Here is a 70,503-nt window from a genome sequence, read left to right on the forward strand (position 1 = left end):
ACTCCAATATCCTTGTCAAGAAAACTCCAAATAGAGTCATGATGAGTGAGATATGAGTGAACAAAAACATTGCTTTATTAGGGGTTCCAAAATGAGAACTCTAAGTGGATCAAAAGAATGACATAGAACTTAGAAATATTTTTAAATTTTTATTTTTGTTTTTTCCTTCTTCCAAAGACTTGAATTTAAACCATAAGAGAATTTGGATGAAGAAACTGAGACCCAGAGAAGTTAGATGACTTGCCTAATGTCTCACAAATTGGCAGAAAATAATAAAATCTGGATTTGAACCCATTTCTTCCTGCCTGCTACATTTTTTTAGGTTTTTGCAAGGCAAATGGGGTTAACAGCTAGGTAATTATTAAGTGTCTGAGACCAGATTTGAACCCAGATACTCCTGACTCCAGGGCTGGTGCTTTATCCACTATGCCACTTAGCCTCCCCCCTGCTACATTCTTTTTTGGACTTCTTTAACTTCTCCACCACAGCCTCAGGATCACCATCATTGGGAAATCTCATCACCTACAAGATCAAATCAGCCTTGGTACTACTATCTCATCAGTACTACCTGTCCCTCTGATCTTAAAGAACCCCAATGAACTCCAAAACTACCATTTAAGGAAGGGACCCAAGAAACTCATTTCCTCATTTCTGCACCATTTGTCTTTTTTTTTTACTTCTCCATCATGTTCCTCTTGGTATCTTCCCATTCTCCAGACCCTTCTTCCCCATTTTAGCTTTTATTTGTGAACTGTCTTCATTAGATTTTAATCTTCTTGATGGCAGAAATTATTCTTTTTTTTTCATATATGTATCACCAGAACATAACACCATACTTGTATTCTCTGACTCCTAAGCTTAAACCACTACACCCCATTTCTTGTGTTAATTAAAACAAATAACTATATGTAGTTTTTATTTCATATTAAGAAAGGACATTCATGTTTTTCCCTCAATTCTAATTCCTCTTTCACAACATGACTAACATGTAAATGTTAAACATGATTATACATGTACAACTTTTAAAAAAATTTTTTGTTATGTTGTTTTTCTGTGTTTTTTGGTAAGGCAATGGGGTTAAATGACTTGCCCATGGTCACACAGCTAGATAATTACTTAAGTGTCTGAGGTCAAATTTGAACTCAGGTCCTCCTGACTCCAGGACTGGTGCTCTATTCACTGTGCCATATAGCTTCCTCCATGTATGACTTTTACCAAGTTGTTTACTGCCATGGGTGGGGGGGGGGGGAAGGTAGGGAAGAGCAAGTGGTAGAAAAGTGTGGAACTTACAAACTTTGCAAATGTGTTGAAAACTACATTTGCATGTAATTGAAAAAATAAAAGAAAACAATAAAAATTTTCTAAATAATAAGAAAGTACAAGTTTGAACAAAATTGTGATGCTCAACTATAAATGACAACTCTTCTCAGCAACACAATGATCCAAGACAAGTACAAAAATTTCACAAAGAAAAATTCTGTCTATATCGAGATTAAAAAAAAACTGATTGGCTTGGAATACAGATTAAAACATACTTTTAAAATTTTATTCTTTTTCTTGTTTTCCCCTTTTGATCTATTTCTTCTTTCATAATTGTGAGTAATATGGAAATACATTTTACATGACAGAACATGCATAACCTATTTCAAATTGTCTACCATTTCAGGAACAGGGAAGTAAAAGGAGGGAAAGGTAGAAAAACTGGAACTCAAAATCTTGTAAAAATGAATGCCAAAAATGGCTTGACATATAATTGGGAAAAATAAAATACAATTTTCAAAAAGAAACTATATGTTTGCTTGATTTTTCAAAATTAGAATAAATTCCCACAAAGAGGTCTATAAGGCACATGACCACTGCTGTTGAGGAATTTTTAAAGAATAATTCATTTTACTCCCTTGGGCAAATTTTTTCTTGAAATGTCAGAGTTGACTATTTGTGCTTGTTGGTTAGTTTAAAAATGAACCAAAAAGGGGCAGCTAGGTGGCGTAGTGGATAAAGCACCGGCCCTGGAGTCAGGAGTACCTGGGTTCAAATCTGGTCTCAGACACTTAATAATTACCTAGCTGTGTGGCATTGGGCAAGCCACTTAACCCCATTTGCCTTGCAAAAACCTAAAAAAATGAACCAAAAAGAAAAGAGGGAGTAAAGAGGCATATTGGAACCTCTTCATCAGTCCTCACCTATGTCCCTCTTGCCTTTCTATGGACCTGGTGCAAGAGTCAATGCAGGCAGTCCACCCCTCACCTCAATACAGACCTTTGGACATTAGAAGTAAATCTTGCCAGGACTAATGAAACATAGCATGCAGCCACCTAGGTTAACAGTCGCTGCCAGTAACATTCAGAGCCACTGATGGTCCTTAGGGACCACCAGAGCAGAATGCTAAAAGCAAAAGACCTATCAAAATCAGAAACAGTAATAAGAAAACAATGGGCCTCTCATTTGAGTAAAAATTCAGGGTCCTGAAAAACCAATTCATTAAAGTACCAGGGCTAACTCCTTGGATGTCAAAGGAAAACAAAGGTAAAACTGTGGAAGGTATACAGTACTTTGACTCCCAAGAAACATAGCTTCCTCACTTTCTCACTGGGCAAGTCTCCATCCCTTAGGCTCTGCTCTGAAGCCATTTCCTGGAGTTATTCTAAGAACTGTGACTTTTCACAGATAAAGTTCTGGGGATAAGGTGAAACTCTCAGGCCCTAAGAGAGAACAAACTGTGAGTGACAACAGTTCAGTGAAGATATCTTTCTGCTGTGCTTTTAGCACCCACTTTCAAGAGACAACCCAATGGGTTGGAGAAACCAAAGAGGAAGATCTATGATTGATAAGATATAGTCTCTCTCTTTAAAAATGGATTTGGGAGAATCAGCCTTGTGGGGTTGCTTACAATGTGTGTGTGTGTGTGTGTGTGTGTGTGTGTGTGTGTGTGTGTGTGTGTAAAATGTATTGCTGTGGAAATTTAAAACAATGCTATTTGATGTTTTTTGGTGGGGGGGAGTAAATGTTGTAAATAAGTAACTGGACCTCCAGGTAGGAGGAGATAAAGCATTGCTCCTAAATAGCCACATGACTTTGAACAAGCAGTTCAATCTCTCTTTTGGATTCAGTATCCTTGCTTGTAAAATAAGAGGGGGTTTTCTAGCCCTAAAATTATACTGATGTGATCTGGTGAACAAGGAAGGCAATGCTCAATTGCCTATGAGATATAAAAGAAGTGAATAAAAACTTTTATGAAAAGTATTATATGGAAATGCTGGGAATGTTTTAAAATCTCTTATAAATGAGGTCCTCAGATGACAGTACTCTGAAACTTACATCTACTATACCCAAGCTCAAATAGTGTTCAAATGATATACTTTGAATGAGAAATAAAAAAGTACCAAATCATCGAAAATGTTGACATACAAATAGCCATGGAAGACTTGCTATATATTTAACCTGGAACCTCAGTTTTCTTCCTTACCTCCTGAATAAAATCTTCATTAATTCCTTTCCCAGTTTCCCAGTTACAGCTTCCAGAACTGTTCCTCATCTCCACAAGAAATACACAATTCAACTCATTTCAACAAACATTTTTTTAAAATGGTTACTAGGTGCAGAAAACCGTATTGTATCCATGCTCCCCCTCCACTGGGATTTTAGACAAATAACTTTTGGATCTTCTGTTTCTATAATGGACCCAAGGAAGTTTATTTGCAATTCAGAGATAGCTCCTGACCAGCAGTTTCTATATTAAACATAATCTTGTCAAGGCAGGGTGTTCACCTTTGGTCACCTCCCCACTATACACTAACCACTGTTCTGAACATAGGCTTCTACATTCAAAACACTTCTGAAGCCAGTTTAGTGGAAAGAGCACTAGGCTTGGGGTCAGCCCATACACATTCTAGTCCCCATGTAACCCCAGTTCCTTCTCCTTCTCTAATTTTATTTACACTGTAAGTTTTGCAATTTGCAAAATGTAGAATTCAATCCTTGCCCAGAGTAGATGGAGAGATTTAGTTAGGCCAATGGAGAAATTAGAAAATGAGAATGAGGAAAAGATGATGATCATGATGATGATGATCCAGAACTGATTAGGAGAATGAAAAAAGGGAAGGTGAATGTGAAAACAGGAAAAGAATATATGCAAATATCCTTGGTATCCTGCTCTTCAGGTAATTCTCAGTTCACTTATTGCTGAAGCCTAAGTATAGCCTTGTTGGTATCACCTTTTAGAATTTTAAATCACTTGGTTGGAATTTCACTAGCCTTATTTTTATCAATTCTTCCTAAGGTCAATTTGACATCTAGGATGTCCAGCTTTAGATCAGAACTAGACCATCTTGATTATCAATAATGTTAAGATTTTTTTGTATCTTATCTTATGTTTTGTGTATTCTTACCACTTCTTTTTTTTATTTAGATATTTTAAATTTATTTTTTCTAACTACATGTAATGGTAGTTTTCAACAATCTTTTTTTTTGCAAAGGTTTGATTTTGCATTTTTCTGCCTCCCTCCCCTCCCTCCCTCCCCCTGACAGAAAGCAATCTAATATAAGTAATACACATATAACCATGCTAAACAAAGATCTATATTAATCGTATTGTGAAAGAAAAAAATCAAATCAAAATGTAAGAACAAAACACTGGGGGGGAGACATAATGCAAAAGATAACTTTTAAAAATTGAAGAAAGTAAGCTTTGGTCACTTAAATTCCATATTCCTTCTCTAAATATGATTGATATTTTCTATCATGTCTTTTAAAAGTTTCCTTGATAAAAATAAGGCTAGTGAAATTCCAGCTGAGTGATTTAAAATTCTAAAAGGTGATACTTCTGCACTAGATATTCTATCAGATTTCAAAAACTGAACAATGGCCACTAGATTGAAAAGATCAGTTTATGTTCAAATACTAAAGAATTTTCAAATTACCAAATAGCTCCTCTCATTTCAAACACCAACAAGGCTATGCTTAGACTTCAGCAATAAGTGAACTGAGAATTTCCTGGAGAGCAGGCTGCTTTTCAAAGGGGCAGAGGAACTAGAGGCCAAATTGTCAATATTCCCTAGATTATGGAGAAAGCAAAGGAGTTCCAGGAAAGAAAAAGCATCTACTTCTAGATTCACTATTCTCAGCCTTTGACTGTAAGGATAACAACAAATTAAGTGATCTTACTTCCTGAAGAATCTCTATTTGGGGCAAGGAAAAAAAGAACAGAATACAGAGCAACTGTGGTTCAAGACGGGCAAAGAATTACAAGGTCAGGATTAAGTTTGCTGGTAGAAATATTAACAATCTCAGATATGCAAAACATACCACTCTGTTTGCAAAACTAAGAAGCCTCCTGATAAAGGTGAAAGAGGAGATTATAAACACCACATTAAATATAAAAAAATCTAACTAAGATTCTGGTAATTGTTGCCATCACTTTCTGGCAAAGAGAGGGAGGGAGAAAAAATAGAAGTAGTAACAAATTTTATATTCCTGGACTCAAAAGTCACTACAGACAGTGAATGAAGTCATAAAATTAAAAGACACTTACTCTTTAGAAGGAAAGTTATAGCAAATCTGATCAACAGACTAAAAGGTACATCCAGTATATATTCCCAACAAAAGTCCTTATAGTCAAAGCTAAAATTTTTCCAGTAGCAATGTATGACTTAGAGAGTTGAACTATAAATAAAACTGAGTACCACAGAATTGAGACTTTCCAATTACTGTGTTGAACCAGACCTTTGAGAGCCCCTTGAATAGCAAGGAGGTTAAATCAGTTAAATTAATTCAAACTATTTAATGGAAGGTCAAATATTGAAGCTGAAACTTAAATTCTTTGGCCATAATGAGAAAACAAATTCACTGGAAAACATAAAGTTTAGGATGTTTTGTTTGGAATATTTGTGAAAGACTTAAAGCAAAAGGAGAAGAAGATGGCAGAGGATGAGATGAATAGATAGTGTCATTGAAACCATGAACATGAACTTGGACAATTTTCCAGAGATAGCAGGTTCATGAAGAGTCAGAAATGATGGAATTACTGAACAGCCAGCATTCTGATGGGATCTAATGATCCATCAGTAGGACTATAAATCTTAGGGTCTCCCAGACTCCCAGAAGTTACTTTTAGAACCCTGAGAAAAGTAATAACCAATTACCCTCTACAAAACTAACTCACTAGAACATTGAGATTTGAAAAAGTAGGACCTGGAAAGACTGTTAAATTACTCATTAAATATATTGGCTAATACGAGTTATAACTCACATATGTAGGTCATTTATTTTCAAAGAATTAGAATAAAACAAAATATAGAAAGACATAATATACTCAATAATCCCCTCCTTTTATGATTCAGAACCTGATTGACTTTGCAATAACATGAACCAGTCTTTACATAGCAGTCTTTTTTGTTCTGTTGCTTTGTAGAGGTTCATATTAGAGAAAGTGTTGAGATAATTTACTATAGAATACAAGGTAAAGTGGCATGTATCACATGTAAGTAAGTGTGGGGTAGCCTCATAGCAAGAATTGAGGAAATTCAAAGGAAGAGAAAGATCACTTATGGAAGAAGAGTTAGTAGGTGAAGACTTGTGGCAAATTCTGAGCCTGGAATAAGTAAAGTCCCTGGGATAGCCCTTCCTGTTGTGCATAAAGTTTTCTTAATGCATGCATCTGATTAGACAAGACAATAAATGTCTTTATTAGAGATTTTCCATAATGTTATTTGGCCAAGCTTCTGAGAATAATCATATATATATATATATATATATATATATATATATATATATATACATATATATATAATACTTTTAAAGTTTGCAAAGCATTTTACATATATAATTTCATATGATCCTTACAACTATACTGTGTGGGAGATTCTCTTGATAAAACCACTTAATAGATGAGGAAATTAAGGCTCAGAAGGGCAAAATTATTTTTCCCAGAGTCACATAATTAGCAAATATCTGAGCTAGGAGTTGAACCAATTCTCCTTTACTTCAAAGCTAGTTCTCTAGATATACCTTTATATAGCATCCCATCATATGAGCTTTGACAGATCACATAATCACATAGAACAGAATTTCAGCATTAGAGGAGCTCTCACTAGCTACCTCACCAACTATACATAAATCCTAACTTTATTACAATAGAATTGGTTTCTTTTGTAATTCTATGTGCTTTATGCATTTGGAAATATGATTCTGAGGAGTCTATAAGTTTCACTAGACTGCCAAAGATATGAAAGAAAAATGGTTACAAATCCCTGGTCTATAGGAAATCTTCATTCCATTTGCATTCTGTGATAGATGTATCATCCACTGCAGAACACCTTTGACAAGCATATGTATCTGTTTTATGCACCCAACATTGATAATTGAAAGGTCTCTAAGATTGTAAATATAAGGGATCTTATATGATCTTATCATATGCATGAGAAGTGCCTCTTTTGGGAAGATGCATTAAGAGCTGGGCTTAATTTCACTGACTCCAGTACATTTGTGTATGCATTTCTGTCTCTGCCTCTCTCTCTCTCTCTCTCTCTCTCTCTCTCTCTCTCTCTCTCTCTCTCTCTCTCTCTCTCTCTCTCTCTCTCTCTCTAGCTCTCTCTCACACACATCAAAAACCAATATGATTCTCAACATCGTTCTATGTTGTATGACTATGAAACCATGATCTGCTATAGAAAATTATTTGCCAGCATCAACTAGCTTCTCTGAGGAGATAACCATCAATTGGGGAATGGTTAAGCAAGTTATGGTATATGATTATGAAGGAATAATGTTGTACTATAAAAATGATGAAGGGGTGGATTTTAGAAAAATTTGGAACTATCTATATGAAGTGATACAAAGCGAAGTCAGCAAGAACATTAACAATAATAGTAATAGTGGGGGTGGCTAGGTGGCATAATGGATAAAGCACCGGCCTTGGAGTCAGGAGTACCTGGGTTCAAATCTGGTCTCAGACACTTAATAATTACCTAGCTGTGTGGCCTTGGGCAAGCCACTTAACCCCATTTGTCTTGCAAAAATCTTAAAAAAATAAATAGTAATAGTGTAACGGTAACCAACTGTGAAAGACCTAGCTATTCTAATCAATACAATAACACATGACAATTTCAAAGAATTTATGATGAAAAATTATAATTACCACCAGAAAAAGAATTGATGAACTCTAAGGGCAGATTAGAGCATTTTTTCTTTATTTACTTTTCTTGCTTTTTGCCCCTACAAATGACTAATGTGGAAATGTTTTGCCCAATTTCATATAAATATAATCAGTATTGTATTTCCTGCCTTCTCTGCAGGTGGAAGGAGGAAGAGAATCTAGAACTGAAAATAAACATTAACAAAGAGGAAAAAATACGACATTTTTCTCATTTTTTCTCATATTTTCATCAAGAATATTCTCAGCCCACATGTAGATAATTCCCATAAAGATTATTCAAAGTAAGCAAATGGATTAGTAGTTATTTACATTTTCTTGATTGACTTTTGGAGGTAATGAAAAGGTCTATAATTTTAGTCATTCTTTTGAAATCTTCCTCTCCCTGATATATCATGTAAAGTGATCCTTCATTATATTATGTGTGCCATTTCCCTCACAGAAGTCTTCTGTGTGTAGTTGGTTTGGTTGAGTTGATATTTTCTACTTTTTTCTGCTTCATTTCCACTTATATAGTACATCAGGTACTGAGTTGTTCAAATCTACAATGATGCTTTCGCTAGCATATTTATAAAGAAAGCAGATCACTACTGAAACACAGATCTATTCCATTTTTGCCTATTTGTTATGGATTGTATCCTTGATTCAATCTCATGCCAATCTTTCTGAAAACTTCTTTTTGCTTCTACAGCTTTATAGAGTTTTATGAGCTCATTCGTAAGGGGCAGTTTGGTGTTACATGAATACAACACCAGCCCTGCAGTCAGGAGGACCTGAGTTCAATTCTGACATCAGACACTTAACATTAACTAGTTGTGTGACTCTGGGCAAGTCATTTAACCCTGAGTGCCTCACATCCAGGGCTGTCTCCAGTAGTCCAGATTCGTATCTGGCCAATGAACTCCGATAGCACCCCCCTCACTCAAATTCAATTCACTTGTATGTTACAGCATCGCCTCCCTAATGTCATAATCTTCTTTAAGAATGAAAGACACTCTGTGGGGGGTGGGGGGGAGGGGAGTAAGATTAGGGGGAAAATTGTAAAAAAAATTAAAAAGAGCAAAACATGCCCCCTCCCAAAATGAAAAACACATATACTTTTATGAGATGATACAGCTCATTTCCCACTATCTTTCTTGGTATGTTTTACAAATGACTTTTTAATTCTACATCATGTGTAACATATCTTTAGCTCTTCAGATTCTTTACTTAGAAAGATCAGTTGTTTAACTAAGGAAGTTTCTCAGTATGTTTGGTATTTTCACTACAGTGATTATTTTGCATCCGCTTTGAAACTGTCATTAGCAAGGTAATTATCTAAAATTTGCTTCATTCCTACTTTTATTAAACCAAGAATGCATTTTAATAGATCTGGTTGAAGCTGCTCTATTTGTTCTTGGTATCTTTTTCTCATCTATATCTGTTCTTCTCATTTCTTGATTTTGACCTCATTCTAATTAGTCACAGAAAGCTGATTTTGAAATGACTCTCACATCAGCAATAAGTTGTTATAGAATCATTTTCTGTCTTTTAAGGCATAATTGATTCTCTTCTTGAAGGCTTATATGAAATCTACAAAACCTTTGGTTTGTCTCATTTTCTAAGCATAAATCACATTCTTCAACATATTTATTAACATTATTCCCCATATCCACCTTCACATTGACTTCACAAAGCAGAAAAATTTAGTTACTTAGTTTATAGTAACTTTTGAAATTCTTAAAAAAAATTCTATTTCTTTATTCTCTATAGCAATGCTTAATCATATGTTGCAATTATCTCCCTGGTGGGCTACATGATTTTGAGTACTACAAAGGAAAATCACTAAGAGCCCATAATGTGTTGTTTCCAATTTTTTTTAATGAATGATGAAGCCAATGCCACTAACTTCCTTATTTGCCTCTCTTAAGAAGTTTATTGCCATTTATCTGTCACTTCTTAATGTCGCCTGCTTTCATTTTTGTTGGTGACTATTAAACACTAAGTACCACACACCAGGCTAAGTATGTGGAATATGAAACAGTTCCTGCTTTCAAGGAGTACCAGTCAAATGGAAGAGAAAACATACAAGTAAGTAAATAAAAACAGAAAAAAAAATGTGTACAGGATAAATTGTGTGTGTGTGTGGGGGGGTGTCTAAGAAGAAAGGCACTAAAACTAAGGAGAATTAGAAAAGACTGATTGCAGACTCTGAAATTTTAGTTAAGACTTGAAGGAAACCAGGAATGCAAAGTTAAGGAAGAAAATTTGGGGCATGGGGACAATCAGTGAAAATTGAGTCAGGAGATGAACTCTATCCTATGAAGAAACAAAAGATTGTATGGGTGTAAGAAAGATGTAAGAAGACTGCTAATATAAGCAGGGGCTAAGTTATGAAGGGCTCTGAATGCCAAATAGGATTTTATATTTTATCTTAGAAGCTAAGGAAACTACTTGAGCTTTTTTTTTCTAAATGTGTGTATTTAATATTTTCTAAATGTGTGTATTTGATATGTCCAGACTGATTAAGCTTTAGCAATGTAACTTTGACAGGTGAGTAGAAGATGGGATAAAAACGGGGAAAGTTGGTTGGTTGATTCTTGTCCTTCATTATCAAAGAAGACAAAAATGACTCCACTATGTTTCAGACAAACTACAGTGTGTCTGACTGTGACTGATCAGACCAATATATACTCAGAATGCTCTACCACAGATCAGTCACAAATAGTCCATGTAAACCCCTGGGGTGCCTACTCTAAACTCACATTTTCTTTGAGTTGTTTCAATTCTACCATCTTCATAGAACATAGCACACTCATTAATGATGGCATGCCATGCTGGGTGGTTCTGTGCCTCCCATGTTGTACAATCAATTCTAGATTTCTTAAGAAACCATCAGCATCGCTTCTTCTGACCCCTTTGTGAGCACTTGCCCTATGTGAGTTCTCCATAAAATAGTCTTTTTGGCAAGCATTCTTCTGGCATTCTAACAATGTGTCCAGCCCATCATAGTTGCACTCTCTAGTAATATTGGAATAGTTGGCAATTTAGCTTGGGAAAGGACCTTAGTGTCTGGTATCTTATCTTGCCAGTTGATCTTCAGAATCTTTCTGAGACAATTTAAATGAAAGCTATTCAGTTTCCTAGCATGGAACAGGTAGACTGTCTAGGTTTCACAGGCATACAGCAATGAGATTAGCACAATGGCCCTGTAGACCTTCAGTTTGGTAGTGAGTCTTATATCTCTTCTCTTCCACATTTTCTTTTCAAGCCTTTTAAGTACTGAACTTGTTCTAGCAATACATATGTCAACCCTTATTGCTAATATGTACTTCCCTGAAAAGAACACTATCAAAGTAAATGAACTTGTCCACGGTATTCAAAACTTCTCCATTTGTTGTAATTAATGGTACCATATATGGTTGATGTGGTGCTGGCTGATGTAGCACCTGCGTTTTCTTGCTGTTAAGTCAAAATTAGAACAAGTGTCAGAGAATCTATCCATACTTTGTTGCATCTCAGTTTCAGAAGCTGCATTGAGTGCACAATCATCTGCAAACAAAAAATCATGCACCAACATTCCTCCTACTTTGGTCTTTGTAGTCTTTTCAAATTGAAGAATTTGTCCACAGTGCCGTAACTGACCTTGATGTTGTGTTCATCCTAAAAGAAGGCACATGATAACATGACTGAAATTATTTTGCTAAAAAGCAAACAAGGACAAAGTCTTGTTTCACTCCATTAATGACAGGAAATAATGAGAGCATTGCCCACTATCCAGAATCTGAACAAGGATGATGTCATGAAATTGATGTACAATACTGATGAACTCTGAGCCACCAAATTTTGACATAATTTTCCATAAATCCTCATTACTGACAATATCAAATCTAAAAATGTGGTATGCATACCTCTGTTTTGTTCTTGGCATTTTTCCAGTATTGTCAGGAAGCAAATATCATAATAATTCTTCCTTGATCTTTTCTGAAGCCACACTGACTCTCAGGGAGGTGATCATTCCAGGTGAACTGAGGACTCTCAGAAGTATTTTACCAGCAATGACTAAAAAAGAAATAACCCTGTGATTGTTACAGGATAATCTATTCCCTTTATCTTCATAGAAATGGAGGATGGAGGCATCCTTGAATTCTTGGCTGATAGCCTCTTCATGTCATATAACTTGGAAAATTTCAGTCATCTATTAGATGAGCAATGGACCCCCCCCAACCTTGTAGATCTCAGATGGAATAGAATCAGCACTAGGTGCTTTGCCACTTGAAAAGAGCCTAATGGTATTCAAAACCTCTTCTTCAGTTGGAACTTCAGCTAGAGATTGATTGACTTCATCTTGAGAATGGTTTCCACATCGGCTCTAGGATCATGTCCCTATCATTAATCAATGTGACTCCATCAGCTCCAAATAGTTGAGATGCACCATAGATGTTTGGCCCATAAATAGTCTTCAATGCATCCTAAAAGCATTTTGGTATAAATATGAATTTCATTTGTCTTCTTACTGAGACAAGAGTCCTGCATCTCTCTCTCTCTAAACTTTGCTTGACCTTTACTTTTGAAGGATTTAAATGCTGCCTTCCTAGTAATGGATGAGCTATCCTGCTGGCAAACTCTGTAGAGTTCTTGTTTTTCATTTAGTGGCTTCTGTATTTTCCCATCATTTTTATCATGTTTGCAAGTGTTCTCATCCAGATGAGCAAATGCAGCGCTGTACATCAGATCTCTGAAAAGTACCCACTCTTTTTCTTCTTCACTGTTGCCAATCATATGTTGGTTCAGTTTCCCTCCCAATTAGCAACAATCTTTTCTTGTTCAAAAAGATACTCTAATCTCATGACATTAATCCTTCTAGTAGTCATTTTGTCTTGGAATCGTTGCTTCTGTTGAATGTGAATATTTGGCTTTTAGGATGAATCTGTGATCAGTTCAGCACTCTGTAGCACACATTGCCTTTGTCACTCTCACATCCTGCCTCTTCTCCTTATAATCACATAGTCTATTATATGTCAATGTTTTCTGTGAGAGTGCATTCAGGAAGTTTTGTTGTGTTTACATAAATAGAAGACAGTGTTTGTGGTGAGAAGGTTTTGAGATACACAAGTCTTCAGTAGTAGGTGACCATTGCTGTTGCTATTTCCAATTTCATTCCTCCCAAGGACTCCCTTACATGTCTGGTAATCTGAGTCTACTCAGCTTTAAAGTCACCAAGAATAATAAGCTTGTCCTTTTTTTGCTACAGTGATTATAAAAGTCTCCAGGTGTTCATAAAATTTTTCTTTGACATCAGGGTTCATAATGGTGAGAGCATTAGCACTGATGATGGTGGTGTTTTTCTTGAAGTGACAATCTCATTGGCCTGAACCTGTCATTCACTCGTTTTGGTAGGCATTCAAGCTTGTTGACTTGATTGGTTTTGTTTGCAAAACCTATCCCAGCTTCATGACATTCCCCTTCACTTTGACCACTTCAGAAAAATATGTATACAGCTCCAATATCAGTAAGCTGATTTTCATTTGCCAGCCTTATTTCACTCAGGGCTGCTATTCGATTGTCATACCTGCTAAGTTCTCTTGCATTGAGGTCTCTTTCTCTTTTAAGTATAGAACCTGTGTTGTCTATTAGTATGCACACATTCCATACTCTGATAATAAGTAGAATCTTCTTTGAAGAAGTTTTTGTATTTTTTTTGTGTGTCTTGACTATACTGTAGGATCCCTGCTTGCCATGGTAATAGGCCAGCGTGGGTAAGCAGACATATTTTAGAGCATTTGTTATCCCCTTCCTCACATCAGGACATGAGCAGTGCAATTCTTAAAAGGGCTACTCAGTTAGCCAGGGGGCTGTGTAATTCTACTGGTACTTTCAGTCACCCTATGACCTGGATCTGTGTGCAGGATTGTGACTACAGCTCCCAGTGTATATATACCTACTGCTTCATCACGCACCACAGGACTTTGAGATAGGATTAATAAAGTGGTATGGGTGATGTCTTTCGATTCATGCATAAATTGGATTTAAATGAGGCAGAGCTGCACAAAGTCATCAATTTCACTCACTCTTCCAAAATCATCACAGTCTAGTGGCAAGATAGAATTAAGAAAACTGATGATGCCTCTAGATGTGGTAGATGACCTTGACCTCTTTGTTGTCTAACCAAACTCTAAGCACTCCATAGCACCTGCTTCAGTTGCCTTCATGGACATTGGAACAAAGAGTTCTCATCCATCCATTCCACCAGTGGAAGATTGCACATGCCTAGGGTAAACACCCTCCCCCAACTCTCTGATGGATTTGAGACCCCTCAGTTACTTTCAATCTGGTTTAACCCACCTGCTGAAATGGTTTACTGGGGTGGCTGCTATGTATGCTACAATTTCTTGAAGCACAGGTGAGAGTTAAGTGGCTCAGGTAGACATCAAAAGTGGAAAGCAGACCTGAAAAGGGCTTGACAACCCTCACACCAGAAGTACTAGTCTTCCTTGACTAAAATGGGGAAAGATTTAAAGCAAGGAAACCAATAAATTTTGGGGGCAATAATCCAAAAATGAGGTGATAAGTACCTGTACCAGGGCATCAAAGATGAGAAGAGGGCATATTATAAGGCAAAATCAACAGGTCAGAGTAACAGATTGGCTATGAGGGATTAAGAGGAAGAGAGGATGAGAAGAAGAGGATGATTCCCAGGCTGTAAGCTTGGATAATGGGAGAAGGGTGGTATTCTCAACAATAATAGAATGAGGGTGGCTAGAAGCGCAGTGGATAAAGCACCGGCCCTGGAGTCAGGAGTACCTGGGTTCAAATCTGGTCTCAGACACTTAATAATTACCTAGCTGTGTGGCCTTGGGCAAGCCACTTAACCCCATTTGCCTTGCAAAAACCTAAAAAACCCCAATAATAGAATGTCAGTATTGATGGATGTGAGATGAAAAGTATTACACTTTAAGGAGACACAGATTCAAATTCCTCCTGCAACACTTAGCTCTGGGACCTTAGGCAAGTCATTTAATCTCTGTGTTTTATTAATCTCTCTAAGATTTATATCCAGGGTTCCCCACACTGATAAACTCATAGATCTCTCTCTCTTTCTTATTTGTCAATATTAATAGGTTTGATTCAATTCAACAAGCTCTTAGTGCCTACTGTATGTCAGGCCCTTAGGAATAGCAAGATTTTTAAAGTACTTCCTCTTAAAGATCTTACATTCCACCCCAGAGGGAAAAAGAATATGTACACAGATAAATTACATATATGTGTATATGCAAAATGTATACATAATATATGCAAAATAATCTTAGAATGTTTAAGGTAGAGTACACTACTGAAAGGATGAAGAAAAGTCTAATGTGGGGTGTATCACTTGGACTGAGCTTTGATGGAATTCTTAGAGGCAGAGGAGAAGAAAACAGGCTAAAGAAAAGAACAACTGAGCAAAGACATCAGGGACTCTGTGGACAGGAAATATTGAGAAAACCACTTTGATTAGAATACGGATTGTCTGGTGGTGAGTAAAAGGAAATCAGATTAGAGTGGTAGATTTCATTATGGAAGACTCTGAACGACTTTAAAGGTTTTAGAAAAGAGTTTCCATTTTCATCTAGATCTAATAGGGAGCTCCTGAAAAATCTTGAGCAGTCAAGTAACAGTCAATTTTGATGTAAGAATATCAATTTGGCAAATGATTACTGAGCACAACTTAGAAAGTAGTAGAGTTTGGAACCAAGGAGAATAATCAAGAGCCCAAACATTAGTCCAAACAAGAGATGATGAGGGGCTCAAGCAGAGTGGACTCCTTGTTTGAGTGGAGAAACAGAAGGAATGCAAGCTGATTACAGCTGGATTTTATTTATTTCATTTTTAATTTATGAAATAAAACCAACATTTCCATAACAGTAGAAAAAAAGATTGCACGTGAAACTATAAATCTACTGCATGCAACTTACTATTCCTTTTAAATATATAATAAAGTTATCATATAAATTTTATTTTTTTCTTCCCTCCCTTCCCCTCCCACCCTTCATGGCTACCATTAGACATAAATACATACAAACACACATATATACTACACATACACATATATATGCATATTAATATGTATATTTGTGAGTATACATATACATATTCATTCCATACACCTATTTCTTGTTTTTTTTTCCCCCAGATGCTAATAGTTACTTCCTTCATTTAGCCTTTTTAGTTTTTTCTTCCTGTAATGTCCACTTGTTGCTCTTTGGACAAAGAAGTTACTTTTTGAATGCTAACAACAAATTAATAACTATAGAAGGTTAAAAAACTGTGCTTAGCAGTATCCTCTTATTGTCTTGATCTCAGTAAGTTCTTACCTTAGAGATAAAATACTTTTGCCAAGATTTAGTTGATGGAATCATGGGATTTTTTTATTGATGTTTTACTTTCCCGAATAAAAGTTACAAAAGTTATTTTTTTAACAATCATCTACATGACTATGTATATTTCTAAGTTACAAAATTTCCTTCCATCTTCTCTTCCCACCCCATCCTCTCAGTGGCTAACAGTCAGGTTAATATTGAATTTTCTCATCTGTGTTAAGCATGTTTACAGGTTAGCCATTTTGGGTATGATGAATTAGAATTAAGGGAAAGAATATATGAGATAGTTTTTTTTGAAAAGTGAGTAACCACTACTATTCAATATTCTATTAGAAATCTTAGCTTCAGCAATAAGAGAAGAAAAAGAAATTGAAGGAATTAGAATTGGGAAGGAAGAGACAAAACTCTCACTCTTTGCAGATGACTTGATGGTACACCTAGAGAATCCTAAAAAATCATCCAAAAAACTACTAGAAATAATTAGCAACTTTAGCAAAGTTGCAAGATAGAAAATAAACCCTCATAAATCTGTGACATTTCTATATATGACTAGCAAGATACAGCAGAAAGAGCTAGAAAGAGAAATCCCATTCAAAGTAACCTCAGACAATATAAAATACCTGGGAGTCTATCTGCCAAGGTAGACTCAAAAAACTTTTTGAAAACAATTATAAAACACTTCTCACACAACTAAAATCATATTTAAATAACTGGGCAAATATCAGCTGCTCATGGATAGGTCAAGCTAATATAATAAAAATGACAATTCTACCAAAACTAAACTACTTTTTTAGGGCCCTAATAATAAAAATTCCACAAAAATTACTTTAATGAGTTAGAAAAAGTTGTAAGCAAATTTATGTGGAGAAAAAAAGTTAAGAATTGCCAGGAGCTTAATGAAAAAAAGTACAGAAGAATGTGGCTTAGCCTTACCAGATCTAAAATTATATTATAAACCACCAGTCATCAAAACTGTCTGGTATTGGCTAAGAAATAGAGTGGTGGATCAGTGGAATAGACTAGGTGCAAAAGCAGGAAATGATTATAGTAATTTATTGTTTGATAAACCCAAAGAGTTCAGCTATTAGGATTAAAAACTCTCTCTTTGATAAAAACTGTTAGGAAAATTGGGAGTTTGTATGGAAGAAACTTAGATTAGACCAACACCTCACACCCTATGCCAAGATAAAATCAAAATGGATACAAGATTTAAACCCAAAAACAATTATTATAAGCAAATTAGAAGCTCAAGGAGTAGTTTACCTGTCATATCTATGGAAAGGGAAGCAGATTATGACCAAGGAAGAAATGGAGGACATCATTAAAAACAAGCTGGATAATTTTGATTACATTAAATTAAAACATTTTTGCACAGACAAAACCACTGTAACTAAGATCAAAAGAAATGTAGTAAATTGGGAAGCAATTTTTACAGCTAGCATTTCTGAGAAAGGACTCATTTTTTAAAATATTCAGAGAACTGAGTCAAATTTTAAAAAAAGCCATTCCCCAATTGACAAATGGTCAAAGGATATGCAAAGACAATTTACATACCGATGAGGAAATCAAAACAATCCATAATCATATGAAAAATTGCTCTAAATCATTACTTATTAGATCAATGCAAATTAAAGTATCTCTGAGATACTTCCTCACACCTCTCAGACTGTCCAAGATGACCAGAAAGGATAATGATCAATGTTGGAAGGGATGTGGGAAATCTGGGACACTTAGCACATTGGTGGTGGAGCTGTGAACTCATACAACTTTTCTGGAGAGCAATTTGGAATTATACTCAAAAGGCAAAAAAAACCCCATGCATACCCTTTGATCCAGTAATACCACTACTGGTCTATACCCTGAGGAGATTATGAAATAGAGTAAAAACATCGCTTGTACAAAAATATTCATAGCAGCCCTGTTTGTAGTGGCAAAGAATTGGAAATTAAATGAATGCCTTTCAATTGGGGGATGGCTTAACAAACTGTGGTATATGTATGTCATGGAACACTATTGTTCTCTTAGAAATCAGGAGGGATGGGAATTCAAAGAAGCCTAAAAGGATCTGTATGAACTGATGCTGAGTGAGATGAGCAGAACTGGAAAAACATTGTACACCCTAACTGCAACATGGGGATAATGATCAACCTTGATGGATTTACTCATTCTTTTAGTGTAACAATCAGGGACAATTTAGGGCTGTCTGCAATGGAGAATACCATCTGTATCCAGAGAAAGAATTGTGGAGTTTGAACAAAGAACAAAGACTATTACCTTCAATTTAGGAAAAAAACGTTATCTTATTATGTAATTTTGCTATTTCTTATAATTTATTTTTCTTCCTAAAGGATATGATTTCTCTCTCATCACATTCAAATGAGATCAATGTATACCATGGAAACAATGTAAAGACTAACAGAATACCTTCTGTGGGGAGTGGGGACGGGGGGAGGAAAGCAAGAATGGGGGAAAATTTGTAAAACTCAAAATAAATAAAATCTTTCTTTAAAAAAAAGTGAACATAGTGTTCCTCAGATTTGGAAGAATTTTTTTTTGTTTGATTTTTCTTCCTCTGGATGGGGATAGCATTGTCCATAACCATTCTAATAGGGACGTCCTAGTTCTCTGAACTCCTGAGAGCAGCTGCATCCATCAGGATTGATCATCTCATAATGTGTATATTTATTAAGTGTATATTGTTCTCTTGATTCTTCTCCCTTTGCTCAGCATCAGATCCTGTAATTCCTTCCATGCTTATCTAGAGTTTGTTCATTTATGGTTTCCTACAGAACAATAATATTCCATAATATTAATGTACCATAACCTGTTTAACCATTCCCCAATTGATAGGCATCCCTTCAATTTCTAATTCTTTGCCACTACAAAAAAAGAGGTGCTATGAATATTTTGGAACATGTGGGACTTTTCTCATTTTTATGATTTCTTCTGGGTATAGACCTAGAATTGGAATTGCTGGGTCAAAGGGTATGAACAGTTTTATTGCTCTTTGGGCATAATTCCATATTGCTCTCCAGAATGGTTGAATCACTTTGTAACTCTACCACAGTGCAGCAATGTCCCAATCCTCCCACAACCTCTCCTTCATTGATTATTTTCCCTTTTTGTCATCTTAGCCAATAGGTGTGAGGTGATACCTCAGAGCTTTTTTAATTTGAATTTCTCTAATAAATAATGATTTGGAGCATTTTTTCATATGATTATATATATAGCTTTAAATTCTTCATTTGAAAACAGTCTATTTATATCCTTTGACCATTTATTAATTGGGGAATGACTTGCAATCTTATCAATTTGATACAGTTCTCTATTTTATAAATGAGACCTTTATCAGAACTCCTAGTTGTGAAGATTGCTCCCCAGCTTTCTGCTTTCCTTCTAATTTTGTCAGCAATGATTTCATTAGTGCAAAAAAATTTTTAATTTAATATTATTCATTTTGTAATTTATAATGTATTTATACATTTATATTTATACTTTTATTAATATATATATTTGCATGTATACATATATTTATATTATATTTATACAATAGATTATAATCTATTTCTTGTTTGGTCATAAATTTGTCCCCTTTCCAAAGATCAGATAGAGTATTTCTTGGTCTATTAATTTATCTATGGTGAAACCCTTTATGTCCAAATCCTGTACCCATTTTGACTTCATTTTGGTATAGTGTATGAGATACAGGTCTATGTCTAGTTTTTGTCATACTATTCTCCAGTTTTCTCAACAATTTTTTTTTCAAGGCAGTGGAGCCACATGACTTGCCCAAGATCACACAGCTAAATAATTATTAAGTGTCTGAGGCCAGATTTCAACTCAGTTCCTTCTGACTCCAGGGCCAGTACTCTAACCACTCCACTCCACCTGCCCCAACAATTTTTGTCAAATAGTGAGTTCTTATCTCAGAAGCTAATGTATTTGGGTTTGTGAAACAGTAGCTTACTGTAGTCATTTACTGCTTTTTCTTTTGAACCTATCCTAATCCACTGATCCATTACTCTAATTCTTAACCAATTAAGGTGTAATTTTGATGACTGCAATTTATGTGTAGTTTTAGAGCTAGTAGAGCTAGGCCACCTTCCTTAACAATTTTTTCTTGAGTTCCTATTTCTGTGGCACCCAGAACTAAATTCAATGACCCATGAGCTGATCTGACTAGGGAATAATAAAGTGGTTCTATGAGAGCTAGCATTTTGATAGCACTTTAACGTTTGCAAGATGCTTAATATTCACTGTCTCATTTGCTCTTTACAATGATCCTATGAGATAGTTGCTCTGATCTGGAAGTAGATCAACTTTGATCTTAAAACCACCCAGGATTTCATTGGCTTTTCTGGGTGCCATATCACACAATTGATTCTTCTTGAGCTTTTAGTCCACTAAAGTATCCAGATCTTTTTCAGACAAACTACTGTCAAAACATTCCCTGGATTGTTCTGGTAAAGTGGATTTTTAAACTCAAGGGTAAATTTTAGATTTATCATTATTGAATATCAGTTTGTGTTTTAGCTTGTTAGATCCTCTAGGATCATGTCTCCTTCATCCAGTTTCATGTTACATATATGTTGGAAGATCTTGTCATTTAGGCTTTAGTCCAAGGCAGCACAGGACAATTGATCCCTAGTGAATTCCACTGGAAAATCCCTTCTCTATTGACCATGAACCACTAATCAACAAAGGAATCAAACATTTAATAAAACATCTCCTATGTACCTGTCACTGTGCTAATAGTTGAAAATGCAAAAAAGACAAAAAACAGTCTTGCTCTTTAAGAACTTACAATCTAAAGGGGGGAAACTATCAATGAATATGCTTTTAGTTCTGCTATTTGATCTGTTCTGAAGCTATATAATCATACTTTCCTAGATTTACAGTTCTTCATATTTTCTTCAAGGTTAGCACAAGAGATTTTATCAAACTTTTTGCTAAAATCTAGTTAAATCATATCTATAGCTTTCTATTTATAAACTTTCTCAAAAAAGAAAAAGTTTTATAACTTTATCTAAAAAAAATAAATAAATAAGGTTAGTCAGGCATGGCTGCCATGGTGGTTCATTGTAATCATCCTTTGATTTCAGATACTCATACTAACCATCCTTTTAATAATACTTGTTAAAATTTTGCCAAGAATCAAAGTCCAATTCCCTGGTCTGTAAAGTGCAGGTTCCTTAAGATTAAGCTTCTCAGTGAACAGTCAGGAATAGTAGTGGATAATGCTGTTCATCTATTGTCTCCAATGAATATTTCTTACTGAAAATCATCTGTATACCTATTGAAATATGTGGTCCTCCTAGTTCTATCTCAATAGACTCTCCGTATAAGTGAGCTTATGATTCTAATAATATCTCGATATCAAAAACTCCCTTTATGTCCTACCACAGAGTGTCTTTGGGAACATATGGGCCTCCTGCCCATGTTAAATCCCCAATGAAACTTGGTCCCAGGAAGTATACACCAGCTGGAGGCCTTTTGTAGCATTAGTGTGGGAGCAATGGCTAGAGACCAAGAGAGCAGGCAGGCCATGCCTTGGGACTGGAGAAAGAAAAGAGAGCTGTCTTTGAACTGGCAAGTATCTTTGGGGAAAGGTTATCAGAAGCAACAGGCACTTAGCTTTTGGTAAGGGGTTTGAGAGTGTTGAATGTGTACAAAGAATCAATATTTATACAGGGTGATGCAATAATTATATTTATACAGCAAAAAACAGAATTCTAATTACAGCAGTGGTGCAGAAGAAGTCTCAAAGATTGTAGGGGAATTCAGGGCAAGGATGGAGATTCAATGGTGGAAGTGAACCAGAGGAAGGAATTGGCAACATAGTGAAGAGATGGTGGCTTTCCTTGATACAATCACAAAGGTATTTTTAAAGATGCTTCTAGTCCCTTCAGTTTGAATTTATGAACCTAAATTTCAGAATAATTTAGTAAAATGACAAGTAACTTTAGTGACACATTAATTCCAATTGAAATGAAAAATCTTCCTATCATTCAAGGCAATATAGTCAAATAATTCAATAATAAAAACTGAAGCAATATTCTGTCATTGCAAGGACTGGTCATAGATGACAATGTAAAATCTAGTTGCTCCTTTTGTATAGGGATTAGACCTCATCATTGATGATGTTACTTTACTTATTTCTGGCTAAGCTTTCTTATCTATAAATGAAAGAGTGGAATGAGTTCTGTCTTTGCTAATATGATTAGCTAGATGAATCAATATCATGAAATTGACTTGCTTGTTTATAAGAAAATTTCCTTACAAATGTATTGAGTAGATAGGAATGCTGCCTCCTACCCCAACCTTACTCCAAAAGGGAAGGCATAATGGAAGACCTAAAGAATGAGTCCCTTTCCCCATCACTCTCTGCTCCAACCTTTTGTGTGACTGGTAAACTGGAAAGGATTTGAAACATTCCTTTCATTTAACAATAGCTATATAGGCTAGCATTTATCTGTATAGTACTTTAAAGTTTGCAAAAGTCTTTACAGATAATATCTTATTTTATCTTCATAAAAAAACTCCAGGAGATAGATGATATCTGAATTTTTTGAATGAGGAAACTGAGGAAGACAGAAAAAGTTAAGTGATTTGTTCAAGGTCATACAGATCTTTTGGAATTCAAAGAAATAATTAGGGAAAATTGGGAGTTTTATCGTTTTTGAACAGATGAAGATTGTTCCCTAAAGCAGAGGACATTCTTCCCTGTGTCTGGGGGAAAAAAGAACCAACAAGCAAATTTCTAAGTCCTCAGTCTCCAAAGCTGAACACTGTACTAATGATTGAGTTTCTGCTCAATAAGCAACTCATTTGTGAAGCTAGGTCTTGAAACTCTACAGGCCACTTTGGTTGACCTGACTTCTGCCCTTGACTCCATCTGCTAGCACATGCTTGGAACTGCTAAGGAGAATCACTACTATCACCAGGTGGGAGACTTGTCTAGGTTGAATTTTAAGTGACTTGAGTCTCTATTCAGATCTTTGGAAGGAGTTTTTTCATTAGAGAGTCTTCTTCTTCTTCTTTTTTTTTTCTTCTTAGAGAGGGCTCTTCTAAGAGCCATGTTCCTAGACTCTTTGAGTCTTCTTGAGTTGAGGTTTATACAAGTTTTGCTTCTGAAGTCAAACCCTCCTAAACTTTGTTGAGTTGGTTAATCCCTTTACCAATGCACAGAATATATTCCCTCCTGGGGGGTGGGGGGGGTGGGGAGAGTAATGATCCTATAAATTCCAAAACAATCTAGCAAGGTTACAAACAGCTTTAGTTATATATTAATTCTAATTGAAAAGAAAAACTTTACCTATAAGGTCTTCCTGCCACCCAAGGCTACATATTCAAATAATTTGACAATAAAAGCTGAAGCAATAAACCTTGTAATTGCAAAGACTTCTCATAAATGGAAAGGTGAGATTTATTTGACTCTTTTTACATAAGGAGAAGAGAGTGTGTGGGAATGGGAGAATTCAAGTGGAAGAGTGTGATGGAGCATACTCAAACTCAGAAAAGCTGCTGGTCCAGTATTCAGTTTGTAATCAAATGCATGACCTTCCAGACCTTAGACTCTATAAGCAGAGACTTAAAGGCAGCTACCCAGAGGCCAAAGCATTGGAGTAGGTATTAAGATAGATTCTTTATTGCCCTTATAAAAAGGGGGAAAGTGAACATTTCAAAACTTCTAGGAAAAAAATGTTTAAATGTATAACTTTAACTTTATCTGATTTTTAATCTTTTAGCTTTTCTACTGTCTACTTTTCTACTGTGACCAGAGGTTACATAGCATTTCTAATCCTTAGTTTGCTCATTTATAAAATGAGAAGTTGGACTACCTGGTTTCTAAGATCCTATTACCCTCATTTTCCTTTCATTGCTCCTGACATTACACTGTGCTATATCTGAGCAGGTAGAAAAGTATGGTGTGACATCTCTACCCTCAAGAACCTTCAATTCCAATCAGGGAGAAAAAGAATGCACATTTAAAATTAAATAGCAAACAATACAAGAATTAGAGCCTCTTAAACAAACTTTTTAATTCTTTAGAGATATTACAGTATCACAATAAAACCACGAGGGGGCACCTGAACTGTTATAAGGAGAATAAAGAATAGAGAACAAATGGCCTTTAAGGGAAATACTCTTGATAGAGAAACAAGTCATCATCATAAAGATTTTTTGCATGTGTATGATAGCCTTTTCAAGCACAAAGTAACGCATCTTTTCTCCTTGTATTACAATACTTAAGGAAGAGAGAAAAATGTCCCACTAAACAAACTCTTATGGAGAATCTTAAAAGTTCAAGACATTGGCTAGTATGGTGGTGGTGGTGAAGAATTCATGTGTGTGTGTGTGTGTGTGTGTGTGTGTGTGTGTGTGTGTGTGTGTGTGTGCTGAGAGAGACTAAATAACTTGCCTAGGATCACACAGCTACTATCTTAAACTAAATTTGTCCTGACTCCAGTCCCTGACTCTAGTCCATGTTCTACTTAACTGCTTCAAGATGACCTTCCCCTAACTCCTTTTCCATAAAAATTAGTCATAAACAAATGGTTATATGTATATAAAAATGTTCTGTGACCCTGTTTAACTCTCTGTCACTTCCTGGCCCATTAATTGGTTATATATAAATATCTAAACTAGCTTGGTGATTTCCTATTGACTTATTTTTTTAACATTCCTGTCATTTTTCTTTTCTTTTTTTCTTATTTAAAACACTACTTTCATTATTCAGGCTGTGGGTCTTATGACTGGCTGAAAAAGTGTTGGTGTTTCCCCTCTGAGTGCTCCCAGCCTCAGCAAGATTGCAGTAAAACTTAAGAATTTGTCTAAATTATCTACATTCTCCCCAACTCCTACCATTTGTTTGAAACAACCCTTCCCCAAATCCATCTTTGCTTGCTTACTCAAGAATTCTTTAATTGCTTTTTCATCAGTTATAATGATGATCAGACATTATTTTTCAGGCTGATGCATCCAGTTGGTGCTGGGCTTTTGCTTACAGTTAAATCTTCACATAACCCAGCTTCTTGGAACTTCCCTAGAAAAGCTCTTTGTGAATGCTAAACTCTCCAGGCAGGCCTAGCTATTTTAGCTACATTGATACCAAGGAAACATGGAGACCTGACTGAATAGCCAAATCCATTCATCAGTATTCCAGCCTAGCAGCTCCAATCTCATGCACCAGTAGACAGGGTCTAATTACAGAGTAGTCTGAGGGCAACCCAAGCCAAGTGACCCTTCACTTCTTATTCAAATGACTGTCTACCTTCAGATTTGACTTGCATGGTCACTCAGTCTTCCATAATTTTCTGGGCAAAGTGGTGTACTTAAATATTATTTCAGTAAATATCTATATTTTATTGTTTATAAAAATTTTAGTAAGTTTTTCTTCAAAACAGTTTTTGATACTTTCCCCCTTTCTGATTTTATTTTTAGATATTTTACTTATCTATTTTTTGGAGAGCTGCTGTGGTGGAGAGAATCTCAATTGGATAGAGAACTGATCTTAGAACCAGGAGGACATGAGTTCAAGTCCCAGCTCAGACAAAGGCTATAATACCATGGGCAAATAACTTAATCCCTCAAATCTCTTGACAATGTGTTAAGAAGATAAATTGCAGAGAAGTCACTCACCTGCATTGGTTGAGGAAGTTTGCTTACCTGACAATCCTCTATACCAGGGAAACCACACCTCTTCCTTGGTTGTTTATTTATTTATTTTTTGATTACTGTTTTTGTTTGGGGGCGGTTGTGTTTTGACTTTGTTTTTCTTGTTGTTGTTGTTGAGTCATCACCTTAGAATTTGGTCCAGGAAGATCTCTGGTTTTATTCTGATCTTGACCTGAGCAAAGTCACTTGAAGTTTGCCTGCCTCAGATTTATCTCTTAAGTATTAAAAAAGTTTAAACTGTTCTTTCTGAAAGGATTATTAAACTAGGATGCTATTGATTAATAGGACTAAAGTGAGAGACCTTATAGTTGAAATCCTTGCATGTCATTTATTTTCCAAGAGGCATCCATTGTCTTTCATTCTTGAAGAGGACCAATGACATCACTGATGAGATCTTGATGTTCAAGAATTGGATTTAATAGAGGCAGAGTTGCATGAAATCATCAGCCTTACTTTCTATTTCAAAGTCATCAAAGTCCAGTGGTGAGACAAAAGACAATATCTTTTTGTTCCAGTTTCCTCATTTGTCAAATAAGGATAATGCCTAGCACCTATCTCTCAAGAATATTGTGAAGATCATACATGAAAATATTTGTTAGAAATACTTGCCATATAGGGAAATGTATAAATGTTAACTATTATCACTTTTTTTAGCCTTCACTTTTGGAGTCTGGTTAAAAAAAAAACAATTAAAAAACCCCTTGGGATGTTCTCTCCAATTGTTCTTTCAAGTAGTAAGTGATTTCATGAGTCTTGAAGTCAAAAGGATGTCCTGATAACATAGTGTGAGTTTCATAATCAAGTGGAGGAAGGAGTTATCTTCAGGAACAACTTTCAAGATTGCAACTCTGTAGGAGTTATACCACCTTTGGACTTGAACTTGGTGGAACCAATATTAGGTAGAAACTTAAAGTTATTCAATCCAGTTGTGTGGAGGAGAAGATGTTCTCCAGGTGTGGGGGGAAATGGTTGTGTTTTATCTTTGGAGTAAGTAGCCCTGTGTAAAGGCTAATTGATCTTCAGTGGTTAAATGGTACTGAGACATGAGGAACTAGTCCCTAACAGTAGAAGAAATACAGCCAGTGAAGGTTCCAGTCATGTAAGTAGGAAAAATCCCCCCTTCAAACTCTCAGGGCATCCTGAAGCTTTGAAAGGGGTAGATGTAGTAGTCTGCCATAGATTACAATATCATCTCTTATCCCTCACATATATACATATGAAGAAAACATGTATTTGGAGGCCTACTTAACTTCCTCCAGTTTCCAACAGCAATGGACAGAAATTATTCAGGTGTTATACCTCTGTTCCCTTCTCAAGAAATGCTCTAGAGAGTTACTTGATCTTTATGATACTATGTGTCTTAAAAAGCAAAAGAAAAAAACCCAAAACCAAAACAAGAACCCAACAACAACAAATAAAAATAAAAAAAAAATCCTCCACAGTTAAAGACCTAAGAGTCACTGATCTATTTCATAAAGCATGCAGATGCTATTTTATTCTGTCCTATGAGTAAGCAGAACTGACTCCAGGGTAATATTAAGACATTCTAAAAGCTTAAGACTGGTCTGAGGGTATAAGAGAACATTACTGCAAATGAAATGCCTCTTACAAAAAGCCAAACTTCTCTTGCCATCATCCTCCAAATAACCTTGCAAAAGCTTGGGACAGACCCATCTTTAACCCACTGCAGGAACAACTTGGCTATCATGTGAGCCAAAGCATTTGTGTTTAGGAACCTAATGGGCATAGACAGAACAGCCAATTGGAAGGAGCTTTAGCCTCCACACCCACCTGTCAACTACTTCTGCCCTGGAGAAGAGTTAGCAATGTTCTTTTCCCTTTAATTTTAATCTCAAGCAGATAGAAGTTACTGAGTTCATTCTTCCAGGAAAAATTAAGCCAATTAATTGACACCCAAAATTAGCAAATTAAGGACCATTACAAAAAATGTTAACACTTTTTTCTTGGAGTAATAATGTGTTTTAGTACTGTTTTATTATATTAGCATTTAGAGAAGGCTATTAAGTCAGTAGAGTGTTTTGCAAATAATCTGATTTGAGACAATGAATATAAAATATTCCTATTATACTAAGAAATAAAAGGGAGGATTAAAAATTAGAGCTATGTCAATCTCAGGCAATCTCCTTGATCTCTGATTCCTTTGATCCTCACCACCAACCTCCCTAAAAATGAGATGAGTTTTGAAATTTTGCAATGAGATATTTGCTGCTGACTACAATTCAAGATCCATGTCCAATCCATAAATTGTATCACTCATTGTAAGTAATTTTATGCTTGATTTAATTTAATTTGATTTATGCTTGATATCCATATTCAAGAAATCTAAAGAAAGACTAATATTTAGATATTATCAGTATATGCTTAGTTTATTTGTTGGGTAACAATTAGCAGAATGAACTTTATCAAAAGTACAGTATACACTTTTTTGAAAGAGTTTTTCATTCTGTTAACTTACAAATTCAAGTAGATACATTTGTTTAAAGAATGAGAGGGTTCTAGTTAAGAGCTGGGGAATTCTAGTTAAGAACTGTTCACTAGAATAAATGGTTGGGTAACAGGTAACAGGATTAAAAAGTTTCAGATTGTGAGTCATTTTCTCCCACTGAAGAGAAATTAGAACTTTTTTTCTTATCTAAATGGATATTATTGTCAACATTTTTTAAAACACTAAGATTCCTTAAGAAACAATTTTAAATCACATTGAGCTCTTTGGGAAAAGTGTGGCAAAATAGTAAGTCCAGGATGAGTTTATCTTAATTTTAACAGCAAAGAGTGTTATTGAATAGAGAAAACAGGAAAAAGTTAAAGGGTCTAGGTCTGAACCCTGACTCTGCTATTTTTCTCTGTATGTGACCTGGGGCAAATAACTTTTCTCATCTCTCTACCCCTTTTTTCTTATTTATAAAAATGAAGAGTTTGTACAAAATGATCTCTGAGGTTCTCTCCATCTCCAAATTCTGTGAATTAGCTATGTGACATTCACATCTAGACTTTTGAGCATATGGTCTAATTCTTAGCTTTCTTGAAGGGTTCTCTGATGGCCAATATTTTGAGAGGACTAAAAAGAAATAGAAATGAAGTTCAGTCTTGTCCAGCAGGAGTTGGCTGCTGCTCCCTTCTTCTTAACAAGCCGAAGTCCATCTTGCAAGTCAACTTCGCCTCCTTCACAATCAGCACGAAAATTGGGGGGGGGGGGGGGAGAAGGTAGAATGAATGTTAAAAAACTGAGAATTGGCCAAAGATTCCCTTTGTTACAAGACAAAGTCACCGGCTTACCACAGCTTAATGTAGTCTTCAATAAAAACAATTAAAAAATCCCTATGAATTCATTTCATTTTATAATACACATAGTATGTATATATGGATTCATATATTCCATATATATTTCCTATATATTTCTCTTTTATTAGTAATTATATAATGCCCTAGGGAATCGACCACCTGAGGAAAAGCAAGAGGCAAATGAGCCCAGAAAGCAAATTTCTCTTCCTGCCCTTTCCCCCTCTTGTTGCTGGCAGGGTTGAATCGTATTACAGTTTGCTCAAATATTTGGAAGTGAATTTAGGGCCCTCCCCCCAACTTATGATTTTATAGCCAATAGGTGATGAGGTTTATTTGCATATTTGCAGTCCCATAAGAAGCCCCGGAGTAGCAATAGTGTCAGACTCCTGACTCGGGAGCCCTTCCCCACTTTAAAGGGCAACTTTGCTCTGCCCAGCACTGAGGCTCCCCCAGCCCGCCCCCAGCCCTACTCGTGCAGTCCGGCGCCAGCTGAGGGAGAAGCGTGCGGAGATGGAGGGCAAAGCCTTGCTCCTGGTGGCCCTGGGGCTGTGCCTCCAGAATCTAGCCCCGTCCGGCGGCGGGCTGGCCGCCGCCGCCTCCGACAGTAAGTGTCCTCTCCAGTCGGGGCCCCTTCCCGGCCAAACCCAGCTTCGCTCGCCACTTGGCGGGGCTGCGGGAGGGAGAGGCAGGAGGAGGAGGAGGAGGAGGATGGAAAGGCTGGTCCGATGCACTCCAAGGGAGCGCAGCGCTGACTGGAGCCCCGGGGGCGCCGGGGAGCGGGGTGGGGAGCGCGAGGACTTTCCCCTCCGGCTGCGGAGGGACTAGACCGGGGGGAGATGGTTTAGCCCCGGGTTTCCACGCCGCCCCCCGACCCCGGGCTCCCAGGGCCAGCCTCCCTGGCCGCACTAGGGCAGCCGCCGCTGGGGATGAGCGCGGGCCGGGGATGGTCTGGGGGAGTGTGAAGGGCGGGACGTGGGAGGGGAAGGGCCGGCCGGTGCTGACCCGGAGCCGGCCAAGGTGACCCCGGCGGTGGCAGCGGCTCGGCTCGGCACGGCCGGGCTCCGGCCTCCGGGCAGGAGGGAAGGGCTGTCTTCTCACCAGAGCCGAGGGGCGGGGAAAAGAATGAGGAGTTTTTGCGCGACGAATCAGGGGAGGAATCCTGAATTTCTAGGAGAAGCTGGCACTCGCGCGCTCTCCAAACTCCATGTGGACTGGGGGAAGGGAAGAGGGCGCAGGAAATCCCTCGTTCTAGCCTTGAATTGCAGGTCGGGGTAGCGCGGGGGAGCTCTCCTGCAAGTGTCCCCAGACCCCAACGCTGAGCTTGCCCGCGGGCCCAAAAAGCACCCTCCTGGGGCGCCCTGCCGCCAGGGGGTCAGACTCCCCAAGCCAAGGTGCCCGCCGGGCATGAGGCGCCCCAGTGGGCTGCGGCTCCCGTGCCACGTGGGCTCCGGTCGGCTCTTGGGTTTACGAGAGCCGCTTTATGGACGCGCGTTTTTGCTCTTCCTAGAGAGCCGCAGGATGATTGCAAGCTTGAAGCTACCCGGGGCCAGACGCTTAGTGCCAGCCTGTGCCTGGAGACAGGCGGGGAGGGTTGCTTCTAGGGCCAGAGCCGCGCCACCTGAACACTGGAAAAGGGAAAGGGGTGTGTGTGTGTGTGTGTGTGTGTGTGTGTGTGTGTGTGTGTGTGTGTGAGGAGGGGCCTTCCCGACCCCCTTAGCTCCTGTGGTGCGGGGAGCCTTTCCTCCCCTCTGCCAGGCCACGTGCTGCAAATAAGAGCTCAGTCTGTCTGGGGGTGATGATGTCAAATCTCTATGTTTCTGTATGCAAGAGAGGCAGAAAAGAGATAGAAGCAAGGACCCAGGGAGAACAACTGCCCAGGAACGTTTGACTTATTTGGAGATGGGGGAAGTCATTCTTGTTTTTGAGGTTGGGGGAAGCGATTAGACTTTGGGGGTAGAGTTGACATTGACACTTTATGGGTTAAAACTATGGGAGGCCCTGTTCAAAATAATGCAAATATTTCAAAGATCTCTAGTCTTATGTCTGTGATATTTTTTTGGAGTCCTGCCTCATGAAGAACACTAGGAAAGGTACTGTGTGAAAATTGGGTTGAATTCGAATTCTAAAACCATAAAACAAAAACCTTAGTAAAATTGACAAGGGTTTCCTTCCTCCCTCCCACTCCATATAACTTCTGAAAAGTGTGTTTGTGTGTGTGTGTGTGTGTTATTAACTCACAGTAACTTTGTTAGGATGAAAAGACAAAAATGCTTTGGCCAAGTCCTTTACTGCTCCTGGGGGCTCCTCTAAAATGGGGGATTGACTAGAAGGTTGCTAAAGGGTTATTCCAGCTTTCTATGTGTGTTCTAATGTTATGATCATTTAAGATAACAATATATTTCTTTTGTGGGTTCAGGTTCATTAAGGCTAGACGCAAGGGCTTTTCCAGAGGGGGTGACAGCACTTCCCCTAAACTTGGTGTCCACAGTACCAGAGTAGCTACATTAGTGTCACCTGCCACTCTCCTTACATAGATCTAATTAAAAGTAGCTAGCAAATGGAGGGGGTGGGGTACCAGTCCTAAATAATGGTTTGATCTCTTTGTTTTTATTGTTGTCCAGTGGTTGGTTTCAGTGGCATCTGACTCTTGGTGACCCTATTTTATGAGGTGTTCTTGAAAAACATACTGGAGTTGATTGCCATTTTCTTCTCCAGTTCATTTTACAGATGAGGAACTGAAGCAAACTGGTTTAAGTGGCTTGCCTAAGGTCACACAGCTAGTAAATTTCTAAGACCTGGATTTGAACTCAGGAAGAAAGATGAGTCTTCCTGATTCCAAATCCATGTCTATCCACTACACCACCTATCTGCCTAGAACACCTTAGCTACTATGACTTTCAACATGTCCTGGGATTTGTAGACAGAGGATCTAGGTTGTAACATTTAGAAGGGGGCATTACCTGTAAATATTCACTTAGTTTTGATGTGTCCTTTGTTACATTTTTGGAGCTCTATCCTGTAACTGCTTTAGTTCAAAAAAACTTCCAGTATGGGAACTGGCTCAACCAAATCTCATGTTTAACTAATTGGCAGCAGAGATCCTTCTTAATCTTTGGAACCCTTTCACAATCTAGTGAAGCCTTCAGCTTCTTTCTTAGAATGTTTGTAAATGTCTAAAATAAATTTAGATGACTATAAAAGAGTTATACTTATTAAATCTTTTAAGTGCATTCCCAGACTCAACCCAGGTTGATCTGGGGGCACTGTAATGTTGATGGGTTTTTACCTTATGTCACAAAACTAGTATTTGTCTTAGACAAGCCTTAAGCCAGGTCTTCCTGACCTTGTGGCTGCTCTGTTCTTTCATTGCTAGCCTTCCTCTCCTGCTTGCTGTGTAGTTACTTAGATAATGGGTGAGACTCTTAATGTTCTAAAGAACCTTGGAGATCATCAAGCTTAACTTTGCATTTGACAGTTGAAGAGAGAGGAAATATAATGCTTGATGGGTTTCATTGAAAAGAAGTATGGAAGAGGAAGAGACTAGGGCAGGGTAGAGTCACAATCCTGTATATTCCTTTTTTTTACATGAAATAAAATTGACTATCTTGAGAAGGATCCATTCCCAGTTCTGTAAAACTCTTGTTTAAAACTCATAACTTTACAACTTTTTTGAAGGCTTATTTTTTTCCTCCAACTCTATGCATATACTTTGTTACTACAAAGATAATCTGTAATTTACCTTAATGTTTAAGGAATTCAAGTATTTGAAATGAAGGCTAACTAGATGAATTTGGTTCTCACTGTGAAAAGTGAAGGACAGTTTGAGATTTGAGGTAAAGGTTGTTAATTATTTTTATAATATTGTCTCTTCTCTATAGAACTGTGGGGAGAAAGACAAGATAAAGAAGTTAGTAAACCAGAAAGATGACAACAATCTAAGTCTATATTGGAATTCTTAGTGTAAAGGTTTTAGAGTTTTGACATATAATAATTTTAGTTAACTTTAGTGTGCAGAAATCCCTTTATTCAAATGGGATGCTTTAACTTGACTGTAAATCTTTTGGGAAGGTGGGTGGATAGTTTTCCAGGCCTGGAGTTGTGAAGAATCATCTTCCTAAATTCTATTCTGACCTCAGACACTTACCAACAACTTATCCCTGGGCAAGTAATTAACCCTGCTTCCTTCCATTTTCTCTTCTGTAAAATGAGCTGGAGAAGGAAATGGCAAACCACTTCAGTATCTTTTCCAAGAAAACTCCAAATGGTGTCACAAAAGTCAGATTCAATTGAACTACAATAAATCTTTGTGCGGTTTGCTTTTTTCCTTTTTATGCTTACATTTGCACTGTGCCTCCCTTTCCAAAGTAGGAGGCATATTTGGAAGACTTTTGAAGAAAATGATGCCAGTCCAATTTATTTCAAGAATGTTCACAGAATTTTAGAGTGGGGAGAACCCTTAGAGAAGTGTTCATCAGTTCACAGGACTTCAGGCTGTAAGAAATCTCAGAGTTCAACCGTCTCTCACTTTACAGATGAAGAAACTGAGGACCAGAGAAGTAGGATGGTTTAACATATTCATACAGTAGTAAATGGCCAAGTTGGAATTCAATGCCTAGTCCAATCTTCTCATTTCACATTCAGTAAGCTTCTCACTATAACAAAGCAACTTAACAGATGAGAGAAAAAGTCAAGAGAAGAAAACTAATTTGCCCAGGTTGATATATTTCCCTAGTTAGTGAATCTCCTGATTCCTGTTCCATGATTCTTTTCTGGAACTTTTTCAACTTCTCCCCTCCCCCCTCCCACAGCAGTGCAAAAACTCCATCCTTCAGCATTTTTATGAACAAATTTGAGCTTCTTACTGACTCTGTGTATTGTTGTCTGTGGCTATTTCAAAGGTATAAACTATGTCTTATTACACATGAAACTAATTGGGTATAATTAGCAGAAGTACACGATCTTGAATGCTTAATGTTTCTAGATACATTTATTTTAATTGTCATACATGTAGACCTAAGTCCCCTGGGGTTTATTGAATCAATCCAACAAGTTTATTTTCACTCATCAAACTATTACTATTATGTGCCTACTATAAGTATACAAAGTTAAAAAACCCTTGAAAGAGGTTACTGCTCAGAATAAATCAATGATCCTATGAACACTTGTTAATGATTAATGGTGGTGAAATAAGTATCTGTCACTAAAGAGAGAATATAAAACTTTCTGTGTTACTCAAGAAAGCTTTGTTTTAACATTGACCTAGAACTTTCCCCAAAGGACAGCAGAGTGGACCTAGCTTTTGAAAGTAACCTGAATGACTCTTGAGTTCAATGATTCCAGTTGGATAGAGGAACATAAGATTTCAGTTAAAGGAAGTCATCCCTCATTTTAGATATAAGAAAACTGAAGCCAAGAAAAGTCATATTGCCTTGCCCAAAGTCCACAGGTTTTAAGAAGAGGCAAATTTCACATCAATGCCCCCTAACTCCAAATCCAACTCCTTTCCCACTTTGAAGAAGGTTGAAAGAATCGGTTTAGCCATGTTGCAATGTAATTCCAGAGGCACATATAAATATGCTCACTTTCCCCTGGATTATATTTGCTCTCTTGCCCCCTGTCCCATGACTGAATGATTTTTATGTAGACAAGTAGAGGTAGTACCCTTCAGGCACAAACAAATTTGTGTTCTGCCTATATCCTTGATAAAAGCATAAAAAGCATTTTAGTTTTCTAGATTTTTTTCCTTTCTATATGAAAAACTTCAGACTTTCTATGATATTGTAGACCAAGAGAAGAAATGGATTGAAATTTTATTTTTCTGATAAATTCTTCCCACTTTTCTCCCCTTCTAGTCTCATCCAAATCTTTTCAGATAGTGAGTGATCTGATAATCAATGGAAAGGAGTTTAAAAGATTTTCCAAGCACAACAATTCATTCTAATAGTTGTTTTAGTTTGCACATGCATATTTTGGCTTGAATTTTTAAACATGTTTTCTGTATTTAATCTGGGAGACAGATGAAACATTAGAATAAGCAACTTTTTCATTAACTCAGTACAGTATGATTTAAAAACCTATATGTAAATTCAGTCTTTTTCCCTTCCTTCTTCTACAGTGATGTAAGAAATTTTAGCCTTGTGAAGGATTTAAGTGAAGAACTGACTCTTCTTGTTGCTTTCTAAGAAATGTGATATTTTCTGAAATAATATTAAAAACAGATATTTAATTTGAGTTTTTGATGACTTTAGATCTGGTGGTGGAATTCTTGAGAACAATTCCATCAAACACCCATTTAGATTGATTTCTCTGCCTTCCTTGGTTACCCCCTCATTTGGAGTTATCTACTCTATTATTTTGGTAGTTAACAGATATAGTCTGGGCAAATGATTATGAATTTCAGCCACAGCAAATTAAAAAAAATTATTGTTTAAGTACTTTGGTCTTCACCAGAGAGGTCACAGCAACTCAAGAATAAATTTCATTTTAAATGACTTTTGCATCTAAAGGCTACAGATAAATGACAGTTTTGGTGATCTGCATTTGTCTTGCTCACTGAAAAGAACTTTTAACCTATCCAAGCCATCTGTGACTTGGATGCCTAGAAGTGACTAGTTAGTTTCCAGCTAGTGGTTTTAGCCTTTTTACATGGCAGTTCAGTATTAAACCCTTTTCAGAATAAAGTTTTTAAATGCCTACAATAAAGCACATAAAATTACATAGTAATTAAATCTTATTGAAATACAGCCATCAAAACTATTTTTAAAGACAAACTTATGGGCCTCAGTTATGAAACCCAGTCCTAGTAGAAAGAATATCAAGTTTGGTGATGGTAGGGAAGAAAGGGATGAATTACATGTCTGACCCTCAGATTCTTCACCTATAAAATTATGAGATTGGACCAAATAACTGCCCAAGTTCCTTCCAGCTCTTCTACTAAGATCCTATAAATTAATTTTTTCTCTATAGATTTTCCTAGTTACTTAGATTTATATATCAACCCTATTTCTTATATGTGAATTATTTTTCTGCTTAGATATAAACACTATCATTAACATTTTCAACTCTCTAGCTACTTAATTAGGAAATAGGGAATATTATAAGTCTGACACTGAAAACCAGATTTTTAACTCAATGACTCCCTTTCTCCCTAATGGCCTCTCCTGGAGATAGACTCCTCAGTTTTCTTTGTTAGAGACTGAATTTAATTAGGCCAAGCAAATTTGGGATCAGATTATAAGCAAACTTCTTTATGCCAAAATTCTACTCTGTGGATCCTCTTTACAAAATGTGATTCATGAACTCATAGTTTTGTGTAAAAAGGCATCATTCTTGGCCTGAGATTAAAGTGGAAGGAAACTTAAGCATTATCTGGTTCAATTCCCCTATTTTATAGACAGGGGACTGAGGACCAGAAAAGCAAAGTAACGGACCCAAGGTCACACAATTAGTTGGTAGCATGGTTGTATAGGAAAACCCTTCAGAATTTGTAGCAAGTTCTATTTCTGTTTTTCAACATAAACTTGGACAAGTTACTTAAACTCTCTAAATCTGTTTCCTAATTTGCAAAATGAGGGGGATGGAATGGATAATTTCTAGAATCCCTTTCAACTCTACATCTATCATCTTATAATTAAAAATATTCTTCCTTCCTTTACTCTCTCTTTCCCTTCTTTCCTTCTTTCCTTTTATCTAACTATGGCCTAAGTTAGGACTGTTTAGGGAAGCATATTTCACTCTTTTAAGCAACTTGAGATATCTTTAAAGAATTATAGTATTGATCATCTTGAAGATAATTATGTTCTCTGAAATATCTCATTTTCAATGCATTTTTTTACCAATCAATTTTTGCAAGGTTTTGAATTTTACATTTCTCTTCCTCCCTCCCTTCCCTCCCCACTCCCCCAATGGAAAGCAATCTGATTAAACTCCACAGTTCCTTCTCAGAATATGGATGGTATTTTCCACCACAAGCCTTCTAAAATGTCTGTGATTATTATACTGTTGAAATGAACAAGTCAGTCATGGTTGACCATCACCCCATGTTGTTGTTAGTGTATAATAATGTTCTTCTGGTTCGGTTCATTTCACGCAGCATCAATTCATGCAAGTCTTTCCAGAAACAACTCATTTCTTATATTTTCTGCTTACTCATGCACATGTTGTAAATATCCTCCTTAGAATGTACACCCTTTGAAAGCAGAGACTGGTTAGATTTTTAGATTAGAATTTAGATTTAAAGAATTTATTTCATTGGATTTAGACATGAAGAAAATAATGGGCACTACCAAGATATATTTTGATGTAGAAGGAATTCAGTAGTCTTCCTAAATAACTTATCAACATCCAAATGAAGTTTGCCCAAATTTTTCTTAAAAAAATATAAAACTTAGTGGATAGAGCACCGGCCTTGGAGTCAGGAGTACCTGGGTTCAAATCTGACCTCAGACACTTAATAATTACCTAGCCATGTGGCCTTGGGCAAGCCACTTAACCCCATTGCCTTGAAAAATCTAAAAAACAAAAAAGAAAAACTGAAATGATTTCTCAACTATTAAGTTTTATTTGCATGCCATTGACCCTAAATATCAACCTATTCATGAAATAAAATGCTCATATATTTTTCTTGGAAGCATTTACTGAATTTGAGATTTGGGTAGGAATTAATCAATCAATAAGTATTTATTAAGCAGTTGCTATGTATTTGACATTAGGTGATAGAGACACAAATATAAAATCCAAACCAGTCTCCACCTTCAAAGGGACCATGTATTATTTCATCTGAATTTCTTTTTTCCTGAAATCAGGTTGATTGCTTGGTTGGTTGCTCTTGTATTATTTATTACAGATTTAAACAATAGCCAAATAAAAATCTTCCTACCATTAAAACTGTCATATCCCTATACTTAACATAGAGCCTTGGACCAATAGGTTTGTTGTAAACTTACATCCAATTCACTTTAAAGTCAAGATGTCATCCTTATTATGTCATTAGTCCTCTTCAAGAACAACCAACCAAACTGATTTCAGGAAAATGAAATTCAGGAACTGATTTTGGCTTATTTTGGTTTAGGAAAAGGGAATTCAAGTCTAAATCATGAGATCCAGAATGCAGAGAATGTTCCCCTCGGGCACTAAGGAACACTAAGGACTATCTTTGTTGGCAAAGTACCGTGTTCATAGTTTGGGGAGGTACAGAGATGAAATAATACAGGATTCCTATGCTCAGAGAGCTGTCATAGTAGCTCAGGGCATTGTGTTATGGAAATGTGACCTTCATTTGGATGTTGATAAGTTATTTAGGGAGATTACTGAATTCCCTCCACATCAAAATATATCTTGGCAGTACCCATTATTTTCTTCATGCTTGAATCCAATGAAATAAATCCTTTGGTTGGGTGGGAACTCTTCCCGTCACCCAAGCAGGGTTGCCATATTCCTTTAACTAATGGCTTTAAAGAAATATCTGGGACTCTAAGAGGTTAGATGATTTGTCCTTAGACATACCTGATAGGTATCAAAAGTCTACTATGAACAGAGTCTTACTAACTCAAGGTCAACCTTCCTTCTCCTTCTTGCCTGAGACTCTTATGTGAGGTTTGGAAAAGAAATTTTCTTATGAACAACATAGAAAGGTAGGCAAGGAGGAGGTTAATAAATGCTTGTTGAATCTGAATGCAGCTATTTCAAGTATGTTGTTTAGCCCTTTATTGGAATGAAAATTGTATTTAAAAACTGGCTTTTCACCATGATTTAGAACAGACTTCTCTTTAAAGTTCAACTATACCATGTGGGTATCTCTTTGCCAAGAATCTTTGACTCTGAATTCTTAAGGGGAAACTTGCTACTGATCATCAATCACTTATTAGAATTTTCCTACTTGAATTAGGCTAGAATATTAGATTACAACTGAAAATACTGGGCATTCCTAAGATGACATTAAGAAAAATTTGTTGAGATCCCTTGTTAATCTTTGTATTTCTGTTATCAGTGCTGTACTTGATCTTGGTCAGGTCTTTCCTTGAAAATCTGATTATGCCTCAAGTCAACATGTATTCAATTGTTCCTGTTAGAGGAATAAATGGGAATTGACATAGTCCTTACTAGAATTCCAAAGCCACATTGTTCCTGCTAAAGCTCAGGAATGGCAGTGAGTTTTGATCATAAAGTAATCAGTAGCTTCTTGAAGAATAGTTTAACAATAAACAGAAAGAAATAATTTGCCAAAGAAATCTGTGGTTTCTCTTATAGATATGTATTGTTTCTGTCTACCTGATCTTGAGCTATAAATTTCAGGTCAGAGATTTGCCTGTTCTTTTTCAGAATCTTCACTTTCATATATAGTGTATGTCTATTGAAAGGGATAGAAAGTGGACCTGCTATTTCATTAGTAAGGGAACTTTTCTGATTTTGGCCAGTCCCTTCTATGCCACTTAGAGCTAGGACAGTGTCTGGATTGATTGGATAACTGCCAAGAGATTGAGTAACTTGTCCAAGGTCACACAGGCAATAAATATCCGAGATGACACTTGAACTAGGTCTTCCTGACTCATGTCTCACTGTCTATCCTCTAAGCCACATTGTCTTTCCTATACTATACCAAGGAAAGTTTTCTTGATGTTTAATTCAACTGCTTGCTCCTGTCAGTAGATTCATCCAACAGTTGTTCATTCCCAGTTGCCTCAGTTTCATGTCAGCTACTAAGCCTTGATAAATAACACATTTTGTCTTAATTTTTGACCATCTGTGGAAGGCTTCAAAGGTAAAAATGCAAGAAAATATTAAGTATAAGGGTATATCTGTTAATTTTTGAGAAAGGGATCCTGTTGGACCTTATAAAATGATTCATCCAGCTGGTCCTTAAATGCAAGTCCCTTAAAGACATTGGTTTGGGTTTGTTTGTTTGTTTTTTTGTTTGTTTTTTGGTCTTTGTAGCCACCATAATGCTTCATAAATGTTTTTCATTTATTTTATAAATGAAACAATTATTTTCCTTTTCTGTTTTCAAAGCATTGTTTTCAAATTGGTGTATTCTGCAAAGAAACTTCTTGTGAAAGAGTTCTTTCTTCTATTCTGCCTTGCTTTGAAACTCTGAGAGAACAGAGCACTGATCTTGAAGTCAGGAAGACCTGAATTCAAATGAGGTCTCAGACACTTGCTAGATGTATGCATTTCCTCAACTGTAAAGTGGGGATAATAAAAGTCCCTACCTCCCAGTGTTGTTGTGAAATGATATTTGTAAAGTGCTTTGCCAACTTTATGATTATGATGATAAAAGTTGTGGAAAGGGTACTGACTTTGAGTCAGAGATTAGAGGAACCTAATCCTAGGGCTGTTTCATGAAATTGTAAGAGTTTGGGTATCAGTTAAAAGATGTAATATCTGGTGAGACTTTAGACATCACCAGGAAACCAAAGTGAGTATTGGGGACAGGACATGGCCAAGGTTGTTCATTTAAGAAGCAGCAAAACTCAACTTTAAACCCATAGTCCACTTGTTGGATTTAAGAGTTGAGATTAACCTGTAGATTTTAATTAAAGAAATTGGGTGGAGTGATTCACTAAAGGTTTCAGTAAAGTTCAGCTTTAGAGGATCTTGAATATCATTTCAAAGGCATGTAAATTTTTATCTGTTGGGGAAGAGAATAAACATTTATATAACACCTACTATTTCCAGGCACTATGCTAACCCTGAGGCAGACAAAAGTTACCTGCCCAAAGTCATGCAATTAATATGGTATCTGAGGTCATATTTGAACTCTAATCTTCCTGAGTCTAGACTCAAGGACTATCCCCCAAAAAAGCTTCCCTTGAGTAGAAAACAGGAAGCCACCATAATTATTTTGAGCAAATGAATGACACTGTAATCATTTCTTTGTCCTTAGAATCTTGTTAGGATCTTTCCAAACATAATACTAATCCTTTTTCTTTTCACTGACAGGAAGAAGAAGAAATGAAGATTTTGGCGACATTGAAAGCAAGTTTGCATTGAGGACCCCAGAGGAAATCAGTGAGGATAGGTGCCATCTTATTCCTGGGGACATCAATTCTGTGGCTCACTGCAACTTCAATCATAGTAGCAAAACCTTTGTAGTGATTCATGGATGGACGGTAAGAGAACATATCCAGGGAAGGGACTCTACCGAGTTGCTGCAACCCCAGGTTGAAGTAACAAAACATGAAAACCAGATATTGGACCTACCTACTGCCTTAAAAAATAAAGCATGCTGTTTTGTGAGCACTGATATATTCCAATTATATGCTAATTGCATTCTTCACATGCTCATGAATATGTTTCAAAAAAGGGAATGAGCACTAATATCTATTTGGTTTTTGCTAATTGAAGACAGTTGGTCTTTTCATTGCTCATTTAAAAAAGTTTTTAATGTTATGATATTTTTTAAGCTATGAGAAAAACCCCCTCTATAGTGTCAGGAGTTATGGTCTTTAAAATTGATAATAAGGTTATGAGGAAAACAGATCAAGGAGAATGAACAAATGTGGGTCTGGTCACATTTTCTTTTTCTATAGAATATTGGAAACTTTTTCTATAAATACAAATTGAATTTTATTATAATAATTTTTATGTGAACAAAGGAGAATGTGTAGCAGAATCTGCAAATATAGTGGATTTATGATCCTGCCATAAAACATCTTGTTACCAAGATAAACTACATTTTTATTATAAAAATAGTTTGTTAAATATGAACTTGTCCCTTGAAATGTTTTATCCTATATGTATTTTGAAATAGTTTTGGGTAAAAGGTGAATCTTTGATGTTTAGGAATTCATTTCACTGAATTCATAGAAAGTGTGGTTTTAGCATTTATCCAAACAAGTAATCACCAACCTTGGTGTCAGAAGTCACATATTTGCTGTTCCTTGGCTTCTTCAGCTGCAACAAAGGGGTTGAAAAAATTAGTATAGGGATTATCTGTTGTTCAGTCATGACCCAATGGATCATGCTATCCATGGGAACATGGCAATGGATTGCCAAATGGCTTGCCATTTCCTTTTCCAGTTGATTAAGTCAAACAGAGTTTCAGTCAATCAATCAGCAAACTTTAATTAAATGTTTATTATGTTAGATGGCACAATGGATAGTATCAGACCTGGAGTCAAGAAGATCTTCCTGAGTTCAAATTCAGCCTCAGATAATTACTAGCTAAGTGACCTGTTTAAGTCACTTCACTCTATTTACTTCAGTTTCCTCATCTGTAAAATGAACTAGAGGAGGAAATGGCAAACCATGCCAGTATCTTTGCCAAGAAAACCCCCAAATGGCATCAGATACAATAGAGTCCCTGCTTGTGTGATTATATGAGCTTGTAATTCTCGTTTAGTTATTTTCAGTCATCTCCATCTCTTCATGACCTCTTTTGGAGTTGTCTGGCAAAGATACTAGAGTTGCAAATATGATTTAAATGGCTTTCCCAAGATCACACAGTCTTCCTGACTCCAGACTCCATTGCTCTATCTACTATGAAACCTAACATCCCATTCCATTGTTAAGGGTATGTATATCAGATACCTTGATCATGGGAGATTTCTTGTGAGTTGCTTACCATTTAGTGATTCCCCGATCTGAAAAACTTGGTACTTTCAAGAAAACTATAGCACCTAGGGTTAAACACAGACAATTCTACTGTCAGACTAGGCATTCAAATAAAGGGAATCTGCTTTCTATGCAAAGCATGGAATTGAAAAGATCTTGCCAGTTCTATCATGCTAAAGCCAAAAGATTGCTTAGTATGTATCACACATAGAGCAGAGCACAGAAAACCCTTTCGAAGCAGCTGTATTGGAGCCCTGCCACTTGCCTGGATTTTGCCTGACAAGCACCAAAGTACAGAGACCTTATTGTGGAGGAGGAGGGTCTCATCCCCTTTAGGACTGATTAACCTTGCATTCTGCAAGTATGACATCATCCCCTCCTGAAAGGCAGCTGCTTCTAAGGGTACTGCTGCACCATCTGAGAAGAAGACTCTGAGGGTAAGTGGAAGGTGTATTAAACTAAGTTTAAAGAAGCCTTAGGTACTACTCAGAGAGAATGCAAAGATAAGCAGCAAATTGCTAAGAGAGGGTTCCATAAGATTTTCACTGGTCCCTAAATAACACCAGGTTAAACAACCATTCACTGATCTTTATCTTTTTTGGATCTCAGTTTCATTATCTGTAAAATAAATAAGCCTGTTTTATGTGACCTGTAAAGTCTCTTTCACCTCTAAATCTATGATAATATGGTGCTAATAAGCCCTGTGTGTTAGGAATGACATGTTTAATTACTTCCATTTTACAGGTAAGAATACTGAGACCAAAAGAGATGAAGGGACTTACTTTAATGTCCATTTAGTGGCAGAAATGGTTCTAGAACCCTACTTTCCTGATTCCTTTAAGAACTAATTTAACATAGGAAAAATGAAAGCATTTTAGTGTGATATAACAAATGATCCAATGAATTCCCTTTTTTCTAGAATTATGGATCTTTATTCTCTCTAGTTCTACACTGGTAAACATCTTATGGATAGAGAGTAACTTTTAAAATGACCTTTAAGAGTGATTCCTCAGGGTGGCTAGGTGGTGCAGTGGATAGAGCACCAATCCTGGAGTCAGGAGGACCTGAGGTCAAACCTGGCATCAGATGCTTTAAAAAAAATTGCCTAAATGTGTGACTTTGGGCAAACCCCATTGCCTTAAAAATTTTTTTAATTAAAAAAAGAAATGAGTTGATCTATTTTATCAGACATTAACTATCTAAACAATATTTGGAAATAAGATGAATCTCAGTTGTTATTTTTTTTTACATCAGTTAACAGAGACACCTTGAGTCATTATTTGGTTCAGGGCAGCTAGGTGGTACAGTGGATAGAGCACTGGCCCTGGAGTCAGGAATACCTGAGTTCAAATTCAGCCTCAGGCACTTAATAATTACCTAGCTGTGTGGCCTTGGGCAAGCCACTTAACCCTGTTTGCCTTGTAAAAACCTTAAAAAAAAAAGAGTGATTCCACCTCAAACTTAATAGGTGCTCAGGAAAGTTGAATTGAAATGAACTTGGTAATTAACCTAGTCTGGGCTATGGGGTAGGATGGGGAAGAAGAGTAGAGAATTATTAGATAATCATATTAAAATTATAGAAATGAATAAAGCAATATAATTGAGTATTTCCAATTGATAAGATTATAGATTTTACAAAGTGAATTAAATCTTGAGGACATATCTTGAGAAAAATATAATGTAATCATATCTTATTAATTTAGATTCAGGATGATTATTCTAGTTAAGCATGGTTAAAAATTTACCTGGAGGAAAAAAAAACTTGCTAACATAGTAGGAGAGCATAATGTGCTTGACACAGTGCCTTTGCCCATATCCTTTTGTCAGAAACTTCAGGCTCACAGTAATGGCTCCTATATACAGTTCTAGTCTTATTTCCTACTCTTCCTTTCCACAAACAAATAGATTCAAGCTGGACTAGAAATGCCATCCCCTGATTCTCTGCATCTGCACAAATCTAGAATATACTGCCTCCTCATCTCTACCTTTCAGAATGCTTTGCTTCCTTCAAGTTATATTGCTGAGGTCATCTCCTCTGTGAAAATGCCCTGCTTTGCTAATTCCTCCTATTGCCTCCTTTCTTGATTTTCCTCATTCTTATAGTCATTTGGGTAGATGTTTTAATTCTCCAATAAAATATAAGCCCCACAAGACAGCAAAGGTGGTGCAATAGATTGAATTCTGATCCTGGAGACAGGTAGCTCTGAGTTCAGATCTAGACTCTGGCATTTCCTGACTGTGTGACCTTAACCTCAATTTGCTTTTAGTTTCTTCATCTATAAAATGGAAATGATAACACTATTTACTTTGCAGAATTGTTGTGAGGATCAAAATAAGATATTTGTAAAAAATGCCTAGCATGGTAGCACTTATTTCTTTCTCCTCTCTCCTTTGCATTTTTATTTTTATATCTTCACATTTTTACCATAGTGTCTTGCTCACTGTAGGCACATCTTTGATGGAAGGAAATGATCACATTGACCAAGTGAATGGACTTTCCAGTTACTGTTTCTCTCTTTTCCTTCTTCTCCATTATAATGAAACCATTATCTCACTGATTTCTGTTGTCATTGCTATTCTTCTTTTTTAAAGAGGATCAGTGACATCACAGAGGTAATGTCTTGACTCTTGTATGAATTGGATTAAGTGAGAAAAAGTTGCACAAAAGTTGTCAGCCACTTCTTTCTTCCTGAGTCATCAAAGTTCAAGAGTAAGCGATTTGATCATTGACAGTGGTCCAGGATGTAGTGGGTGCCCTTGGAATCTTTAATGTTTGACCACGCTCAAAGAGCTTCATACTCATCTAACTGTCTGATTCAGCTGCCTTCAAGACCACTGGAATAAATTGTTCTCATCCATCCATTCCATTGGGAGAAGTATTCACATGCCTGGGGTAGATATTCTCCATCTAATTGATGGATTTGAGGCCTGTAGATCAGTCACCCTTAATCTGGCTTAGCTAGTCTGCTAACATGATTTGCCAGAATAAGACTGCTGGGCATGCCACAGTTTTTTGGAACCAGAAGGTTCCGTGATTTTAATACTTCCTCCAGTGATGCAGATTGCAACACATCTATATTTACTTGTTCTATGCCATTGTTATTCTCATCCTCCCAGAAATCTTCCCCAGGGAGTAATGTAATAGAGGCGTTCTTTTATATCTTTTGACTCTGAGTAGATACAAGTGGACCACAAGGACCACAGATCACTTGGGTCATCCCTTTTGTGAAACTGCAGGTTAATATTTTAAGAAAATATCATGTTGGGGTGGCTAGGTGGCGCAGAGGATAGAGCACCAGCCCTGGAGTCAGGAGTACCTGAGTTCAAATCTGGCCTCAGACACCTAATTGTGTGGCCTTGGGCAAGCCACTTAACCACATTGCCTTAGAAAAAGAAATATCATGTTGACGGGTAGCCTTTCTTTTCTTTTCCAGGTGACTGGAATGTATGAGAGTTGGGTGCCCAAACTTGTAGGGGCTCTGTTCAAGAGGGAACCAGACTCCAATGTCATTGTAGTTGATTGGCTAACGAGAGCCCAGCAGCATTATCCTATATCTGCTGGCTATACAAAGTTGGTGGGGAAAGATGTCGCCACTTTTATCAACTGGCTAGCGGTAAGTAAGCATAAAAGTGTATAATGCGGTGTATAGTTTTCTTGGTCATGGGTTAGAACTGATCCTTGGTTAGTGTTCCTCCGCTTTTTGCTTGTACTTATATCCCTCAAAAACAATTTAAATCTCTCTAAAAGTTTGTGTTTTCTGTCATCTTTTTCAACCGTCTGATAAAAATGTAGTTCTGCTCTGCTCTGCCATGACCAGCATGAAGATTTATTGAGACCAATTAGGTAGAATAGGCAATCTCCCTACACAGAGTCATTTCAGGACCTAGGGAAGCACCTTCCACCTACTGACCTCAACCTACAGTCTATTCTTGACTTGATGCCCAAAATTCAATAGTTAAAAATTCAAATTCCTATTGGGAGTTCACAAAAGTCATTTTGTTTTCCTTCACTAATTTACCCCAAAGCTGATCTTTGGCAACCTTTCTATCCTAAGTATTTTGGAATCAACATCATGCCAGTCCTCTGCCTACCCATGGTAGGGTGAAATGGTCAGGAAAGACATTTGGAATCAGGGGAAGCCATACAGCACAGAGGAGAGTGAAAAGTTGGGCTCAAGAGACTTGGGTGCTTGGTTCTAACCCTGCAACTAAGTAACTATGAGACCTTAGACTAGGTGTTTTCCCTCCCTAGGCCTCAGTTTCTCTCCTGTAAAATTGAAAGGTTGGACCATTGTTGGAAATGATAAGCTGTTGGTCTTAACAGAAGGAAAGAGGGGGAGAAGGAAAATTCAAATACTTCCTCAAATTTAGACAAGGGTGGGGTAAAGATGGGAATAATTAAGTCCTACCTAAATAAAGTGCAAATTTTATCTCTTTCATCATTGTTTCATTAAAAAGAATAGAATTAATTTTCATTTTTTTCCCTCATTGCATGACTATTCTTGCCATGTTTTCTATGGTTTTGTGATTTAACCAAGAGCTCTAAGAATTTATATTTTTCCCTTCTTTTTCCAAAGGAGCAGTTCAATTACCCACTGGACAATGTTCATATCCTGGGGTACAGCCTTGGTGCCCATGCTGCTGGCATTGCAGGAAGTCTGACAAACAAGAAGGTTAACAGAATTACTGGTAAGAAGGCATTCCTCTCCAAGGGCAGGGATAGTAGTCATTCCTTAGGAGAATCAGAGTAATTTGACCATGATCAAATGTATTTTGGGGGTTCAATGACTTGCCTTAAATCCTATAGATTTCCAGGGTTCTAATCTAGGTTCTTTGACTGTCCAATTAATGTCCTGTACTCTGTACCACACTGCTGTTATTTAAATTTTATTTCTCAAATTCACCATCAATTTTAACTGCAAAATAAAGCAAATGGAAAAAATAAAACCAGATTTGAGTAATTGGTGACTCTAGCTTTTATCTCATTTAGGCTTAGATCCTGCTGGACCTAATTTTGAATATGCTGAAGCTACCAGTCGCCTTTCTCCAGATGATGCTGATTTTGTAGATGTATTGCATACCTTCACCCGAGGATCGCCCGGCCGAAGTATTGGAATCCAGAAGCCAGTGGGTCATGTTGACATTTATCCTAATGGAGGCTTCTTTCAGCCAGGATGTAATCTTTTTGATGCTATTAACCAAATTGCAACAAAAGGCTTGGGAGGTAAATGTCAATCAGAAGCACATTAAGCTTGTCCTCCATGTCCCCCAGAAAGTGAATTCCATTGCTATCGAGGTCCAGCCCAGGTGGATTGAGATAGCTTCTTTGGGTTTTTTTGCAAGGCAAAGTGGCATGCCCAAGGTCACACAACTAGGTAATTATTAAGTGTCTGAGACCAGATCTGAACTCAAGTCCTCCTGAATCCAGGGCCAGTGCTCTAACCACTGCACCACCTAGCCACCCCAGAGATACTTCTTGAAAAATGCTCCATCCTTCCAGTTTCTTATACCAGCCACCAATCTCTACATTTAATGTGGTCAAGTGAGGGTCTTAACTGGATTCTAAACAGGGTAGGATCATTGAACATTAAACTAATAGGGATCACAGCAGCAAAGCAGGAAATAAAATTATGGTTTTCCACTTATCCCCCACTTTATTAGTTAAGCCCAATAGTAATTCATTAGCAGAATTCGTAAAAAAAGGCCCAATAGCCATTCATTGGCAGAATTCATAACAATTTTTTTTCTCTGAACTCCCTCCTCATGGTCTCTCTCAACTTGCAACAATTACTAATTATATGCCCTCATACAAGCCACTCAGTTGATCTGAATCTCAGTTTACATGCCTTAAAAGAAAATTAATAATACCTATAGTCATCTCCTTGAAGGCTGTTGCTGCAGGGAAAGACGTTGTTGCCTCTGAAGTCTTCCAGAGCAGTGGTACCAAACTCAAATCAAAATATGCCTTTGCTAACTGCATATTGACTTGGAAAATCAAAGATTAACCTTATCTATGTTGTATTGTATTTTTTAATTTATTTTGTTAAACATCTCCCAATTCTAATTCAATCTGGTTCTGCCATACTCATGAGTTTTGACAGAAGAATGAGGTAGTATTTTCTACCTCTGCATGAAGTCATATCACTGCACCATGCTCTGTTAAGCCTTCTGGGGACATATATGAAGGGTCTATAGTATCTTCAGTATAGGGTATTCCAAAACTGGTGACACTCTACCAGCATAGATTATGTCCAGCAATTATTGAGTAGTTTAGGCCTATTGGTCACTTCTCAATTGCACATATTGGTAGAGATTGTCTTTGAGGTCCCCTTAGTCTCTAAAATTCAGATTCTCAGTTGATTGTGGTAGAGGATTGTTAGACCAACTGAGATACAAAGAGGTTGAGCAATTTGCCCAAGGTCACATAGGTAATTCAAGCTCACATTCACTGACTCCAAATCCAGTCTTTTTTCTGTTGCTGCACCTCAGTCTTTACCCAACTAATAGATGGTCTTACCAAAGGTCACACAGCTTGAAAATTTCAGAGGCAAGATTTGAATCTGGGTCTTCCTAATGCCAAACCCAGTACTCTACTAAGGCTAGTAATGTACTAAAGCAAAACAAAGATAGGGCCATCTCTATTAAAGACTGATAAACTCTGTACAACTTACTCCCACCCTTGAATGAATGCTATACTTCTTTCCTAAATCTCAGATAGTTGCAGTCATGGAATTATGGAAGGCATCTGAGGTTTCTTACCCAGAGCCATGCATTAACAAATCTAGAAATGCAAATAGATCACATGATATGTAGACTTTCTAAAGAGTGAGATTTTTCTTTTCAAAGAGTATTTTTTCTTTATGATTTTCTTTTCAAGATATGGATCAGCTGGTGAAATGTTCTCATGAACGATCCATTCATCTCTTCATTGACTCTCTACTAAATGAAGAAAACCCAAGTAAGGCTTACCGCTGCGGCTCAAAGGAAGCCTTTGATAAGGGACTCTGCTTGAGCTGTAAAAAGAATCGTTGCAACAACATGGGCTATGAGATCAATAAAGTGAGAGCCAAGAGAAGCAGCAAAATGTACCTGAAGACCCGTTCTCAGATGCCCTATAAAGGTAGGTTAGGCCCTTCCTAAGAAATGATAGCATCAGGTCATCATAATCTCTTGTCTTCTTATTGACTTGTCATACATATGCATATATATATATATATGCATATGTATGTATATATACACATAGATACTTTTATGTAGATATATACATTATACATATACATATTGTATATATATCAGATAAATAAATTTAACACATGCATATTTGTACATACATATAGACATTTTATAAATATTTTATGTATATACAAAATGCTTGTAGATATATATATTAAACCCCATCAATGGGACATATTTCCTAGATCATATCATTCTTCCATTAGGATATAAGATGAATTCATACTGAAATTTTAGGATTGACCCTTCCCAATGGAAACATAAATCAGTTTGCTTTTATTCATGTGTCATTCCTTCCTATACTTGAGAAGTATATTAGTATATTCTCTCTCTTTCTCTCTCTCTCTCTCTCTCTCTCTCTCTCTCTCATTAGTCTAATACCATATATATCACTCATGTGGAACTCAAGAAATATTTGCTGTTTTATTTTAGTGTGCTCCCATAAATAAATCCATTTTGAAAATCTTTTCCTTATAGAGGAATTTCCTCTCAAAATTTGCCCTTGCTGGAGCGGCTTGGTGGCAAAGTGGATAGAGCACCAGCCCTGAAGTCAGGAAGACCTGAGTTCAAATCCAGTTTCAGACACATAATAATTGCTTAGCTGTGTGACCTTGGGCAAATCACTTTACCCCACTACCTTGTAAAAACAAAAATAATTTCCCTTGCCCCTATGCTTCAAGGATCATAGATTTAAAACTGGAAGGGACCTGAGGAGTCATCTAATTCAGCTCACTAATTTTAGAAATAAAGGATATTGATACTAGAGAAGATAAATGACTGACCCATGGTCACATAGGTAATAAGTGTCCAAGCCAGGATTCAAACTCAAGTCATCTGACTCCAAATTCAATACAGCATGGCTGCTTCTTCTTTATTATTTCCCTTTTCACATTACTGTAATACAGACAGATGTGAATATCATGTACTTGCTAATAAATCTTTCCTGTTTCATTATGAGTAGTATGTTTGGTCTTCTGGTCTAATTCCAAGGTGTCTATCTGTGAGTCCCTTAGGAAGATTTAATAATTAATTTATCTTTGTTTTCTTTCTATTCAGTCTTCCACTATCAGGTGAAATTACATTTTCTTGGGACAGAAAGTGTAACTCAAACCAACCAGGTGTTGCTGCTCTCTCTGTATGGTACCATAGCTGAGAGTGATGAAATCTCTATCACCCTGTAAGTAACAACATTCTTTTTTAAATTTAAACTTGTTTCATTTACAAATAAATAATCCCAGAGAGCTCCCTTGTATAAATACAGGTCTGAGAAACAAAAATATATTAGTAGACCAGGAAATCCCAATTTCTGGTTCAAGAAACTAGAATATTAGTTTCTGCTCTAGTCTATATGATGTTAATTTTTTTTCTCACTCAGCATACTCCTTTCAATAACTAGAAACTGTTTCTTCTTTGTTATTTTAAAAATATTTCTTACCTTTATGCAATATTATAGAAATTGATATTTATCATTTTAAAGTTTATAAAATATTTTGCATATATCATCACATCTGAGAAATAGCAACCTTGTAGTTATTATTTCAGGCACAAATTTCTCCATTTACTGATGAACTGATAAACTAAGTATTGAAGTATAAAAGTTGAATTACAAACTTGAAGTATCAAAGTATATAAATTGAATACTGTGAAATATGCCACCCAACATACACCAAATGTAGTGGATGTTCCCCACAAGTTTAGTTGTTCAGATGTCTCTGTCTTTGAAGATGGATCCCAAAGCATATGTTAACTCCATGCATGCTGAATTTTTACTCAGGCCTGAAATGTCCACCAACAAGACTTACTCCTTCCTGATTTACACGGAGATAGACATTGGAGAACTGCTCATGGTAAAACTGCAATGGAAAAGTGATTCTTTCTTCAGTTGGTCTGACTGGTGGAGCAGCACTGGCTTTGGCATCCAGAAAATCAGAGTCAAAGCAGGAGAAACTCAGAAAAAGTAATTAACTTTAGTTTCATCTAACTTCCTTTCAGGTGCTCTTTAACTTTATTATGAAGGGGAAGGTGTTTAATGGATTATCTACCTAGTAATCTGCCTTTATTTTAGGCAGATAGGCAGTTGGTCCTGAAGGTGACTTGGGACAGTAACTTTATGATCAAGAGGCTTACTTTTGAATCCAGGTCTTGTCATTCACTAAGCATGTGACTTTGGGCAAGTCACCTAAACTTTCTGGACTTCCATTCTTCATCTGCAAAAAGAGGATGTTGGATGAGACACTTAAGAATTCTTCTGACTTTATTCTATAATCTTAGAGCCCAGGTATTCAGTATTTACATTTTCATTAGAAATCCTTCTTAGAACAATTCCTTCAAAAATATGTTGAGAAAGGAGTTGTATTTCTAGATTCCATATCATAAGTTTGGTCCAGCAGGTCAATGAGAGAGTTGAACTTAGAAATCCAGAAGCCTTAATTCCCTGTTACATGAGTATATGATTCTTTGTTAAACACAGTATCTGGGAAAAGATGGAATTTAGTAATTTAAACTGGAAACTAAGTTTTTTTTACAAGATCTTATTTAATTAATAAACATTTTCCATAAAAACTTTGGAAATTTTAAGCTAACATTTATCTCTAACAATCTTACTTTCAAATGAATTAATTTTTTTTATTTTTAAAACATAAGTCACACCTGTGATTTCATTAGAAGAGAGAACTTTTGGTGAGAAAATTCCTTTTACCAATGTGAATCCATACCTATTCTGCAACTTGTCATCTTCAAGAGTTACTGAACAATTAAGTTAGCCAACAAACATTTATTAAATACCTACCATATACCAAATATTTAGGAACTACAGATACAAAGAAAGGCAAAAATAAAGTCCCTAATGTCAAGGCGTTCACAGTTTAATGGAAGACACATCATGCAAATGACTATATTAAAAAAATATATATGGGATAAATTGTAGATGATCAATGGAAGAAAGGCATTAGAATTAAGTGAAATCATGAAGGGTTTCTTGTAGAAGGTAGAGTTTGACAGAAGTCAGGGAAGTCAGAAGATGGTGATGGAGAAGAAAGCAATTAAAGGACACTTACTTAAGGTCATACAGCCAGAATGTATGCAAAGTGAAACTTAAACTCTCAAATAAGATAACAAGGAGCTCCCAGTTCATGCCACATGAACATCAGTAGAAGCAATTCCCAGTGTTTGATTTGGAGAAGAAAAGACTTGGCTAAATGACTGTCACATGGGTGAGGGAATAGATTTGTTCTTGACTTGAGAGCATTGAACTAAAAGTAATTGGTTGAAAAATAGTAGTTGAACTAAAGAAAGTGCAAAGAAACAAATGTTAATATATCAATGGGGTAGAAACCCTTAATAAATTACATTTATCTAAAAATGAAATGATCCACTTTGGGAAGTAGGGGATGTTCCCCTCACTGCAAGTCTCTAGACAAAAGCTGCTATATTCAAAGATCTGGAATCCTCCTTGCTGGAATTTAGTAATTCTACTTCATTTGCTGAGATAGCCAAACTACCCTGAGATAACCAAGCTTACCTCTTTTTTCTTTCATAGGGTTGTCTTCTGTTCCAGAGAAAAAACCTCTCATCTGAAGAAAGGAAAAGAACCCGTGGTATTTGTGAAATGCTTTGACAAATCGCTGAACAGAAAGGCTGTCTGGTAAGTTCCACAAAATTTATCACTGAGAATTTCGTTGCCTTTTTAAATCTGTACAGAGTTTTGTTTAACAAAATCTATTTCCCTGATCAAATCTCCCTCTGGAATTCTCTTCATTAGACCTCTAAAGGGCACCATACCTTTTCAGTGTTAATTTACCCATATTCCAAAATATTCTTCTTTTCTTGTTCTACCTTCCTTCTCTAAAACTGTTTTCATAGATGTCTTTTTTTTAATATTTATTAAAGATATTATTTGAGTTTTACAGTTTTCCCCCAATCTTGCTTCCCTCCCCCCACCCCACCCCACAGATAGCACTCCGTCAGTCTTTACTTTGTTTCCATGTTGTACCTCCATCCAAATTGGGTGTGATGAGAGAGAAATCATATCCTTAAAGAGAACAGAATTCTCAGAGGTAACCAGATCAAACCATAAGACATCTGGGTTTTTTTTTCCGAATTAAAGGGAATAGTCCTTGTACTTTGTTCAAACTCCACAGCTCCTTATCTGGATACAGATGGTACTCTCCTTTGCAGACAGCCAAACATTGTTCCCAATTGTTGCGCTGATGGAATGAGCAAGTCCTTCAAGGTTGAACATCACTCCCATGTTGTTGTTAGGGTGTACAGTGCTTTTCTGGTTCATAGATGTCTTTAAGAAAAAAAAAATTAATGTCTTTATTCTCCCAGTTCCAATGTACCTCAGAAATTCCCTTGGATAGGTAGCAAGGTCCAGCTAACTTCTGTTGTGAATGTGAGTGACTGATCTTCAAGCAGCATGTTAAAGAGGGCAACAGCACCATATCTCACCAGAACATCAAACTTGATGCTCTTGCCCCAAGTCATAGAGAAAGAAACAGAGGAAGAGCCATCAAGTTCCTTCTCCTAGAAGTGGTAGAATAGTACCATAGAGAGTTTACTCTATTGCAAATTAATTTTTTGTCTCTTCTCTTATTTATCTTTAAGTAAAAATCTACCTAAGAATCTTTTCAGAACTTTCCATTTTAGTTATAGATTAAATGCATGACCTTCCCTAATAATGCTATTGAATTCCTGACATAAAAAATTTTCTTTTTCCTACATATTCTCCTTCCAGCTTCCAGATTCTTGTGGACCACAGGCAGAGGTGTGCTGATAAATGGGGGAATGTATTCTTTTAAGTTTGGTTCAAATTATTAACTTTTTCCCCCATCACTTTCTTAAGTTTAAACAAGCAGCAACAACAGCAAATAAATCAAGCCCTAATTTTCAGGGTTTTCCAATTTTTCATGTGCAAATGCTCACACTGAAAATTTAGCAGTCAGCCCTCATAAGCCAGTATGAACTAGCTTTAGCACCCTCTTGGCACAGGTATAAAGAGGAGAAAGGAAAGTGTAACATAAACCAATGCCCTAAAAAGAAATGGGAAATACCACACCCTCTCTAAAATTATCACTGTTCACCTACCTTCCTTCTCCTTCTATATTTATATAGATAATAAGAATTGCATGCAGGTTAAATAGGTCATTATGACTCTCTCATATATTTAAATGGGGAGATCATTTAGTTCAAAGAGTCCCATGTTAGACCTTTCACACAAATCACTATATCAATATGGATTGATATCAATGCCAATGACCTTGTCAATCTGGATAAATAAATTACATTCTTCTTCAAAGTGGTATGTACTATTGGTACTACATCACTGATTGATTTATTCATTCATTCAACAAATATAATAGGTTCATTGACATGTTTATTCTTCTTATCATAGGCCAAAGGTAACTTGATGTTTGCTTTTACACAGCCTTAGATGGTTCTTCAAGCTTGTTATCAGCCACATGGTCATTTGTGAAAGATGAATCTGTCTGTAGGTTTTTTTAAAATGAGCCATTTACATTTTTTCTAAAGAATTACATATGACTATAACAATGGACATTGTAGATATTTGAAGAAAAAAGGCAGGGGTGAATAAATGTTAGTTGGAAAGGCAATGCTGTCTATCCGAAAATCATAGGGCTTTGGAGTCAAGGATTAGAGTTCTAATTTCAGTTAATTATAATAGGATTATAGATATAGAGTTATGAGGACACCTTACAGAGCATCTAGTCTACAACTCCCCCATTTTACAGATGAGGAAATTGAGATTCAGAAAATTTTCATAACTTTTCCCAGGTCACATAGGTAATAATTAAAAGAGTTGGGATTTGATCCTTGGTTTTCTGGTCCTGGATAAAGCATGCTTTCCATTGTATCTATCTGCTTTAGACTTTCATCCAAGTATCCTTGGGCAGGTTCCTTAACTTCCTGAAAATTAGTTTCCTTTTCTGTAAAAAGTGTTGGATCAAATGAAGCTTTCTCTAATAATCTTGCTAAATTCAAGAAGCATCTTAATGCTATTTTCTAGTTGTTTATACAGTATCAGAAATTGCCATGCTGAGCCCGAGTATTATGGCCACTTTGAAGAGTCTGATGTTAGTAAAAATCCCTTTTGTATTTCTAGATCATTAAAGATACCTTCATTTATGCATCTGAGCTTGAACTAGAAAGTAATCAAATCAACTCCTCCTCAACAAAAGAAATAAAAATAAAATAAAAATAAATAAATAAATACAATTTTAAAATGTAAAATTTTCTTGTATTTTAAGTTTCTCTTTTTCCTTGAAATGACCCAACTCACCACAAAGACTCACCACAAGTCTTATCTTTCAACTCAAACAGAAAATTAGAAACTAACCATTATATTAGTCTATACATAAAAATGAAAAGCACTCCCTAAATTTTTTTCATAAATTAGCAGGATGCTATTCTCTAAGACAAGTTCTTTTCTAGTAAGAACTTAACTGAAGGGCCTTTTGCTTTTTTATGCTCTGGACTCATCACTCATTAATTGTATCCATCTCCCTTCAGTTCATTTATTAAGGATCTGCTTTCCATTCAGTATTGTTTAGGCATGAATGGGAATGGATTGCACCTCTGCTTGCTTTGAAGGAAACCAGGGACCCTAAGAGGCAGCAGGGAGGAAAAAGAACATTCTAGACACAGGGGACCATCTTTGAAAAACCAGATAGGTAGAAATGTAATGATGCATATACAGTGAATAGAGAATTGATCAGTTTGACAGGAATAGAACATATGTGAAAAGGAAATTATATGAATAATTCTTGAAAAGTAGTTCAGAACTGGCTCCCATACAGTCTTTGAGCTGCACAATTGTTTTGTCTCAAGTTGGAAAACTGCCAAGTATTAACCTTTACATCTCTTTTTGGACCTCTCCTTGTGATTTCTCTGACCTAGGGAGGTCTCAGTGAAATGCTCCCATTAACCATACAGATTGGCACTTGCTCTTGATTATTTACATGGGGGCTTGGAAGTTAAATGACTTGCCAAGGGTCACATAGTCAGCATGTGTCAGATTTGATTTGACAGAATGTCAATCCAAGTTTCTGTGACCCCAAGGCTGTATCTTTCTATCCACCATACCATGCTGTCTTTCTTGTCTAGTATATAATGGACATTTAATAAATATTTTCTTATTGGAATATCAAACAGGTCACTATATGAGTAACCTTAAACTCCCCATCTCTGAGCTTTAATTTTTGTCATGGATAAAATAAGAGGGTTCAACTAGATCATCTCTGATTCCAATTGTAAAATTTTAAATTTGCTACTGAAAATGACTCTAAGTTCTTCCTTCTTTTGTTTTTCAGAAACTATACTAGCCCGAAGGAAGAAGAACTGTCCTTATTCAGCAAGGAATGAAGCAAATGAAGAAAGTTAGATTTTAAACTAAATCCTAATGCTTTGGGTGTTTGAAAGTGGATTCATCCAAGTATTTATGATACCAGCTGTATTATTATCATTAGCTCTTTTTCCTTGTTAGTTATTAGAGGAGATAGTCTCTAAACATCCAAAAAACATCCACCCCCAAATGAAAACCAAAAATAGCATGTTTAATTTGAGGAATACAGTGCCCAAATAGCACTTGATCTTAACTGAAAAGACAGCCCATATTGTGAAAGATATGAAATCTGGACCATTAAGATAAAATATGAATTATACCATATGGTACTACTCTGTTGTAAATTTTCCTTATGTGATGTATTTTGCAGTTTTCTAACATTTGCATGAAGCAGAACCAAGGATTTCCTATGGTTTTCTTTCATCCAGTTCAGGTACCTGTTTGCCTAACTAAAAATACTCCTCCTGCCTTATTTGAAAGACTCTTGAAGGGATATGATTCATGAGACAACCAGAACTAAGTGAACATGGAGAGAGAATGACTAAGAATGTTAATTAACAAAGCACTGGACCTTTCAAAACTTTTCACGTATCCATCTTCAGTCTAACTCAAAGGACATCTCAAAAAATCTCTTTAATTTATTTTTTAACTGGGCTACCTAGTTAATCTTGTAAAAATCTATGGGTATGCATATATATATATATATATATATATATGTATCTCCATGGATACATATTTGTACAAATTTATATCTGAGCACATGACCATAAAGTGAGTCATTTTTGAAAACAGCTGGTGAAACCTCTGATGTCACCCAGAATATGAGTGGAGTAGGAAGATGGCAAGATAATGTTACAAGTTTTTTACAAAAGTAAAATTATTTAAAATATGATGCTTTTCTTGTCCATTCTTATGCTGATTAGAGAGCATTGGACAAAAGCTATTTCCCAAAAATGTATTGAGTCAAGTACATCTCTATCAGCATTTGGAAATATATAAGAACCTTAATAAAGATGAATTACTCTTTGTTCCTTGGTTCTGATGATGGACCCCAAAAATGTCTCTGTGGTCTGTACTCTACAAATCTCTGAAAAACCATTTCCCCTAAATTGTTCATTTCTAATTACAATGAAAGAAATATTTTAAAGTTTGTTTTTATTTTAAAAATGAAAAATGCTATGTATGAGAAAATGATGCCTCTGTATTACCATAGCACCTACAAACACCACCAAAGGTTTTTAAATCATCAGCAGAGAGTTAATAAACAATTCTTTGTAAACTAGTTCTCTTTTTCTTTTCCAAAAAGACTTTTATGTACAATAAGAGGGAAGGATCAAAGGTTGAAATGGCTGCTGGGGGCTTCATCCTAAGAATCTCTCCTCTATACTTAGATAAATCTTCCCACAGAAGTTTATGTTTATCATTCTTAAAGAAGTTGATGTGCTGAATGTCTTAGAATGGAGATACTTAGGAAAATTGTAGGGTCTTAGGTCTCCATTCAGAAACAGAGACAGGACTGTAGCTTAACTATAGGTTAAGGGGAAATTGTTACTTGATGGATGAATTATCCACAAGTAAAAGAGTAGATTGGTTTGCTGCTGGCATTTTCCTTCACCACTAACTAATTGGAGGGAAGCAGTCAAGACAATTAAATTTGTTAGAACTATAGTGAATTGGTCTTCAACACTTGCAACTCCAGCTTCTAAAGATGTCTATACAAACAAGATATGATTTGGCTTTAAATGTTATTTATTAGCTGTAAATATGTGAGTGTGTGCATGTGTACCTATGTGCACATATGTGTGCGTGTAAAGGCAGTTTGTATATATTGACAAGAGTATCAAGGCTATCTGCATTTATATATATAAGGTGCTAACTTTGTAAATACTTTTTAATAGTGACATTTCACTGAAGCAAATTCAGTCTTATAAAATAATGCAGTAGACAGCTTTTCATTAAAGAGAACTTTTTAATTCTGTGAAAAAGTAAAACCTGCTTTTAATAAAAAAAATTCTACTATGGTGCAAGTCATTATTTTCTGTAATGTCATTCTACCCAGTGAAGGATTCATTGATTCGTAGAATTGATTCCACTCAACCACCTTTACCTAATCCCTACTCTGGGCTCAGATATATTACAAAACACAGCCTCCAAAAAATATGGCATGGTGATATCTTACAAAAAACCTTCTCTAATATATGCTCTTCAAAACTACTTAAAAATGTTTAAGCTAAAACCTAAGCCCATGAAACCTAAACCCAGTCTTTAGTTTATTTAGAAAAAAGGCTTTTTTAATTTGGTATAATGTTCCGCTGAAATAAAAGAAATGCAATGTCAGAAAAGAGGTTTCCAGCATAATGACACTTATGGGTATAAAGTGACAGTCCACTCAATTTGGCAAAGATCTATTAAGGACTACTATATGAAAAACAGAGGCAATAGATAGAAGGCTGGGCCTGAAGTTAAGAAGGCCTGAGTTCAAATCCAGCCTAAGACATTTACTATGTGACCCTGGGCAAGTTATTTAACGTCCTTTGCCTTGGGGACAGCCAGATGCCTCAGTAGATAAGAGACTGGACCTGGAGTCAGGAAGACCTGAGTTTAGATCTGGTCTCAGACACTTACTAACTATATGACTGGGACAAATCATTTAACATCTGTTTGCCTTAATCCACTGGAGAAGGAAATGGCATTAAACACTCCAGTGGAAATCCTCTGGATGATGTTGTCCACAGGGTCATGAAGAGTCAGATACAATTGAATGACAACAATGTGTATGTATAAAATAAATGTGTATGTATAAAATAAATGAAAATATAAATGAAAACCCAGAAGTTCCAGTCCTTGAGAAGCTTATATCCTACTGAGTTATATAATATGTGTACAATTAAATAAATAATAAGCAATTTCAGTGGGGAGAGAGCATTAACAATTGGGGAAATGAGTTACAGGAGATAGCTGTTGAGCTTTGGAAGGATTCTATGTTAGAAGTGGGTAGGGTTTGCATTCCAAACAGGAGAGACCACCTTTATGAATAAGGCAGGAAGGTAGAGGATAGAATGTTATGTAGCAAATCCATTCCACCAGTAAGTACATGAAAAGAATGAGACATATTAGACAGGACTGGGAAGGTCCAGAGGCAGGAACCATGTGATGATGATGATGATGATGATGATGATGATGAAAAATGAATTGGATTTGAGTGAGGGAATGCTGTGCAAAGTCACTGGTCTCACTTTCTCCTCTGAAGCTATCTGGGTCCAGTGGTCGGATATGAATGCCCCGGGTTGTGAGGCAAATAGGGTTAACACAGCTACTAAGTGTCAAATGCCTGAGGCTGGATTTGAACTCATGTCCTTCTGACTCCAGCACTTATGTTCTATCCACTGCACCATCTAATGTAGATATAGCTTCTAGGTAAGTCAAAAACTAATTTCAGAGAAGATACCAATTTTTACTAAAAGAGTTTGTATCATTCAGGAATTCCATTTATCAGTCAACTCACAGGTCCAGTCTCTATTCCAAGTTTTAAATTCCATACTCAGAATTGTTTCTTTTACTCCAGAGGCAACAGGGAGCCAGAAAATTTCTGAGCAGGGTGATGATGCTTTAGGATTGGTCGGTTTGACACTTTTGTGGGGAAGAGAATAACTGGGAGACTCAACTGTACTGGCAGAAAAAGTGATGAGAAACTGACCTGGAGTAAAAGTTGTGTGAATGATAAAGAGGAAATATAAGAAGATTCAAGATACAAACATTGTAAAAGTAGAACAGACAAGGTTTGGTAGCTAGTATCATGAAAGAGTAGGGGAAATGTAGTGAGTTGGAGTCCAAAGGCAAATAATGACTACAAAGGAAAAGCATCATATATAATGTGTCAATCACTCTCTGAAATACATTGTCTCTGCTTCCCTGGGTTCCTTTTCTCTGACCAATATATTACTGCAATTTTTTTGTCATAAAAATAACCAAATCTTTAAAACAGTTTAGAGTCAACCCAATTGGCCATATAGACATCTCAAATGATATTGAAATAGCCCACGTGTCCAATTGTATAGAAGTTAACTTTAAAAGTACCTAAAAAATATAATCCCTCTCCCCATTTCCACTTCCACCCAGAAAAGAGTTATTTCAAAAGTCAAGTCACAAAATTGCACAAGAACCTTTTCAAAAATATATTCCGTGTCTTCTGGAATTCTATTGATCATGGCTGTTCTTAAATAAAGATGATATTACTTAACTACCATAATTATATTGACGGGGGGGGGGCGTTTGAACAGCTATATGGTGCAGTGAATAAAAGCCAGGCCCATGTTCAAATCTGGTCTTATATACTTACTAACTGTGGAGCCTCAAAAAATAGCCTAGCCTATTTGCCTGTTTCCCTCATCTGAAAATGAACTGGAGAAGGAAATGGCAAACCACTCCAGTGTCTCTGCCAAGAGACCCCAAATGGGGTCATGAAGAGTTAAATATGACTGAAAGCAACTGAACAACAAAAAAATCTCATTTTTTATATTAATGTCTACCCTAAATTCTTCCAACTAAAATATTAGCATTGACCTGTTCTTAATGGAAACATAAAATCAACTGTTTTTCTTCATGTGATATTTTTTTTGTATTTTTTTTTTTTTGGTTTTTGCAAGGCAATGGTGTTAAATGACTTGCTCAGGGTTACACAGCTAGGTAATTATAAAGCATCTGAGACTGGATTATGAACTCAGGTCCTCCTGAATCCAGGGCTGGTGCTCTATTCACTGTACCACCTAGCTGCCCCTTTCTAATGATCTTTCATACAGTATCATGAGCTCAGTACATTTTTATCTCCCTCCCTAAAATACTTATCAATGTCAGGAGACATAATGGAATGAAAGTGTTTAGAAGAACAGTCAAAAAGATGACCTTAATTTTACACCTCATACACATATAAAAAGAAATATAGATAAAAGGACAAGCATTAAAACAGACTCTCATTATCTCTAATGGAAATTTGACTGGTTTAATCTTATAATCCAAAGGAGACCAAAACTTCCTCAGTCAGAAAACACTTGATGTTCTTGTACAACAGATAAATAGCAGAGAGTGAAGTTGTCACTTCCCATGGGACGTCTTTTCCTTATTTCTTAATACTCTCTCCTTCAAATATCTTATTCTTAGCTATCATTAAATCTTGGAGACTATAAGTTCCTTGAGGGTAGGGTCTGTTTGTCAGTTCTTATTCTTGTATTCCTATAGCATAGCAAAGGGACTTTTACATAGTAAATCATAGCTGAAGAGCTAGAAAAGATGTTAGAAACCATCTGAAACAATTCTTTCATTACATAGATGAAGAAACTGAGACTCATAAAGATTAAATGACTTTGACAAAGTTACCCAGGTAATGAGTGACAGAGTTGAACCCAGGTCCTCTGACTCTAAATCTTATTTAAACAAGGCTTGATGAATTGAATTGAATTTGTCCAAAGCCCAGAAGTGCTTATAGTGATCCTTTAAGGAAAGCCACAACCATAAGAGAAATATTAACTGATAAAAACAAAAAATAATTTTGGAGAGAAATGAGGATAAGGTTTATTGACTTGGTAGTAATCAAATCCTTATCTAATCAATAGGTTCAAACATAAAACGGGAAAAATTTTGTAGATGCAGTAGAACCCCCTAATACTGATCTCTCTACGTCATTGTAAACCAATGTGTTGTGTAATATCATCTCTCTTGTTGTATTCCAGAAAGTCTATAGATAAGGTGTTGTCCTTCTCCACTGATACAAGTACTTTCAAAAGTTTCCACCACAAGCAAAAAACATAGAACCAAGAGCTAATGGAATATTAGAAATGGAAATAAACTTTGATATGATCTAGTCCAGGGGTTAAAATACCTGGGATCCTCAAATCAGATGGAGAAAAAATCCTTATTTATTTTCCCTAATCTCTAATTGAAATGCAGAATTTTCTTCAATTAAAAAAATTATTCTGATAATGAGCCCATAGGTTTCCCTTAGTAATATTACAAGAAACACCTTTTAAAACTCTGATCTAATCTAGGCCCTTCATTTTATTGAAGAAGAAACTGAGGCCCAGAGAGATTAAGTGACCTTCTCAAGCAAGCAGTTAATTGACAAGGGACTAGAAGATAAACTTTTTCATTCCAAGTCAAGACTTCATTCCATTACATCATTTTTCCAAGTAAACATATGTATATGTGTGTACATGAACACACACACATACACATATATATGTAGTTATGAAGGCATGTGTGTATGAGTATGTATTGGCATACATGGTCACATTTTTGTATATATGTGTACATCTATAATGTGCAAATATATGTGTAACTGTATAAGATAACAGAGTTTTAGAGCTAGAGGGAACCTCAAAGAAGACCTAGTACAATCCTGTCATTTAACAGATGAGGAAATTGAGTCCCAAAGAGTAAAAGAGACTTGTTCAAAGTCACCTAACTTTGACAGACCAGCACCTATGTTTTCTGTCTCTCAGATGTACTTTGTATAACTATGTGCTACTAGTATCCACCGTCATAAGGGACCATCTTTGAAGTTTTTACAGTACTAATAAATGAATTTCCATTTATCATCTAGTCTCCCTCATGACCTAGATGAAGTATAAGGGTGAATTCTGTTATCTGAAGTTCATTGCTTTTTACAACCCTAAAGTTTGTTTTAATTAGTGCTGGCTCCAAGACTATATGAACTAATTAGACACAGGAAAAATATTTTTAAAAGAATGTAGCATATCTGATTTTGTATGATAATTGTACTCTCAAAGAGTTAAATGTTACATTTTTCTATCAGAGAAGTTCATATTTCAAAGCAACTCTGGTTATGAATCTTCTCTTCAGAACTAAGAATACTTTTGTAAAATTAATTATTGTAGGATTTAGAGATGGAAGGGACCTTATAAATCATATAGCCCCACATCCTCACATGCAAGTGAAAAAACTAAGGATCACAGTGAGGAAAGGACTTAACTAAGGTTATTCAGGTAGTAAATAATAAAGCTAGAATTAAATACAGAATTTCCTGACTTTACAATTGTCTCTTTATTAAAATATATTATATTGTCATCCTCTAATTCAAATCATTGTCAAGTTTAAATTTTTATGTAGACTTTTTAAAAAGTAATAGATATTTTTAGTGTCGGGTTGATTGTTCTCTTTCACATTTGAAGAGAATTGTAATAACATCACTATAATGAAATCATAGTACAGTACATGTGATTGTGATTGATCAGAAGTTCTTATACAGGTCAGACCCAAATAGTCCATATAAACACTAGGAATGGAGATGTCTCTAAATTTACACATCTCACATTTCTTTTGAGCTATTGCAATTCTACTTGGATAATAGAGCACAATGCCTTCTTTGATGAAGGAATGCCATACTGATCAGTCCAGTACCAATGTTTCCCATGTCTCACAATCAATTGCAAAGTTCTTCAAGAAGGAGACTTTGAGAGAATCCTAGCATCACTTCAATTGAACTCCATGTGAGTGCTAAAATCATTTTTAGGCAAATGTACATTTGACACTCAAAGTATATGGTTAACCCATCAGATTTGCCCTCTCTGAAGTAGAGCCTGAATGCTTAGCAGTTCAGTTTGAGAAAGGACTCGATGTTTGGTACTTTATCTTGCCAGAGGATTTCAGAATTTTACTAAGACAATTCAATTGTAAATGATTCAGTTTCTAGACATGGGTGCTAATAGACTGTGCAGGTTATACAGGCATAAAACAATGAGTTCAGCTCAAATTTCCTTTGGAGTTTTCCAAACACTGAACCAGCTCTGACAATGTGTACATCATCCTTATCATTTATGTATATATCCCTGGAAAATATACTGCCAAGGTAAATGCACTTATTCACAGCATTCAATATTTCTCTACTTGCTGTCGTTGTGGGTTCCACATATGGATGATGCATTGTGAGCTGGTGAAGTACCTCTCGTTTTCTTTCCGTGAAGTATGAACTAGGGACTAGTTAAATTATAGAACATAGAATGGAAAGAACATAGAAAAAGCAATCTTAAAAATACTGTAATTCAACTTCCTCATTATAGAGATGAGAAAACAGATTGGATAACCGCTTCAAAAGGTAAATGGTGTGTACAAATTCACAGTTGGATTTACAGAATGTACCTTTTCAAATTGTAAATGTCTCTGGAAAGAAACAAAGGTGATATTAAATAGGGGAAAGGAGAAAGAGCAAACAAACCCTAGTGGTTTAATTGAACCCTAGTCTTTGGAAACAACCTGAGGATTTATTCTCCGGACCCAAAGATGTAGTGGTAAAGGTTTAACAAATAGATATCAAAAAAATTATTCTTGACATGCATTTAAGTTGAATTTGCATTATTAGCTTTTTTCCATTGTTTTCTTAAGTGTATGCATACAAGGTTATGTTTTGTAGTCTGCTGATTTCCAAGGTGTAAATACATTAAAAATTCAAACTGGTTCTAACACACCCCTACTCTGTTCTTAGGGTTCCTGGCAATCCAGGTTCTTGGAGAACTTAGGATGGGATCAAGAGATAGGAAAAGAGGGTGGAGAGCTAAATGTTTTCTTTACCTTTTCCCCTCATGCATGTGCCTCTACAACTCTAGTCACCATAACATTGATAATCATTTCATTTCCTAGGAAATGCTTCAGTTCTGAGATTAATGATTTCCAGCTTTTGAGAACTTGGGGAATCCTATTATTTCCTTTCAGATAGATGGAAGAGTGGATAGAGTATGTGGACTTGGGAGATTGGAAGAGCTAAGCTTGAATCCTATCTCAAACATTTGCTACCTTTGTGGCCTAAATTAGATTACATAACCTCTCTTATGTTTCAATTTCCTCATCTGTAGTATGGTGATAATAATAGCATCTATTATGGCAACTATGTGGTGTAGTGGATAGAATGCCAGGACTGAGGACTCATCCTATAGGAAGATTATTCTATTGAATTCAAATCTGACCTCAGATATTTGCTAGTTGTGTGACCCTGGACAAATGTCTTAACCCTGTTTGACTCAGTTTCCTATCTGTAGAGTGAGCTGGAGAAGGAAATGGCAGACCACTTCAGTGTCTATGCCAAGAAAACCCCAAATGGGGTCACAAAGAGTAAGACTTCCTTGAAACAATGTAACAATAGCAATATAGAGGTGATGTGAAGATAAAAATAAGATCTCATGTAAAGTACTCTGTAAATTTTAAAGCACTATAAAAATTCTGGGTATTATTACCATTTTATATTAACAAAGAGTTATTAAGTACCCATCTAATATACACTCTCTCAGTTAAAAGTGTTGTATTAATACTTCAGTAGGTCATTTATGGAACTTTGAGTTTATCAGTATTGTTATTCTCTCCAACAGTGTTTTTGAAACCTACATATTCTGTCTCTTCTAGTGTGACTCTTGTCCATATCTTCACATAAATCATTCACAAAGGTTGTGTTTAATGTGCAGGGAGCCTTTCTTTAGCTCTCTTAATACTGCATAGATATTGCCCATTGGTCATTGGTCAACAGTCAACAAGCTATGTGTCAGAGCTTATTTATATTGCTGAAATTACAAGTATAGTTAAAAGAAGAAATCTCTGCCCTGAAAGAATTCACATTTTAATAGGGGAAAAATATTTATAAAAGGGAACTGAAGAAGATGAGTGGGAGAGAAAAGTATAGAAAAGTCCAAAGAGTCAGGCGAACCATGAGAGAAGGGAGGGAGGTCCTTTCTCAAAATAGATGTTTGAGTAATGATTAATCCATGGTGGGGGTGGGGGTGGGGGGAAAGAGAGAGACAGAGAGATCTTTCATGGTGATAAGGCTACATGGCAAGCATTTTCCTGTTTTTTTTTTTTTTTTTGCTCTTTGCTAGTACACTTTTGTGACCTTCAACTCACAACCATATAGAATCTCTAGAAGAATATGGCTATTAAAAATTTGCAATTTTTCAAGAATTATCCACCCTACTTTTCTTCTGTTCAATTCTCTATTAATCTCCATGTCTATCGGTAATGTCTGTCAAAAGTATGCATAGATGGGCCTGTTTTATTACCCATCCATTCAATATATATCAGAGTCTGGACAATAAATATATTTAATCTATTTTTGCCATTTGTATTGTTAGTCTAATATATTTTGTGTGATTATGGATACCATTTAGTGTTCTATTGTTCTTGGGCTTGTCATTCATAAATAGGATTATTTGAAGGACTCCACTATTTGGAGGGAATTTCTCTTCTACTTGTACTCCAATGCTGAACATCCTCTATGATAAAGACAAACTTCTTTGGTGACCATGGTCTATTATGCCTTTTCCTAATTATTTAAGTATCTATGCTTTTGTCATTGTGGGTGGGCATTCATTTTACTATGAAAGATTGAGAAGTTGGCATTTAAGAAATTCTATAGATAAAAATTTCTTTACCCTGTTTCTAGGCTGAAACCTTTTTTTTATTAGGGTTTTGCAAGGCAATGGGGTCTTAGGCCACACAGGTAGGTAATTATTAAGTGTCTGAGGCCAGATTTGAACTCAGGTACTCCTGACTCCAGGGCCAGTGCTTTATCCATTGTGCCACCTAGCTGCCCCTAGGCTTGAATCTTTAAATCATTTTCTAATTACATTGAAATAAAATTAATTTATTTGAAGGATTTCTTAGAGAAATTTTAGGGGTTTTTGCTTTTAGTTTTGGTTTTACAAAATGAAGGTTAGTAGTGATTGCTCTAGATTCAACTCTTCTTTTCAATTAGGAAAAGACTTTTAAAATTCAGAAAATCATAAATTAACTTAGCAAGTTAATATTTTTAAATTTTTATTTGATTTTTCCCAATTATATGTAAAGATAGTTTTTAACATTCATTTTTGTAAGGCTTCAAGTTCCACATTTTTCTCCCTATTTCCCCTATCTCCCCCTTCCTGTGACAATGAGTAATCTGATATGTGATTCATGTTCAAATATTTTAAACATATTTCCATATTAGTCATGTTGTAAAAGAAAAATCAGAACAAAAGGGGAAATTGTAAGAAAGAAACATAGAACAAATTTTAAAAAGTGAAAATAGTTTGTTTTGGTCTGCATTCAGAACTATGGGGCCATAGTTCTTTCTCTGGATGTGAATGGCATTTTCCATCACAAATCTTTTAGAATTGTCTTTGATCATGGTAGTACTGAGAAGAGCTAAGTCTGACATGGTTGATTATCATATAATGTTACTGTTAATGTGTACAATGATTTCCTGGTTCTGCTGACTTCACTCAGCATCAGTTCATGTAAGTCTTTCTACGCTTTTCTGAAATATGCCTACTCATGATTTACATTAGAATAATAGTATTCCATCGCATTCATATACCACAATTGGTTCGTCTACTCCCCAGTCTTTGCCACAGAAAAATGAATTACAGAAAGTTAGAAGTATTTTTGCACATGTATGTCCTTTTCTCTTTTTAATGATCTTTGTGATATAGACTAGCAGTGGTATTACTGTATCAAAGGGTATGCACAATTTTATAGCTCTTTGGGCAGAGTTCCAAATTGTTCTCCAGAATGTTTGGATCAGTTCACAATTCCACCAACAATGCATTGATCAGTTTTCCCATATTCCCTCCAACATTTATCATTCTTCTTTTCTGACATGTTAGCTGATAGGTATGAGGTGGTACCTCAGAGTTGTTTTAGTTTGCAGTTTTCACTAACTGCATTACTCAATAATGATTTAAAGCATTTTTCTTATGACTATAGAAAGCTTTCATCTCTTTACCTGAATACTACTTGCTCATATCCTTTGACTATTTATCAATTGGGGAATGACTTGTGTCCTTATAAATTTGACTCAGTTCTTTGTATATTATAGAAATAAGATCTTTAGCAGAAATTCTGGCTCTAAAATTATTCCCCAATTTTCTGCATTCCTTCTAATTTTGGACTCATTGATTTTGTTTGTGCAAAACCTTGTCAATTTAATGAAATCATAATTATACATGTTGCATTTTATAATGCTCTCTATCTCTTGTTTTGTCACAAACACCCCACCTTTCAATAGGTCTGACAGATAAATGATTCCTTGTTCTCCTACTTGGCTTATGGTATCACTCTTTAAATCTAAATCATGAACTCATTTGGATCTTATTTTGGTATATGATGTGAGATGTTGGTCTATAGTCTAGTTACTGCAACACTAGTTTCCAATTTTCCCAACAGTTTCTGTCACATAGTGATTTCTTATCCTAGAAGTTGGAGTCTTTGAATTTATCAAACAGTTGCTTACTATTGTCATTTACTACTGTTTCTTTTGTATGTAATCTATTCCACTGATCCACCACTCTATTTCTTAGCCAGGCAGCTTTGATGACTGCCATTTTATAATATTTTTTTAAGATATGATACAGCCAGGCCATCTTCCTTTTAACAAGTTATTCTTAAATATTTACTTTTGCAACCTCCCCACAGGATGAACATATACTTTAAGTAGTAAAGTTTAAAACTACTAACTACATTGATAATGCATGTAACTCTTTGAACTTTGTAAAGCTTCAGATAACTGTGTTTATCACTTGTTGCTTATACAAACATTTTTTAATCCAGATACTCTTATTTTCAGAAATGACCTCCAGATTTTTTGTAAGTATAAATTACACGTAATTGAGTTTCACTTACACAGTAGGTGAAAATTTCAACAGAACAGGAAAAAAAGGAATGAAAAATAAGTTTTTTACACTGTAGGCACCATTGAGAAGAATTTATCCTTGGTACAGAAGAACACTGCACTTTCTCACTCTCAAGTGTCTTATATTAAAAAAGATCATGTTTGCCTATATCTTCCCACCTTCCTTTTTCTCATATTTGGCAGATAGAGTATGTGGGTTCTTTACAAGACTTTTGTGCAGATTCAAATG

The 70,503-nt window shown here is 36.2% G+C and overlaps 1 protein-coding gene across 2 annotated transcripts; it reads left to right on the forward strand.

Moving 5' to 3' along the window:
- Positions 1-29,847: 29,847 nt before the first annotated feature.
- Positions 29,848-58,892, forward strand: LPL (lipoprotein lipase). 2 transcript variants are annotated; one of them, XM_074209096.1, is made up of 10 exons: positions 29,849-30,073; positions 41,407-41,576; positions 46,455-46,634; positions 47,598-47,709; positions 48,011-48,244; positions 49,898-50,140; positions 51,310-51,430; positions 52,028-52,210; positions 53,792-53,896; positions 57,582-58,892. In XM_074209096.1, coding segments are annotated over exons 1-10 (1,443 nt in total). In that variant the 5' UTR covers positions 29,849-29,979; the 3' UTR covers positions 57,583-58,892. The 2 variants fall into 2 exon arrangements, with proteins under 2 accessions (XP_074065196.1, XP_074065197.1); XM_074209095.1 differs by lacking the exon at positions 57,582-58,892 and having other exon boundaries at positions 29,848-30,073; positions 53,792-53,900.
- The last annotated feature ends 11,611 nt before the right edge of the window (positions 58,893-70,503 follow it).

The sequence above is a fragment of the Macrotis lagotis genome, chromosome 1, assembly GCF_037893015.1.
Source record: "Macrotis lagotis isolate mMagLag1 chromosome 1, bilby.v1.9.chrom.fasta, whole genome shotgun sequence".
NCBI lineage: Eukaryota > Metazoa > Chordata > Mammalia > Peramelemorphia > Peramelidae > Macrotis > Macrotis lagotis.

Excerpts from the sequence above, each read along its gene's own strand:
- LPL (XM_074209095.1), top strand. The coding sequence starts at position 29,980 with ATGGAGGGCAAAGCCTTGCTCCTGGTGGCCCTGGGGCTGTGCCTCCAG. Across the intron at positions 48,245-49,897 it reads TGCAACAAAAGGCTTGGGAG|ATATGGATCAGCTGGTGAAA; the intron begins GTAAATGTCAAT and ends TTTCTTTTCAAG. Across the intron at positions 52,211-53,791 it reads GCAGGAGAAACTCAGAAAAA|GGTTGTCTTCTGTTCCAGAG; the intron begins GTAATTAACTTT and ends TTTCTTTCATAG.